This window comes from Protobothrops mucrosquamatus, unplaced genomic scaffold (genome assembly GCF_001527695.2).
Source record: "Protobothrops mucrosquamatus isolate PMUCROS unplaced genomic scaffold, P.Mucros_1.0 scaffold291, whole genome shotgun sequence".
Taxonomy (NCBI): domain Eukaryota; kingdom Metazoa; phylum Chordata; class Lepidosauria; order Squamata; family Viperidae; genus Protobothrops; species Protobothrops mucrosquamatus.
In genome coordinates, this window is record NW_015386635.1 from 20435 (window position 1) to 92523 (window position 72089).

A 72089-nucleotide genomic window follows, 5' to 3' on the forward strand; every position below is an offset into this window, starting at 1 on the left:
CAGAGAGGAGGGATGAAGCACGGAGCTGTCTAGAGTCACTACATAACCATAAAAGACCCAGAACTGGCCTTCCCTGAATTCCTTGGAACCTTATATAATTGTCCCCAAAGGAGAGCTGCCAGACTGGGAAGATTCCTGTATTATAGGCAGAACATAATAAAGTAATTAGCTCAAACTCTACACGTGTGGGTCTGGTTACATGCGCCTGACTACTCACTAACCACAGGTTGAAAAAGTATCATCCTTCAGTTCTGATACTTTCCCATTAATATTTCCCTCCACTTGTTACAATTATTGAATTACTTTTAAACAGTTTGGGAGTGATATAGCTATTAAAACACAAATATTGGAAAGGTTACATATTTCTACATACATTGTATTTGCCAGTCAATCACCTCTGCAAATTATGCTATTATACATCACTACTGAAGATGCTACTTTTTTCTTTTATGTCCTGTTTATTAAATTGGTAATGACTACTTAAGCTATCTACCATTGATTTAATAAGGCTTTAGTAGCTGTCAATAATAAATTCATTGGTGTTATTAATAAATACCATGGAGAGCAGTCACAAATAAATACTGTATCCTTAGTATTCATATTTATTTTCTTAAATAATCTATTTCATTTCATTGCTTGCCTCCAAAAGATGGTAATTGAGCCTGCACAGCGCTTAAGGCTGCAATGTGGTTTGTTTTGATTTGGCTTAGTATCATGTAAGCCCAGCCATTGTGGCTTGTAAATAATATATTATGGCTTGATGTGATCTGTGAATCTAGCCACTGAGTAACTGAAGAGTAACCCTTCTCTTTTAAATAATGAAAAGTTCAACCAAGGTTTTTTTTTCCTGGATAAAAATACTTTGTTGTTGAGGAAGTACGAGGATTAAAAGAAAAATAATGTTTTCAAATAATCCTCGAATAACCCTCAAAAATTTGACACCATAATTAAGCAGAACGCAGAACACAAGAAGGAAATTTTGCTGTATCATGGATGATATACAAGCCACCCAAGAAGCAATTGCAAAATTGGATCTCATTGTCTTACCTCTCTACCATACACTTCAGCCTTGGTACACTGTGATGTCCATCTTTCTCAAGACTGAAAGAATACTCTATTGACTGAGTTGAAAGGACGCTCATGAGTGGAGTTCTTTCATGAGAGCTTTAAGAAGCTTGTCTATTGTTGGCAGAAGTATGTAACAACTGATGGTGGTTATGTGGAGAAGAAAAGACAGATAACAAAAGACCTGATTGTAACCATTATTTTCCTGTTTCATTTATTAATATAGCCCATATTAAGTAATGGAGCTGGATGCATTATTTTTCATTCATTCCTCATGTGTCTCTTTATCTTCACATTTTAGAATTAGATTTTTTTAAGAGTGCAGGGAATTCTTACATTTGACTATAATATCTACTAGTACTAAGAAAGGAAATGATAAAACATACCAGTCAAAGCAAAAACATCCGATGTAAACTGTAAATGTAGCTTGCACAATCTGCCAGCTCTGTCAGTCCATTCCCATGATGAAGAACAGCCCTTCATTCCAGATTGTCAATACACATCCCCACCAGGGAAGGATGTGCTCTATACATCATGTACTGAGCCAGCAGTTTCTGGCTATAGAAAAAAATGGTTGGTTGGTCCTTTTAAAAGTGGGAGCAGAAGTTGTTGGACCAAGAATTTAAAAAATCGGGATTAATGTTGGTTGCTTTAGCATCTGACTGAGTTTGGAATTTCCAAGCAATGGAGAATTCCAGGAAGAGTGAAGCAGAAGAACAAATGGTTCAGATAGTGCTATTTTAATGTATTAACAAATACATTAAATAATCTGGGGAGGAATGGTGCATTAGGTTTTTAATGTCAAGTGCTGGGGAAATCAGGAGATTCAGGCAGTTCAAATGAGTATGAAGATTTAAGCTCTCTACAAGAATCTGACCAACTAATGGTCAAGGGGAAATGAATGGGAGATAAGAAAGGCATTCAAGGTGGGCTGGATTTAGATCTCTTGCGAATGCACAGGAATGTACGACGCATTTGACCCTTCCCTTGGGCTCAGCCTGATCATCTCCTACATCAATTTCTTTTTTGGTTTGTGGTGTGCTAAAATCTCACTGACTCACTATCTCTGTACAAATTATAAAACTGGGGAGCATGAATATATTTATTTGTAACCTTTTCTTTCTGTGTGATTTGCATGATATCTTAAAACCTTTCTACATAAATTCTTTTAAGATCTTGGCAGAAAGCATTCATTTGTAGCAAACCAGCACCATCTTGTGGTCTGCCTAAAATTTTATATTTTCCGCTGGATTTATCTTTAAACAACCTCTAATTGATCTGCTCAGCTCTGTAATTTAACTTTTACAACAATGAATGATTGTGTCTTAAAAGGGATCATTGTATTTTTCTTTTTATTTGTTCAATAAAATCTTGTTAAAAATAATTTCATTTTGTTTATCTCCTGTGAGATTGATCTATCCCCAAATGAAGGACTGAATTTTCCATACACATGCCTCTTTGCCACATAGCCAAAAGTGGCACTACATAAATTATTTCACTTTTTGCATTTTTACCTTTTAATTAGAAGTAAGGTAGCACAGGTTATGAGAACCTATTTCTCTCACACAACAAAGTCAGGATGTGAGCTACCCTCTGCAACCTCAAAGTAGGAAATGAATACAAAAATACAGAGAACTTCTGGAACTCTCAAAAGGTTTTGATTATCAGTCCTTTATTTGACAGCTCATATAATTTAGTTTAGATGTCAGCAAAATGCTTATTATTTTTGTGCCCCCTCCATTCTATAATTACACAAAATCACTGCAACAAAACTTTATGAGACTGGTACCTTCTCCCCAACTTTCATTATAGCCAATCTGCTTTACTTATTACAGCATGTATGCTCAGAACAAAATAGCTACACTATATAGGGATTTATTTTTTCGTAGATATTTTATTGGTTTTTAACTATAACAATCTTCGGTGCCTGGTGTACAGCGTGTTGTCTTGATTTATATTTTAACGAGAAAAAAAGGACAGTAATAATTAACAGTCAATAATGATTAAATTTGATAATTCCATAATTAATATACACTATACACTATATAGGGATTTAGTTCAATTGGAAGCCTGGAGATTGCATTTGCAGTCTATCTCATTTGCAATCCATCATGGCCAATTTACCAGTTTGACAGATTTGTAAAAATGAGAAACAGCATAATGAAAATTGAGAGATTTGCCCACCTAGAAAATACAAGAAATTTAATTGAATGTGTTCTTCTACATGTTTCAGTGCCTTCACAATTTGAGGGCTATAATTATCACTAGTTAATGCAAGATATGTGCAACCAATTAATGTTTATGCCTGATCATAGAAGAGAAATGTGTAGGAGCAACTTCAGGCATTTTTGGCATGTTTAACAAATGCTTTCTTCCTTCTTATCTTTCTTAGCATATACACTACAGATATAAATTACGTGAAACCACATTGGTACTTAGAGCAAGGTACTGAGGTCAGCCTGATTGATAATGGGATTTCTACCTCTGTACTTAAGATATGATATTTGTAATCATATAATCACTTAATTCCAAAAGTCCAAAATAATTTTACATTTTTTCCTGAGAACGGGTGAAATGTTCCATAGGTTATGCCAATTTCTGGATGTAATAAAATGCTATGATTCATGGTATAGTGAGGCAGAAAATGCAGCTATAAATCAAGGATAATGCTAACAATGACAAATTTGACTTGTCTTATATTTTAATAATGAACCAATGTATTCTCTGCCTGAATCCTTATGTAATTAAAATCACAGCAGACTAATAAAATGGAGGTCTGCAAAAGGGGAGGCTCTTAAGAGGGTAGAATACACATAGTATAGAGCAAGGCTTTCCAACCTTTTCACCAATTGTACCACTTTTAGAATATGGCAATATTCAAGTACCACCAGTCGCCTAGCAAGATGTCAAAAACTTGATGACCAAAAAAAACAAACGGAAAAAAGTGATAAAGTACAGGTAGTCCTCACCCCCTTTAATATCCTCTCTTTTCTCATCCCCTTTTATATCCTCTCTTCCCTCACCCCCTTTAATATCCTCACCTCCTTTAATATCATCTCTTCCCTTACCCTCTTTAATATCATCTCTTCTCTCCCCTTCAGCAGGACCCAGGCAATGCCTCGCCCAGCTCCAACTGAATCTCTGCCTGAAGACTGCCTGAGGCTGCCTGCCACCCCCAATCAGCTCGAGCTACGCACGCCGATCCTGGGCTCTCAGCAGGACCCAGGCAATGCCTCGCCCAGCTCCAACTGAATCTCCACCCAAAGACTGTGTGAGGTGCCTGCCATCCCCAAGGCCACCGCCAATCAGCTGGAGCTGTGTGCTTTGATCCTGGGCTCTCAGTAGGACCCAGGCAATGTGCAGTTCCAGCTGACTTTCCCACAAGCCTGTGCAGCACTGCTGCCGCTTCACCTTATCCACTTTTACATTTTCTTTTACATTTTTTTTACAGTGCTGTTCAACCTGCCAGGTGCCAACGTACCACTAGTGGTACGCGTACCACTGGTTGAAAAGTCCTGGTATAGAGTATGCTCAGTAAACATGAACTTCTGTTGTTTGGGTAGAGTGGGCAATTAACAGAATAACAGAGTTGGAAGGGACCTTGGAGGTCTTCTAGTCCAACCCCCTACTCTGGCAGGAAACCCTATATCATTTCAGACAAATGGTTGTCCAATCTCTTCTTAAAAACTTCCAGTGTTGGGGCATTCACAAGTTCTGGAGGCAAGACATTCCATGACTAATTGTCGTCACTGTCAGGAAATTTCTCCTTAGTTCTAGGTTGCTTCTCTCCTTGATCAGTTTCCATCCGTTGCTTCTTGTCCTGCCTTCAGGTTGACCCCCTCTTCTTTGTGGCAACCCCTGAGATATTGGAAGACTGCTATCATTTGGGAATAGAACATGGCTGGCCAGCTGACTCAAACATTTTGTGGAAGGTCTTTCTTGTATTTAATATAGTTACAATTACACTGCGTGTTGAGAGCTGCTTTAAGAAATCTATCTGGGCTTTAAATTTAGACTTATTGGCATTTGCTTCTTTTGCTTAACCATAGTTATTTCCATAATAATGTCAAAGAACACACTTGACTTTAAGCTGATTGTAGCACTGTGCAGTCTTTTTTGTGTAACACAAAAGCAGTTTCTGTTGCCTTCTTCTGCAAACCTTTTCTAATTTTACAGTCTAGTCTACAACCATGGTCTTCCCAGGTAGCCCACCCCGCAAGTGTTAACCAAGGCCAGCCCTGTTTTTTTTATTATTTATCCCTTTATTACTTTTATAAAAAAAACTAAATGTGGTGAACATACCTAATATTCATTCCTCCTCCTATTTTTCTCACAACTCTGTGAGGTGAGATGGGCTGACAGAGAGTGACTGGCGGGAAGCCACCCAGATAGCTTTCATGCCTAAGGCTGAGGGAAAACTCACTGCCTCCTGGCTTCTAACCTGCTGCAGTTTTGAAGATAATTTTTATCTTCAAAAATACCTTTGAGTAAAATATTTTTAAAAACAGATTCTTGATTCTATAATGATGGGCCTCTATAATTCAATGCTTTCTTTGTAAAAATGTTAAGTTTTCCAATCTTAACAGAAAGATAAAATGGACTGGCAGAGAACATCTTGAGGGCTAGAAGTTGTAATGTGTAATTATTTCACTAATTGCCCTATAGTAAATGGGTGTTTTAGCATTGTTATCTGCCTTCTACCCGCCCTCATGTCCAAAACTATTTTGTGAATGTACAATCTGATGTCATTGTTTTGTAAAATGCTTAGTAAGAATTGATAGGAACATTTTAAATAAATGCATGTCTTTTAAATGTAAAATAGGAGGGTTATGCGCATATGGAAAATTATTCAGAAGTGCCTTGGACTTGGATGAGCAAATCACTTCTTTATCCATTAAGGAACCTTGTCTTTTTCCACATTTCCATGCAGAAAGGATGTTGCTGCTTTAAGAGTCATTTTAACAAGTCATCTTTCTAAAGCAACTGCTTTTTTTTCAGGCACTTGCTTTCATAAATAGTGGAGGGTACTGCTTTAGCATAAGGTCAGAAAGACTTATTCCAAACATTCATGATAGAGACCTAACCCAATAATATATATTTATTTTCAAAATTAAATATGTGTAATTATAAAATCTAAAAATATATATTTAAAAGCAGATTTACAAAAAAAAGATGTTTTCTCTGCTAGGACATTACTTTTATTTGTTACAGCAAAGAAATCTAGTTTTCCTCTTCTTATGTGATTCACTTTTGTTCTATTTTCTTCCTACAAAATAATGGAGAGATATTATTAAAATCAAGAAATAGGTAAACCTCTTTGGATCAAATTGCAAAGTGAAATACAATCAGCTACAGGTTTACAGAAATATGTCCTACAACATTCAATGAGACACTCCCTAACACAAGAGTGTACAATTTTGTGGGCTGATGTGCACAAGTGGAATTTTGAAGAACATTATGAGTGGCACTTTTGTAGGTTGACTAGAATAGTGAGGCATCTAGAGCAGACATGTCAAACTCGCGACATACGTGATGTCACGCAACGTATCGGAGCTTTTTTGCCATTGCCGGCAATGGGGTGGGCATGGTTTCCCGAAGATGCATCCGGCCCGTGGGCTGGCAGTTTGACACCCCTGATCTACAGGGACAATTGATGCTTCGTATGGAGAAGATTAAGAGGAGCAATCTTAAAATATCTGATAGAACTCTCATGCAAAGATGTTTCCTGCTGCTCTAAGAGTAGGACTGAAATCAACTGGTACCAATGCAGGCCAAAAATCAAGATTTCCTTAAATATTAAGAGAATCTGACTGAAGGCACTGCTTAAAAAACAAAGCAGACTGCCTATGGAAAATGTGTCTTCTGCCAACTTAGAGTTTAAAAGTACATTAAAGGGGAACTCCCTTTAATGCACATTCCTTACTTAACACTGCTAATTCCTCTTTCCCAATGTGAAATTACTTTGCAAGAGCAAAGGAAGAATTTCCATAATCCTGTCTTCCATCTCATGTACCTTGGCTTGCTTCTGAGAGCATTAATTACTGATATGTTGCTGTGCCCTGTGGAGAAATTTTTAAAAGTCCTATTTTAAGACCTCTCTACTAAATAGGGTGTGTGGACAATCTGTGTACCAGTTTGGATCTTTCTGTGTGTTCTGGAAGAATATGAAGAATTTTGATATCCCTGTCAAGGAATGAGGCCCAAGTGTCTTTATATAGAAAGATTATGTTTACACGATAGCTATTATTGTCAGGCCAACCCTAGCTATTTTGGCATTGCTGGTAAAATTAGTTTTGCTGTCTTTCCTCCCAGAGGCAAAACAGTATAGCATATGTCTTCAAATTTTCAGCTGAAAAAATCAACCACCTGGATAGTATTATTTTTTATTACTGTGTAGTTGAGATTTGCGTGTTGGAAAGAAACTAGGGGAATACCAGCCAAGGTTAACTACTTTAATTTCAGAGAGAGGAGAAAAGAAACATACTTTGATATGCTTTGACTTTGACTGAATTTTACCCAGAGAGAATAAACTAATTGTCTGGATTCACTGGGGTTTTTATATTGGATATGATACGGAGATTGCTTTAGTTACTTTGTTGAGCAATTTATCACCGAAACTAGATGGGGAGAGTGAAACCCTGTAGGTTTTTGAGGCTTTAAATCCATCAACAGTGGAAATCTCCTGGGCTGTCTGCATGGAGTGGCCATCGACCCTTATTAGGAGGCATTCAGAAGGTAGTGCTGGTAAATGACTGTTAGATACCTAGGTTGTTGATATAGGATGTCTTATGCCCATTTTTCACACTTACAATCACTGTAGCATCTTGGTGGTCATGTGATCAAAATTTGGACGCTTAGCAACTGACTCATATTTATGAAGGTTGCAGTGTCCCAGGGTAATATGGGGAAACCAGATTTACTTAGTATGTTGTAGTATGTTGTTATAACAGTAATCAATTACACCCACACAAACATAATATAGCAAATATTTTGAAAGTGTGTGTGTGTATACACACACACACACATAACTACTGTATTGTGGTTTTTTAAAAAACAAAAACCTACAGTATTTTGCATGAGTCCCATATTTCACTAAGAATTTTAAACCTAATTTCAGGGCTACTCCCTCCCAAGAGGCCTCTGATTACCTGAAACAAGGTTGCTGGATGGCTATCAGTGAGTGCAATAAAAGTGGAGAAATATTGACATTTTGTTCCTTTTACTTTAGCATGTCTAGCTCATGACTGATTAGGTTCGCTCCTTCTCATCTGAGCCTAGAGAAGATCAATTGAGTGTAATCAGATCCATAGCCCTAGCTAGCCTTTTATAGCTGCAAGGGCTTTGGTTGAACCATGCAGCAGCAGACCTTCCAGAACAACCTGACGGTCCCATTGAAACATAATTGGGTCCATTGATTGCCTGGGATGGAACAATCTAATAATTTTCTATGGTTCCTATGACACACTGAAACAAAAGCTAATTGTATGAGTTTGAGTCACATAACATAGTAACTAAAATGTGGATGTCCACTTGGTGGTTCTGTATGTGGTACACGTGTATAGCATAAACAGTGAACACAGATGGAAGTCAGTCTCCTGAACAAGGAGTTTTGGATGATCCTACTCATGAAAGCATGAATGTTAAAAGCAGGTTTGCAGGCCAAAGTTACTAAAGTATGAGATGAATGTTTCAGATAAGGTGCATTTCTCTATATGTCAAGGGCAGGATGAAATTAGCCACAAACCAGGAAATCTTCACAGTTGAATAGGGACAAGGGATTAAGTTAGTGTTCAGTGTATTGTACAAATCCAAATATAAAACTATAAAGATTTCAGATTTCATTCACTTATTAAATTTACTTATTAAATTTGTATGCTGCCCAACACCCAACTACTCTGATTATTGTAGCCATGAAATTTTCTTGGCAGAATTATGGAGGTGTCTTGCAGTTGCCTTCTTTGAAATGTTTTTTTCCCAGTTTCATGGTCTTTAGATGATCGGTAGGCCTACAATTTCCAGACAGTTTATTTATTTATTTTATTTATTATTTGGATTTATATCCCGCCCTTCTCCTCGTAGGACTCAGGGCGTTCTTATCCTAACATATCTACTTTTTGATTCATTATGTGCCTCAATTTGTTGTTCACTCTTAGTGACCGCATAGATAGATAGATCTTTTAAGGAACAGATGGACATGGAGAAGATCTTTCAGGTCTTCCAACTGTGCATTCACTGCCACTGCAATTGAGTCTATGCACCTTACTGTTGCCTTGTCCTTTTATTCTTTTCCTTCTGCTTTCTCAGCATTAGATCCTTCTCTAGAGAGCTGGGTTTGTATAACATGTCTGAAGTAAATAATTTGAACTTGGTCATTTGTTTTTCAAGTGAGAACTCTGGGTTGATTTGTTCAATGATCCATTTGTTTGTTTTCTTGGTTGCCCATAATATTCTCAGGACTCTTCTCCAACAACAAAGTTCAAGAAACATTAATACTGTTCCTATCTTGCTTTTACTTTTATTGTTCCTATCCAACTTTCACTTCCATAGAGGTGGCTGTGGAATGGGGAGCAAGTGGGTGAGGGAGAAATGATGCAGTATTGCATTGTCAAAATACAAGCTCTGTCCCCTGTGCATCGTGATGTCCTCTGCATGTACAAAAGAGGCTCAGATTGAAAGGGACCTAGCTTGATATAGTGTTTAAGGTGCTTTTTGTTGTTGTTAGTTGCAAAGTCGTGTCCGACTCATCGTGACCCCATGGACAACGTTCCTCCAGGCCTTCCTGTCCTCTACCACCTTCTGGAGTCCATTTAAGCTCACGCCGACTGCTTCAGTGACTCCATCCAGCCGCCTCATTCTCTGTTGTCCCTTTCTTCTATTGCCCTCAATCTTTCCCAGCATTAGGCTCTTCTCCAGTGAGTCCTTCCTTCTCATTAGGTGGGCAAAGTATTTGAGTTTCAACTTCAATATAATTCTAATACTCCCTTAGACATGAAAGCTGGTTGGGTCATTTGGGGCAAATTCCCAACCCACCTCATATGGTTGTTGTGGAGAAAATAGGAGATAGGAGTCTTATGTATGCTGCCTTGAGCTATACAAAATAAATGCAGAATATTCTAACCAAAATTCGTGTTGGGGGAATGGGCAAGGATATATTCATAGGAAGGAGACTTCTGTAAAGCTGCGTGCATATTTAGTATGTTGCAAAATTAATGCCAGAAAAATTGTAAGATTGTTAGATGATTCCTTTCTTCCTGTTACTTAATGGCCATAGAGTAGATGAAAAAATTGTCTGTTTTTCTCCTATTGCTCTGAAATACCTCATTAAAAGAAATACACCTGGCACCAAACCAGTATTAGTTGTATAATAGTACTCAAGATGTATTTAAGCACCCTTGTCCTGGATTAACTTATACAATCAAGGGAGTGTCTGAAAAATAACAGTTTTAATATTTACTAGAAAACTTATACCCTGTTGGGTCATCCTTTCAGAGATATTTCCTTATCTAAACAGAGAAACAGATTGATCAAGGGGAGGCAAAAGAGTGGCAGGAACAAACAAATTTCCAACTTCCTGCCAGCTTCCCCATTGCGTTTCTTTGTAAAAATATGACAGGGAGCATTGGAAATTTCCCTTCTCTTCCTTTCCCATCCCACAGGTAAGTGGTTCCTGCTGGATGTGGGGGATAGTGAAATATTGTGAGATTGGCTAGGAATCTGTCACAGAACATTGAAAATGAAAATCATATCACCACAGCAGCAGCCTAGCAGTGCAGCAGCAGCCAGTAGTACTGAAGCAGCCACAACTTTACCAAATTTCATTCCCCTGGGAGTCCGAGTCGCAGATTTTGCACAGATTCTGTAAGTTAACCCATTGGTTGCCCTGTGATGCACTGTTTCATCCAGTTAAAAGTCATGACAACAACATTTTTTTAGTTGTATATAGATTTATTAAATCTTTCTCCAAGCATCCCTTTATTTTTATAAATCTTAAAAGAGTAATATGCAATTGACAGGATCAAAACAATTTATACAACTTGAAACTTGAAACTAAACAACTTGAAGTACTACTGTTTTGAAGGATTTGCTTTCAGAAACTGCCAAAATGCCCTTTCTCCCTCTAGAATAGTGTGGTCTGGAGCGAAACAGAATAGTCAAGTTTTTTTTCTTCTGGATCAATGAATTTTGCACATCCCAAGTAGAAAATGAAAGTGCAGCCTTAACTTGTCAAATGAACCAGGTATTCTATGATATATTGTTGTTTTTAAATATATCCCTTATCGGTTTTTAAACATCTCTTTAGTCCAGGGGTCCTCAACCTTGGCAATTTTAAGACTTGTGGACTTCAACTCCCAGAATTCCTCAGCCAGCTTTGCTGGCTGAGGAATTCTGGGAGTTGAAGTCCATAAGTCTTAAAGTTGCCAAGGTTGAGGACCCCTGCTTTAGTCTGATATATTAAATAATTTGGATGTCTTCAGTGGGATTAGAAAAAAAGAAGGAAAGTCAATATAAAGTGACTTGCTTAACATGATTCTTGGAATCAGGATGGCAAAACAAGCTCTCTTATGCATAATTTTATGGAACAAAGCAGAAAAGAGATTTGATTAATTCCTACAGAATTACCTGATGCTCTGCCTTTGTTCAGGTGAATGCAACCATAGAAAATAACCCCAGGAAGCATCACCAGCCCAACCCACTGCCTACAGGCAAGAAAATGAAGCAGTATCTTGACAGATCCTTAGGTAGCCACTTCTTTCAAATTTCCAGTTATGGAGATTTCATTTGAAAGAGCCTGTTATTTTCACAGTTAAAGCAGAGCAGAGAGATATTGAAGTATGGGATTAAAAAGAAGACATCTTCGATTTTCTGGATTTCTTTGAAAATGAAACGGACCATAATGGAACTTAGAATTGTGGTTCCAAAGCACTCAATATTTAAAAAAAATAATTAAAGATACTGAATACAGAATTTCATGAAGAATTTGATTGAACTGCTACCTAAAAGTCAGGCTGTCACCTTAAAACAGTTATTGGGGGGGAGGGGTGATCTCTAAAGCTCAGTTTTCTTCTGTGCTGACATATTGTGTAGCTTCTACCGAGAACCCACTGTCAGGACATTTTCACAAATGATGCTCAAAATCAGAATAGCTCATGTGAAACTCAATACCTTAGCTAAATTACACAAACAAAACACCTTTGGAATTATTTAAAGCCAATGGGTTTAGCTGGATATCAGGAAAAATATCCCAATGATAAGAGCTGTTCAACAATGACATGGGCTTTTTTAGGAGATGATGAATTCTGTTTGCTAGACATTTTTAATGAGATTCTGGTTGGCCATTGGTGGAGGATGCTGTAGCTATGGATTTCTACATTGGGTAGGGACTTGGAAACAGGTCATCTCCAAGATGCCTTCTGACTATTAACTTCTGATTCTATCATTTGAGTTTCACTCCTATGACTACACAAATTCTTATAGGCAAAAACAGAAACCTTAGACTATTTGCCATTGACTTCTTCCAGAACTTTTTGATTTAAGAAATCAAGGACTAGGAGACTAGCCAAAGTCTTAGGACTTTCCAATGGTTTCCTATTCCTGTCCTTCTTTAGCTTTTTGAAAAGAGTAATCTTGCTGCATCTTGCAGTCCTAAAAAAAAAACATGTTGTAAGCTATTTTAACTGAATTTCTGTTTCACAGTAACATTACTGGTGGGCTCTGCACATCATTCAATGTCATCATACGACTGGCTTAGGATGTTGTGTGGACACAACCATTGTGGTGTGCGGATTGTGGTTTAAAGTTAGGTATGAACACAACCAGTTGAAAATCAACAAAACCTACTTGAGCATGTCTTGTTGCAACTTAAGATGTATTATTTCATAGGCTTAGATGAAGAATACATATTGCATCAGGCTGCTGCAAATGTTATATACATATTTCTGCAGGGCAATGGTGATTTTATTAGGTATTTGTGAGGAACTGAAATATTAAATATACAGGCAATACCTCTCACATTTCATTATGTTTCAACTTAGTTTCAAAACAACTTAAAAATGTCTGACATCCATCTTGCCATCAAATTAAAGGTGGCATTCTGCTAATGCTTAGAGCAGAGGTCCCCAACCTTTTGGGCACCAGGGACCGGTTCCGTGGATAAAGGTTTTTCCGCAGACCGGAGGGTGTGTGATTTTGTATGCTGCCTGCATCCCATAAATGGGGCTTTGCTTGCTTGTGTGGACCGGTTGCTGGCATGCCGCGGCCTGGTACTGGTCCACGGGCCGGGGGTTGGGGACCCCTGGCTTAGAAGACAACTCCATGCTGGCTGCAAACTATAGTCCTAGCGAAGTCTAATTCTTACTTTACATGGCTGAAAACTGTACCCTGACACACACACACAAAGCAATCCTGTGGCTGAATTTTGATGATAGGGACACTTACCACCTGAGGAGGGTAGGGTTGCCAGGTCTGCTTCCAAAAAATAGCGGACAAGCGGGGGGGGGGGTGTTTAAGTAGTAAAAAAAGTAGACTGTACAGCTTTAGATTACGTACCATTTCATCATAAAGCTTTTGAATAAAAAAAATGTCCACTATTTTGTGAAAAAAAATAGTGAACATAATGTGAAAAAAGTGGACTGTCCACTCAAATAGTGGACACCTGGCAACCCTAGTCTTCTTCACAACCGACACCCCCCCCCCGGGAACATTTTCAGGAGGGTCACAAAGAAAAGAGCTCCAAGTGTGTCTCTGGTATTGGCTTTTGCTCAAACCGTTTGGAAGCCTTCAAGCATTCAAACCAGCCGTTTTGTACAACACCCAGGTTCCAGATTCCACGTGCGGAACGGCATCCCAGCCTGCGGGCTGGAGGAGAACTCTGGGCGGGGTTTCCTAACCGGCAATAAAAAAGCGCAAAGCACGTGGCGACTTATCAAGGCCAACTCACCTCGCGGCGGTGCGGCTGGGCGACGAGGCTTTTGCTACTTTCCTCCCGCGTGGGTTCTTCAGCAGCCTGCTGTATTGCTGCAGAAACGAAGGGCGCCCGCGTGAACGTGGAGCTGCTGGAGTGCGAATGGCTAAGATACGTTACAAAAAACGACCCGAAAGAGGGTTGGGCCGAAGAACTCAAAGCCCCACCTCAGGTGCCCTCAGAAAACCGCTCCCTCCGCATTCAGGGGAGATTCTCCCGGAGGAAAGCGTCCCTAAGTTTTGCAGCCTGCTCCCCTCCAGACCCACCCCCTCCACCGTCTTCTGGTGGTTGGACTTCCGGGTAACAAAAAGCTTCCGAACCTGGTTAGGGTCTCTTTTAAGCCCCAAAGGTGGTTCCGTGCGCGAATTCCGGAGACGCGTGGAAGCCGTTTCCCAGGGAAGTTGGGAACGCGGGCTTGCCGCTTTAAAAAAGCGCGTGCGCTTGCAGAGCGCGTGTTTCTCCCACAATAAAACTCCGTCCCAAGTACACGCGTTTCAGCTTAAGCTGTTTTTTTTTTTAAAAAATACCACTGAGCCTCCTGGGAAAACTGGGCCGAATGCAGAATATCAAGCTTGGAAGGGTGGGGGTGGGGGTGGGGTGGGGGGTCTCCCTTTTACCTACTCAGCGAATTCAATGACCAAACACCTAACCAAAAGCAAAAAAAATAAAAAATAAAATAAAATAAATCCCAACCAGATTTTACTTTGATCTAAGGCCCTGCTGCTCTTCCTCCCTCCCTCTCTTCCTCCCTCTCCCCCCTCCCTCTCCTGTGAGCTCCTGACTCAATTGCGGCTTCAAAGTTTCTGGTCCGCATCGTTTTCTGCCCTGCTGCATACCGCGGACCAAGGAGTGTCGCAGACCAGTAAAAAAAAAAATAAAAAAAATGGTGTGTGTGTGCGTGTCGGTCCTGGTGAGAGAGAGCGGCGATTCCATTGCCTGGAGCAGGCTGGGTGTGGGGTAGCTTGTCTATTGCAGCAGGTAATGTTGAGCGCTAGGACCTGGGAGAGCCCCTCCGCCGCCCGCAAGCTGGACTACCTTAAACCCAGCCCAATGCCTCTTCCTGCGCCACTTTTCCCTGCGTGCTTGGATGGGAGAGCCACAGACGAGAGCCGCAGCAGCAGCAGCAGCAGCAGCAGCTCGGGGCTGGAGTACAACATCGCCCGGCCAGCTCTGCCGAAGCTACACCTGTTCCGAAGCAACTCGACGAAAAGATCCTCCGCGCTTGGACGGAGCTGCCTTTCCCGCTTGGCCTGGGTGGTTCGGGGCTGGAACGTCGGCCGGGCTGAACCGAGGAGCATCATCCGCGTAGGATTCTGGATAAATAGATCTGGACGTCAAAAAGTTTTTAAAATATTATTCTTTTAAGAAATCCCGTTCTCCTTTCGGGGGGGGGAGGATTTGCCTCGGCCAGCAAATGTGAATGTCCCCCCCCTCCGTTCTTCTCCCCCCCCTTCCCCTCCTTTTTAGGATTCATGCTGATAGATGCGGTCTGGTATAGACTAAAAAGAGCGCATGTCTTTTGGGGAGCAGAACCCATAAAAAAAAAAAGCCTGGCGTCGGCCGGGCATCTGAGATGCCGTATATCGATCATGCCTGTCCCCACTGCCCTCTGTAACGCCTAAGGCGCCGAAGTTGCTATGGTCATTCCGCTCCTAAACCCAATGGAGAAACTACGGATTTTTATTCTTTTTACGGCTGGATCGGCAGAAGACCTCACCGCCTGCTAAGAGCCCCGGGAACGTAGACCTCGTCCGCTGCTTCTAGACCCACAACCCGAGGGGGGCTGAGAGAGAGCTATGTCCCGGTGCGGAGCGAGCGCGCTGCTTTTTTCAGACTGAGTGGCGATTTGACCTTGAACCCGAGGCCAGCCAGCCAGCCAAAACAGCCGGCTGCTTTACTCTGGGTGTCACTTTTTCTTTTTTCTTAGTTTGGAATCCGTGCGATTATTGATGGATTAAAACAGAAATCTTTTTTTTTTTCTCCCACCTTCCCTCTATGTAACTGCAAGTGGAAAGGGGGGAAGAACGGAGCGGGAACCCATTCTTTACAAAAAAAAAAAAAATTAAAAGAAGAACAATCTTAGGTTGGCCACCAGCAGTTACAATTTGCTGCCCCCCCCCCCAAAAAAAGCCCTTACCTTCCCCCTCCTCCTCCTCCCCTCCTCCCCCCCTCCTGATGGCTCCTTTAGGTGAAGTTGGGAACTATCTCGGGGTCCAAGACGCGGGGCCCTTTGGGAACGTGCCCGTGTTGCCGGCGGACAGCCCGGTTTTGCTAAGCGACCACCTGGGGCAGTCCGAAGCAGGTGGACTCCCCCGGGGGCCTGCGGTAACGGACTTGGATCACTTAAAAGGCATCCTGAGGCGGAGGCAACTCTATTGCAGGACTGGATTTCATTTAGAGATTTTCCTCAATGGTACGATCCAAGGAACCAGGCAAGACCACAGCAGATTTGGTAGGTATGGGCGGTTGGGTGCCACCCCTGGTGGCCGTGGGAGGGCTATGCCAGAAGTCGTCCTGACCCCTTTCCTGCGCAAGGGGGGGGGCGGGGAGGAAAAGGAGTGGGCGCTGCTGGGGGGGATGGCACTGTGGTGAAGCCCAGCAAGTGTCCAAGTAAGAGTGGGAAAAAAGAGCATTGTAGCTTGATAAAAAATCACAGATGCGGCCCGCGCTCTCTCTTTCTTTCCTTCCTTTGCTTAGGAGTAAATGCGAGCGTTTAATAACGAGAGGGAAGGGTCCTCTTTCCGCAGAGGTGCAGCCCGTCTTCCAGTGAATCCGTTTCCAATCGGGGCAGGAATTCTCTGCCTGTTTAGCTGGGCGTCTCTTCAACTCTTTTTTAAGTAAGCGCCAAGCAGACGTGCAGAGAATTGGGCTTTTCACTTTCGTAATCCTGTCAAGTGTTTTCACGACCTGTTCTCCCTACCCCCCTTTCCCATCTGCTTCCATCCACCTGCCTAAACTGCAGCAGACCTTCTCGGCCGTCTCGTCCCTGCACTAGTTCTTCGCCGCTGAAGGGACCCCTCTTTTTTTTCTTCCAGAGAGAAGGGCTGTCCGAACACAGCCAGCCCCGCTGCCTGTCGGTACCGGCATAATAAACCCAAGATTTTTTGGTCCCGAAATAATTCTAGTACGATTCTTCTCAGCCAGTAGACAGCTCTGCTTTCCCAGGGTCTCCCATCCAAGGAGACCAGGTCTACCCCTCTTAAACTGACCAAGTTTTAAAGATTCTGTTCTGTTCTGGAAAGGAAGCCTTTGCTTATCTTCGCGTTTCTGTTGCATGTCCGCATTCTTAGATACCCAATATCAAATGAAAGACCCGCGCTGGCTAGCAGCTGAACACAGACTTCGCTTAAAGTTTTTGTTTTTTTTTAAAGACCTCTCTCAAGGAATTTTCTCTGTGACTCAGCATAGACAGCCGATGAACTTGTTCAGCCTTTCCCAACTTGCCTTACCCCAGAGGTCCTGGAATCTTTGTCCCCAAATAGCATGATTTGAGAATGATGGGAGTTGTAGTTCCTATCTCTTGAGGGGTGGGGCTGATGCCATGCCACACATTCATAGGGACCGTCCGCGAGTTTTGGTTTATATCGCTGGGTTTTAAGTCGCTGGGTGTGATTTAAATGCACGGACCGAACTTTGGAAAATGGATAGAATGAAGCAATCCCACTTAGAGAGCCGGGCTCCAAATGCTGTTGGAAGGAGTTGACTTGCGGGGAAATCCACCTGACTGCACTTGGCCCAGATCATAAAACATAAAAGTTCAGCGGTGATTTCCCTTCCCTTTCCACCGCCGTGCTTTAAAGCCAGTTGTTACTGAACAAGATCTCCATTTCATGTCTTTTCACTGCTTTCAAGGGCCATTTGGAAATGCCGCAGTTGGGTAAGGAAAGGATGTCCTTCGAAGGGGAAACGTGAACAGGTCTTCTTATAACCCTCCACCTCCTTTTATTCTGGCCTGAATTGGGTTTCCTTAGCTCTGAGGACACGCATCCGCTTTTCAGCCCACCCCCAACACGGTTTTCGAAGAGAATCAGACTTGCGAGGCTCCTAAGAACACCTTTTCTAATAAAAGGTTGTTAAAAGTGTGGCCGTCTCCTACACGCGGGTGTGTGTGTGTGTGTGTGTGTGTGTGAGAGAGAGAGAGAGAGAGAGAGACATTGAAAGGAATCTAAGAGGAGGTAGCAATTCCCGAGGGAAGAAAGTTGGGCTATTAAACAAGAATTGGTTTTGAGCCTGCTCTTGTCTTCCGCACGCCCCTTTTGCTCCGAAATGGCCCTTACGCAGCGGTTGAGATCTGGTGCAGGGTGTGAGCCTGGCTATATGTATACATATATATGCGCGCGCTCAAAAGACCGGGCTGGAGGCGTTACGGTACATTTTCGGGCGCGAGGTCGAAAGCCGGAAGCGGCGGTGTGTTAAAAGGCGAGGTCTGCAGTCGGGTCTAATGCTCAGCACCAGTCCGCGGACTCAGCCGACAGCAGGTGTACGGTGGCCGAGCTGAACCTGCTGCTGCTGCTCCCTCGCGCAATTGCGCGGCGGCGGCAACAGCAGCAGCAGCTCGAAGACAATGCCGCGGGGTCCTAAACTCCGCCTACTCCTCTCTCCACTCGCTTGAGGTGGCCTTGAATTAAATAGTCAGTCCCCTTTATAGGAGAACAGTTCCTAAAAAAAAAAAAAAAAATCTAAGGGGCACTGCTATGCCATCGGTTCGGAGGAATGCATCATTTGCAGTTAAATTCAAGAGTCTTTCTTTGATTTACAATGGCTGTCCATCCTACCTGCTACAACTCCAGGCTCTTAAAGTGGAGAAGAAAGACCTTTGTGGATTTTGAAGGGTGGAAGGCTTAAGAACCGTGAGACTTCATTAGTTACTGCTCCCAGGAGAGCAGATCTGATGGCTAAGAAGACAGTGGCAAATCACTTATTCATTGTTATCAGGGAAACATCATGGGCTGTCCATGTGGAGAAAATTTGCTTAGGAGACTTTATTACACAGAATGGGGAAATTATGCCAGCTAATATTCTGTTTGATAAATCAGAAATAGTGTTTTTTGCTTCTTTGAATGTAACAAAAATTCAGCTGTTTTCTTATTTGAAAAGAATAGCTTTGGAGTGGTATACTGGAAAAATTGAAAGATTAGGTAAAGTGATAGAGCTTGATGTGATGATATCCTCTTTTCTAGCATGATGTTTGCAGAGTTGTCAAAAAAAAAAAAGTCAAGTGGCATCCACCACCATGCAATCCAACCCCTTACCCTTTAAATGTTCATCACAATGCACACTGAAAAAAGGTGGTGCTTAGATTACAGTACTAGCTGTTGAGGTTTTTTTTTTTTTTTGCATCCCCTGGCAATACCCTTGTTTTCTAGTGCTGTTGGAATTCAGATCTGGTAATTTTGGGCTGGGTAATTGTGGTTGCTGAAGTCCAAATTGTGTAGAAAGTGCCAATGTAGTCAATGTGTATAGTAATAAGTAGTAAATATGGGTTTTGCTTCATCACAGCAAATTATACAGTGAAAATTATAAGGCTGCAAACCCCATGACTACCCATTTAGGGCAGATTCCACTGAATTCAGTAGCTATTTACATATAACTTATTGCTCCACCATTAACTGAATAAATCCAACTTCCTTGGTTGATAGGCCATATTTTCAGCATGCATATATTGTATGAAGCAAACTCACAGGTGCTATTTCTGAAGCTGTGCAGCCTGCAATCTGATTTACAGTATGTCCAGCTGTTGTAAAGGAATCCTGATTGTAGATGAACTAGATTAATAGAGCAATAAACATGAAAGAAATAAAAGCTGCATGCACAATTCAGATTCCTGGAATGGCACCTGCAGAGCACAGGTGACTCCAAAAGAATAAAAACCACCTGTGGTATACATTATATTTTTTAGAGAGGGAAAAACCTAGGAAACAGCCTCCCTGAATATCCTTGGCAAGACATCAAGCTTTATATATCTTGACTTCTTTTATACCTAGTTTGGTTTCTAGATTCTACAGAGACCAGGGCAGTTATATAAAAGCTGTAGAATATGCTTTTTAAAAAGCTTGCCTTTTTATTAAGATTAGTAGCAGAAATTCATTCACTCAAAATGGAGAGTGTAATCCCATCCCTAACATTGATTGATTTCCATTCAATTCAGAGGAATATTGTCTTAGTATGTTTGGGGACTGCAGTTAGTAATGCAACTAAGATATTCATAATAGCTTCTAAAAAACTCTTCCCCAGTGCCTTCCAGATGTGCAAATTCCAAATTTCCAGCATTTATCTAGAAGGCACTGGGTCTGGAAAGGCTGTTCTACAGTCTATCTCTCAATAATTGTATATAGTTTTCAGGTTATTTACCCATTTATTTAGGCAACCACCAGATCTGGACTGCAAAAATTCAGGCTATTTATGGTAGAAAGATAGAAAACTCTTTGCTGTTTTCTAGCAATTATACTGATTTTTGCATTTGATTTAAAGTCCATAGTAGCTTCATGCCAAAGAATCTAGTGCATAAATTCACTGTGTTTACACCCTCCTCACATTGGTAAATGTGTTCAGCGATGTAAAAAAAACTATGTGCCATTTTTATCTTGCTGTAAAGTTTACACCGGAATAAATCTGTTTAAACTGTGATAGTGTTGCTTTTTCCGCAACATTTTTTTAGTCTTCTGGACTTGAAACGCGATTCTGGGTGACCAAGCCCATTTTTTAACATGTCACTTATACAAAGTATCGCGGTCTCCCAAAATTTACTCAGCAACGTGTCTCTAAATCCACGATCCCTATAAGTGGGGTGGAAAGGCGTGCCTCTTGCGTTGGCCCTACTCTGCACTACCACTACACGCATCCTTCGTGGTTTTCTGTTACTGCCCCTCCCCTTTCCGCAGTTAGCTGCTGGCAAAAGGAGGGGAGAGAGAGAGAGAGAGAAATTGACTAAACCGCAAAGTAACCATCCACAGTTTAGTCAAATAAATTCAGCCCGAGTAATTAAAGGCCGCGGAATTGAGACAGAACGCACGCGCCATTGGGAGCCGCGCGCTGTATTCAGTGAGCTCTACGCAAGAGCGGGCAGGGAGAACCCGGCAGCTGCGTGACAGGACGGTTCGCATCTCACGGATAAGGTTGGAGGGCCAGTTCTGACGTAGAGAAACCCTGGTGCAAGGTTAAGCCCAAGCACCGTTCTGAGGGGGAGGCAGGGCGGGGCGCACATCTCCGTGAAGCGCGGAACGTCCTCAAGCGAGGTCTTGCGAGGCCCTTCCACCCGCCTTGCAAACTGCAGTGCACCCAAAAGTAGAGGGCTGGGCCACAGGAATCCGGAAGGCCGCTAGGTGGTGGCAAGCAAAGTAAGCACAAACTCTTGGGAGTCCCCGTGGTCGTCCGGAATTGTGCATCACAAAAATGGGAGCCTTGTTCACGGCTCCAAGCGGCTTTCAATGTCACCCCCCCCTTATGTAGACTGTCCCTCGGGACGTAAAATCCAACTACTGCAGGTGTTGCGGTTCCCTCCCCGCCGTTCATTATTTCCCCGGAGCGGGCTAGGAAATTCAGTTGCAGATAATCGCTCGGAAAAGGAGAAAGGGGGGCCTGCAGTAACACTTTTGGGGACAGTATGCGGAGGAAGCCCTTCTCTCTTTTGCCCAGGATATCCGCTGCTTTCCCCGGTTGAGGCCTTTGAAGAAGGTAGTGCCGAAGGCGGAGGAGAGAGGCAGACGCGCGAGCCTCTTCCCTCGGAGGAATGACCTCGCCTCGTGGCCCGCTTTTATTTCCCTCGTTGCCTGCGGCTGCTAAACAGAGCTTGCTGCTTCAAGAGCTATTTTTGTCTTTTGCTCGCCCTTTCTTTTTCTTCCACCGTGCAGCCGCAGAGCCCAAACTGAAATTCAGCCTACAGGCTTGTTTTAGTTTGTGCTCCCATGTAAACTGAGGGTTAGCTGTATGTATCTTCCTTGTTTATTGTTTCCCATTTTCTCCCTGCTCTAAAGAGCTTGTACAAAAGATGAAGTATCAAAGACTGCCACTTCTGAAGGAGACCTCCTTATTTTCTACTGTTTAGAAAGCAAGATTAGAAAATGTGAGGGCAGCAAAAACGTTCAGGACTTTTGTGGGGGGGACGTTATGTAGGTAAAAATTGTTTGACATTGGAACATCTGATTGTCCTTTACACAATTGGAAAGATTTAAATGGATGCTCATTTACCAGGGAAGAGGAACTGAGGAGCCCTGGGCAGATCATGCATTGAACAAGGGATTGCTTGGTGTAGGTTTATCTAACATTATGGTTCTACAGCTGGTTTTGTACAGCATGCCAGGCTAAGATAGAGTTGGACAGTATGTAATTTTTGTATGGAAGCCGGGTGATTCTCTTAATCTGTTGGGTGAATCAGAACATCAGGTAAAGCTGCAATACGGCTTATTATTTGGGCAAAATATCTTATGTGAACTCTGGGGAAGGGTCTAATGTTGAAAAAGATAGAAGAAAGGAGGACCATTAGTATCAAGGTGAATAGACTTAGTTACCATAGTGATAAGTACAGTGTTGAAAAAGTTGAAGGACTAGGTTAGGGACAGATCATGAAGAAAATATATCTGTAGCCAGTCAATAAAGTCTTGATGGTATGTAATAAATCAAATGTAAACTTAGGAAATGTGTTTAATTCAAATTTACATTTTAGTACATTGTGTAAATCCAACCTGTGGAGGAAGTTAAGCAATACAGAGTGCTTGGGGCCATCTATTTGTAATTTCCCAGTTAAGTCCCAACTTCCATAGTTTAATCTATCCATACCTACACTCATATCAGAAGTATTTAATCAAATATGTAAATGATATGACTGACTCTCCAAACAATTTAGCTGAGGATTCAATTTATTCAGAAGAACAGAAGTAACAGAAGGGGAGGATGAGTTATGTTAGAAGTATCTATACCTGCTCAAAAATCTTCAAGAATCTTGGGGAAAAGGGGCCTTTGAAATGGAGTTGAACTCTAAGAGGCAATGGGACTGCATCCATACAAGCATTTGGGGAAGAGATTTATCATTTGCTTCTTCAAAGATGCTTTTTCAGCACAGCCTAATTAATATCCCTGGAATTTTCAGTTGGTCCTTCATCAAGCAAACTTTAAAACTTAATAGTAGACTGTTGGAATGCTATAGACATAATTTATCTTATAACAATATATTTGGCAATCTGTCTTCTGACATTCTGATTAGCAAGCTATTGAAATGTTGGTTGGATGACTTAGCACTTAATTAGATATGACCATTAAAAAGCTAACTGTCAGATTGTTCCATCTCCTCCCCCACCCCCCCATCCAGAACTGTTTCATCGCTAGATTTGACAATGTGTTTGGCAGGACTTGTTGGAAAAGTTTGACTTCTGACATAATTTGGGATTAATACCTATGGATGTGGCCTTATTGAGTGGTGTAAATTTTCTGACCATGATCTCTCAGGTGGATTGATTAGATAGGCATGTAATCTGACAAGATTGGTTTCTCCTGAGAAAAAATACTGATCACTAGCAGAACTCAGTTTTGTCAGAGTTATGCTTTTCTGGTAGTACAGTTTAAATTTAAATTAGCAGAGACTAACATAACCTTTGATGATAAACATGAAATATTAAATAAGTTGGCTTAATAGACAGATAACCTTTATTGTCATTTTTTACTGTGGGCACAATGGCACACATTAAAAATGAAATTTAGCAGAGAGAAATATAAAATGATCTTAAGAAAAATAAATGAACTCTACATGTATAAGATAGTATTCTGGCTTGGTAATGTTATTGGTGAAATAGGAATAATAGCTTATTGAGAACTAAATATAAGTTGATATGATGTGGTTGCCAAATTTAAATTACACAAAATAATTGTTCCACTTTATTCTGCATTCTGGTTACCATATTTTAAGAAGGATTTAGACCAGGGGTAGGCAACCTTGGCTCTTATGACTCGTAGACTTCAACTCCCAGAATTCCTGAGCCAGCATGGCTCAGCTTGGAAACCTCTTCCTTTCCCCTCAGCATGGCTGGCTCAGGAATTCTGGGAGTTGAAGTCCACGAGTCATAAAAGAGCCAAGGTTGCCTACTCCTGATTTAGACAATAGGGATGATTAGGAGTCTAGGAATTAAGTTCTCAAGGCAGGTGGAAGGAACAAGGCATGTTTAGCCCTGAGAAGAAGCTGTGGTAGAGGCATATGGGAGCACTCTGTAGCTACCTGAAAACATATTGCCTAGAAGGAGGTCTCCCATGTCTTAGGACAGGATATGGAATGCATTTGAGTTATGGGAGAGCAAATTCCAACTGAATATTAGAAGTTCTTTTCTTTTTCCTTATAATAAGAGCAGTTCAAAGATGTGTGAATGTGTGCACTTTTGAATTAGTGTTGACTCCTGGCAATTGCCAGGACAAGTCTTTGCAGTTTTCTTTCCAATATTTTTGAGAAGTAGTTTGCCATTGCCTCCTTCCAGGCAATATGTGTGCCAGGCCCAAGGTCACCCAGTGGTCATCATGCCTAAGGTAGGACTGGAACTCACAATTTCCCAGTTTCTGCACCAAACTAGGTCTCTTAGTTCAAAAGTAAAATCAAGTAACTAGAGAAATGGTGAGCTCCCATTTACTGAATATATTCAGGTGAAGGTTGAGCAATCATCTGTCAAGGGTGCTTTAATTTGGATTCTTGCTCTGAGCAGGTAATTGGAATCAGAGCTTCAAATAGCTCTTCATTCTGTTACCATAGTTGTCTTTTCTGTACATGAGTGGTAGGCTGTCTTTAGGCCCAATAGTCCTTTTGGCATTTTTGGATCTCTCAAATAGCTGGAATACAGGACAGTTTATCTCTTATCAAAATGACTACCCTAATATCCTGACTGACACCTTTTCCACCTCCCTGAAGGAAGCTGTTGAAATTGCTTTGCCTATTTAAGTCCCTCAAATACTTCCTACTATTCAAGTTAACTTTTGTCTTTTTTTCCCCTGGGCAGGTGTGCATACATACAAACTAAACTGTGGGCTATGGCAAACTTTAAAATTTTCCAAGTCCGGTAGTCCTCTATTTAACAACCATTCAGTTAGTGACCATTCAAAATTATAATGTCACTGAAATGACCAGTTGTCATACTTATGACCATTGCAGCATCCCCATAGTTACATGATCAGAATTCAGGCACTTGGTAACTGGCATATAGTTATGACAATTGCACTGTTCTGAGTTCATGTGATCATTTGTAATCTTCCAGCCAGCTTCTGACAAGCAAAGTCAGTGGGGGAAGCCATATTCACTTAACAACTGGTGATTTGCTTAACTGGCAAAACTCAACTGTCCTGCTTAGCAACATAAATGTTGGGCTCAATAAGTTGAGGACTACAACTACCTGTATATCTTGCAAAGACCCCCAAGGAAGTGACATTTATAAGATTTTAGGCCACATCATCACCATTTTTGGCATCCATGACATTTATATGTCAAACTGCAGAAGTAGGGTATTCCCTTTGTATTATAAATTCTTTCCTAACTTCTCGCAATAAATGTATGAAACAGTAAACACCACATATGTTACCCTGAGTTTGTTGAAGGAAAAATGAGATGGAAATTAAATCCCATATCTTGATTCTTAGAGGTCCCTGCAAAATATAAGCCTTCCTGTCACATACACACCTGCCTGTTTTAATGATGGGCATTTAAAAAAAAATGAAACATTTGGCAGCTGTGTGGATTTTCCCTTTTCTATAGAGTTATAGATTCCTTAAATAAAAGATGCCTGTTAACTTTTATTATTTATTCTGTTCTGGAAGCAGAGCCAACACTTTGAAATGGGGAGGCATTTGGCAAATATATTTCCCATTACCTTCAGGGAGTTTTCTTTACATTCTTCTCCAGGCAAAAACAATTTCTGAATGGAAGATAATTAATCCTCTTAGATGGAAGGACAGGAAATTAAAAAACAAAGCAAAAACATTCATGTTTCTGGAGAGGGTCTGAAGAGTCCCTGTTTTTTCATTCTTCTGCAATCTGTGACCTTCCACTCATAGCTTGTGACTCCAGCTCACATTGGTGATGATGCAGCAGTCAGATCTTTTGCAAAGACTGGGGAAAAGCTGCAGCTGCAACACAGTTGGGATTTTCAGAAAGACTGCAGATGAAATGCAGTGACTGCATATTCTACATTCAACTATATTGCCAACAGTTTTATAGAATCTGATGACACAATTGCAATGGGCAGGATATTTTCAATTCAGCAGATAGAAAATACCTGTATCATTAAGCTGGCCCCCAAACCCACATAGTCCTAGTGGCTTGATATATTAATTCCCTTTAAACTGGACCTTTTCATTAGTTCTATGGGTGCATCCAGCTGATACAAGTATTGTTTTTGAACAAGTGATGCAAAATGAGTGGATTAAAAGGAAGCTAATTATGAATCTAATTTAATAGATACCTTCAGATACTGTTATAAACATTATAGTTTTGGTTATAAGAGGGCTTAGATATCCTCCCCTTCTTAAGATCCTGTTTTGCATCATGGGTGTATGGGAAGACACAATTTGTCTTGATTTCTTTTTTGTGTGGAGTTGGGGAGAGGTATTTAATTTCCAGCTTTTCTAATACCTGCAGCAACTAAAATAGGGGGTTTGTTCTCAAATTGTGCTTTTGCATTTCCTTGTTGGTCAGTTGCAAGGACTACAGATCAGATTAGAATGATTTGGTATGTTCCCTACTTTTTCAGGCTGCAACAATTCACACTGCTTTGGAGGTAGTGCAAGCTGAAAACAGTTTGGTATGAAAGTACTGTATTGTCTCTTTTAGGTGTTCAGCTATGTAGCAAACCATAATGTGGTTTGTTTGGTATTGGCTTAGCGTGATGGTTGGTATGTGCTTGTCAGATTTTTATTTATTTATTAGTTTTATTTCCTGCCTATCTTGCCTTCGGATGATTTATGACTTGGTATTTTACAGGTCCTCCCATTAAGTTGATAAGCGTATCCAGCATGTGTCTTCCAAGCCAACATTTGTAAAAATGCTGGTGTTCATAATTTAGTGATTTAAGCATTGTCAGTCTCTGTTATAGAAAGTAGAGTGTCACAACTGTACCCTGGATATCTCTCATTGCCATGTCCTACTTTTTGATGTACTGATTGTTACCTCATTATTTCTGAGTTGGAAATTTCTCCTTGGTGTTTAAAATTCTCCTTGGAACTTGGAAGTATTTCAATTTTCAGCCGTTCTTTTCCTTTGAAGAGTACAATTAGATAGTTTTACTTGCTAAGAAACATACATGTGAAACTTGCCCACTTCTAAGACTAATACTTTTGGCCTTGAATTCTGTGTTACTTTATGTCTTCTGAAATTTTTTTTTGAATAAGTGATGCTCAGTTTAATACTACTAAGTTGAACTATAACCCTATAACCTTTTCTCCATTTTTTTCATTTTCTTTATACCTAAATACTAAACTGTGATTAATTATAATGGGCAGGGAAGATAGGTTCCACATTCAGTCTGAAATTGACTTGTTTGAAATTATCATAGTTACAATTAACTGACCCATTGCAAACTGTTAATCTAAAACAATTTTTAAAAAATCTTTTGCCATAAATAGTGCTGATCTCATTGCTAATTCTTATTCAATCTCAGTAAAGATGCCAGGGAATGGTAGTTTGTTTTTAATGTGGAAAAGGGAAGAAAAGCAAATGATAAATCTTCCTGGGGTGTTTTTCAACCCATCAAGCACCACCTACTAGTAGCAAAAACAGCCACCAATTACTTCCTTAATGTCTCTTGTGGGAATGGGTGAATGTAACTAAGTACCTTGAACAGCTGGATTAGCAGTGGTCAAGTTGCCCATTTAATATATCATAGGTATAGAGGTGCCCCTTACCTGTTATCTGTTAGGCATGCTAATTCTGAATGTGGGCCTTGTATTCTTCTGGAAGAATGCTAAATCTGTTTCTCAGAATAGCTTATCTGACAGATTGCAGTCATGGAGGAGAGCCACAGAGTGAAGTGGGAAGGGAAAGGAGTTTTCCTGAAGATTCTGTTCAGCACAGACCTTCCTCTTTGCTGGTGTCCTGGAAGTCAGGTTTTTTTCTGAAGATGTTCTAGCACTCTTTCAAAAAGTGCTAGACCTATGTTAGAAGTACTTGGTTCACTTGAAATGGGAGGGGGTGGCGAGGAATGAGAGAGTTCCTTCCTTAGCTAGTTCTACCATAGAATAACCAAAATGTCATAAAGAGTAGCTGCTTTCTATGCACCTCCTCAAAACAACAAATGATCTTACCATGTGAAAACTCTTTGTAAGCAGAAACACCAAAAACCCTATAGGGAATGGAACCAGAAATATATAGGTAGCAGAACCCATTTCTTTCCTGTTTGAACTAACGTGTGCAGCACTGAATCTGTTCTCAAAAAACAACCCCCCCCAACCATTAAACCCATGTAATAAGGAAACTATGTAATATTTGATCAATGCTTTGGAAGATGCTGGAAAGGCAGTCTGAAAACAATTGTGTTATGCAGCCAAAACCAAAATGGCCTTGGAGGCCAGTGTCCAGTGATTTGACAGGAGAAATCACACTCAAAGCAGCCTAAAGTAGCCAGTGAGACTGGCAAATCCCAATCTCTAACCACATTGGTTGATTAAGCGTTCTAGATTGCATTCATAGTGTAGGTAGAACAGAAAAAAAAACACAATCCCAAAACTGGGATAGGTGAAGATGGTTTTAAGCAGCCTTATTGTGGGCTGGGGATGAGATGATGGTCTGAAGATGACCTTTAAGGTACAGGTAGAAACATATAAGAAGAGGCATTCTTTCAGATTCTTTGACATCAAGTTGTGAAGGCATCACATCTATTGATAGGTAGTACTTACCAAAGAAATAGGTATTTAATACATACAAAACAGTACTTTTGTTGATACAATTGTAATTTTAAAGCTATAGTGGTTTAATGGGTTGCATATAAATAGCAGTTATAGGTTTATTATTTTGTAAATAACATGTTAATTCCTCCAGTGCTAGAGGGAATTCTAAGGTACCTAGGATTGTGTGCTGGGATCAGGATATTCCAAAATATTTTATTGCATTGCTTAGTAATGAAAGTTCCAGTGCTAATTGAGGTCATAAGTTGAGGACTAGCTGTAAGGCAGCACAGCAGGATTTGGGAGAGATTTAAATATTAAGGGTGACAAAAAGCTTTATTCCAGTATTAGAAGGACTGCTAGGAGAAGCATCCTTCTATGGGGCTTAACAATAAGGTAAGTTAAAGTGGGATAGATTACATTACAAAGTATTTAGTTCTGCTGTTGTGGAGAGCAGAACAGATGTGCAACAGTTTTATTTCAAGGAAGCCTTAATTCAGAGCTCAGTTGCAAATTCTAGATTGAAGAAAAGCTTGGATTAAATCTTCCAATTCTACAGCTGGATAGAACTGGGTAAACATAAATCAGAATGTGGACTTCCTGATTTTAAAGATCTACCAGTTATGCTTATAGCATATCATATGAACCTAGCTTTTCTGGTTATATTTAATAAATGATTAAACAGATCATAGTTTAGCATGTTTTGTAAATATAGGTCACCTTTTTGCAGACGAAAAATATGTTTGGTCACCTACCCTTTAAATGTCTCAAGGAGAATTGCAGTCAACTGCATACATTCAGCAGCAAAATGAAAACAGCTGAATGCAGCTTGAAAGAATGTTACATTATACCCAACAGGAAACGGTCATATGCAGCTGGCATGATGATTTATAAATATCTTTACATTCTGATACACAGATTGTGTGTATTACAGATCAGTAATTCAAGGCTATTCTTCATAGCCAAATTAAAGTGCTATCTAGAAACTTATAGTGCTATCATGCCAATAGAAACTTATAACGGTATAACTGTTGCTATCCCATTGGTGGTCCCTAGCTTGTAATGAGCACAGCGCTAGCAAACATTGCTGTCTATATACCATAGATGGCATGGTGGGGTTGGGATGAAGATTCTCTTGGCTTCATTTCGCTTCCATTCCACCCAATATCACCAACTGGGGGAAAACATTCTATAATTCTTTTTAACACGGGATAGGTTAGACAAAAGGTAAAATTTGACAGATGGCTAAACTAGCAAGTTTAATCATTGTTCAAACTTGTTCTGGTTTTGTGTAAATGTTTTTTATATTCAAAGGGAATATAGTGCTTTCCTGGAATAGTTCAAAAGTAGCCCAGTCAACAACTGAGTTATATTTTGAAGCATCAGAAAGAGCTAGGTTTTTCTACCCTTCTTCCCTATCCTGCTTCAGAAAGATCCATGCAAAATTATGCAAAAAATATGCAAAGAGCAAGGATAGCGAAATTGCCCAGATAAAAATGTAGTCAGCTTGTTCTAAATGTCCAATTGATGTTCTAATGCTAGGCCTTATGAAGCCATGACTTTAATGACAAAAGCTGTGAGACCAATGTTCATGAACAGTGGCATTATCAAAGCCTTGGTACATGTAGCCTTTCAGTTAAAATAATTGAGCCCACAGTTATGGTTGTAAGTCATAATGGTCATAAAGCGAGTCACCACATGACTGCATCTGATTTTATGACCATTTTTGTGGTGATTGTTAAGGAGCAGTCATAAAGCAAACCCATTGCTTACTAATGGGTGGTTTTTGGTGGAAACCAGAAGTAAATGCCATTTTCTATAAAAATGTTGTAAATTGCTTTCACATGACCATGGGGTGCTGCAAATATCTGTAAATGAGGGTCAGTTGTGGGGAGGAGGAGCAGCTGTTAGAACTTCAAATCCAGGTTGTAAATCCCATTTTTGGAGACTGTTAAATGGTTGAACTTTGAATGGTTGCTAAGTGATTGGTCATAAATTGAAAACTACTGTATAGAATTTTAAGGAGACAACTTCAGAAGGAGAGATCCTTGTATTTAAGAAACAAGTTTATTTCAACATATATGTGGGGAAACCCACATGGTATTATAAACCAAATGGTATTATAAACCAAATCCAAATCATTTTGTACTTTGATTATGATGGGACTCAAATCTGTCTAACATACCCTAGATTTGTCACTTAAGTAGCAATAGCACTTAGACTTATATATGACTTCATAGTGCTTTACAGCCCTTTCTAAGTGGTTTTATAGAGTCAGCATATTGCCCACAACAATCTGGGTCCTCATTTTACCGATCTCGGAAGGTGGAAGGCCTGAGTCAACCTTGAGCTGGTCAGGATTGACCTCCAGACTGTAGGCAGGATTTGCCTGCAATACTGCATTCTAACCACCTCCAAGCTCCTCCAATACTGAATGCTTGCAGTATTATAGCAAGCATTCATAGTTGCAATATATAAAAGCTGAAATCAATGATTTCATAGTTATCTCAGACTGTTCATCAATTTTATGTTACTTTCAGGAATTATCCATTGTGAACCAGACCCCTGAAATCAACATGGCAACTACATTTCCAGTGTTCTTTTACATTAGTATGGAAGATAATCAGATTTATTAATGCAGAACCCCCAATCAAGGGTTGATTCCAGTTAAGGCCTTTATTGTGCAAACACTTTCACTCACAGATCTTGCCATTTCGTTTTTTTAAAATTCAACCAAAATTTGAGGGAAAAAAAGACTAGACTTTTGATTAGAGGTGTATGGAATCTTTTGTGTGAAAATACCCAAGATGTAAGTTTAATTCTTTCTAATTGACTATGGTAAATACTCCTAGTAGAATATTGATTATTTTGACTTATTATTTGATAAAACTGTTATTCTAGTAATTTTAAATGTGTAGATTCCAGTAGGCCACCGTCATCCAGGTTGTAAATTGGATGCCTTTGCAATGATGAATAATATATAAAACAAAGCTCAATAATAATTGCATAGAACTTTACATGACAAGTTACAGAATTTCCCCTGTCAATTTTTCCCTTGCTGAATTTATAATGCTGAGATGGGTCATTGCATCCTGCAATAGCTTTTTTATAAAAGACGTACAATTAATATTTTACAAAATCTAGTGTGTGCTTTTCTACTAGTCGTTTTCCTTATGCATTAGTACAGATTATAACTTTATTCTCTTCCATTAAAATTCTCTCTCCATTCTCATTCCAATAAACCGTTACCTGTTCTCGTGTACATTTTAAGCCTATGCTATAACCATTTTTTGAAGTTTTCAACATTTCAGTCATATTAAAAATTGATGTTCAGAAAATGTTTTGTTTAGACATTTTGAGTTAAATTCTGCTTTGTGTTTAACCAGATTCTGAATAAATATTGTGGTGCTTTTGCCCTTTAAAGTAGCCCTCAAGTGTTGTTTCTAACCTATCTGTAGGTTCTGGCACGTGAACAGTTAGCTGAGTAATTGGATCTGCTGAGGCACTTCACTAGAAGGATTTATAAAATAATCTTTGAACAAGTAATTTTTTTTGAAGGTCTCATCTTTTGGTTTGACTTTCATATGAAGCCTGAGTTGCATAATTTCAGAAAATAAGGACGAGTCAGGTATCCCCCTTTCTGACTAACAGATTTTATTAACAGGCCTAAGTTTTCATCAGCTGCAGCTCACTTTATCAGATGCATAGGGTGGCTAGATTGATGAAGAATATAAATTGGGATAAAGTGGGGGAGGGAAGAGGAAGATGAGTTGGTTGTGCAGATAACATATCAGATTACAGGTACCTTATTAATTAACAGATGTGTACGTTAAAACCCGTTGTCTTTATTCTTTCTAAATGATTTGTTCTTCTGCAATAATTTGAGGAAAAGCTCAACACTGTTTGTCTTATGTATTAGAACTGCCTGTAGCTCTAATAACTGCTGATGTGTTGACATTCTTTTTGGTAGAAAAACAGCTACAATTTTAGCAATACGTCTGAATCAATTAAAAGTCAACACAAGTATTAAAACAGGAGAATGAAAGCTAGGTTAATACGCTTGCTTTATATATTTTGCAGGTATCCTGGAATTTATCAGTATAGCAGTAGGCCTGGTCAGCATTCGAGGGGTAGACAGTGGACTTTATTTGGGAATGAATGAAAAAGGAGAACTATATGGCTCGGTAAGTATTTTGCAGTTTAAAATGTCTCTTTACCTAGTCAATTTTATTATTTTTGTGTCTAATTGGCTTCTTTTACAATATATTATTCAACCATATCATCAGCGATTATGTAACATCATTAGGAAGATACCCAAATCTATCAATACTTATTTCTCATTTTCCCAATTTTATTTAATTCAATTTTGCTGAATCTTAGATTTCATTTAAAGAAAGACACACATGTTTGTATGCATTTCTTCGGTGTGCTCAGAATTTGATTTTTGAACATTATTAATCTAATCTGCCTTATACCTAGGTAATCTACAGTAAAATTCACAGTCTAAGACTGCTGGAAACTTAACAATTCAAGTCCTAAAAATATTATTATTATACTATAAAACTAGACGTTGGGATGAGAGAACTGAATTATAAAAGTGCACCTTTAAAGGAATAATAGAATAATGGTTTAAATCAGGGGTAGTCAATCTTGGCTCTTTTATGACTCGTGGACTTCAATTCCCAGAATTCCTGAGCCAGCTTAGCTGGCTCAGGAATTCTGGGAGTTGAAGTCCACGAGTCATAAAAGAGCCAAGGTTGACTACCCCTGGTTTAAATCTTTATTGAGGCATAAAACGTACTAGTTAACTTTGGTACTTTCTATCTCTCAATATTTCTATGTCAGGACAATTTTGTATGGATAAAATTTAGGCTGCTTTGAACTCTGGAGGAAATGTGGTATATAAATATAACATATACATAAATAAGATCCTATTAGTAACTATTGCTATTAGTAATAGATAAATATGATAATCAGATTGCATTTGCACTGTCATGATCTGCTGTTTGTGTTATTTTATCTATAATGTTATACTGGCATATCACTTACCTTTATTAAGTGTAGATAAAAAATTCTATAAATCAAAATTAATTCCTGGTGATTATCTGAAAATATTCCTGTAATTCTCAAAAATAATAAAGATCTGTATTATCTTCTGAGTTGTTTTTTCCAATTTTCCAATATTATCAATAATCCTGGAATTTCCTAATGATCAAAATATCCGGAAAACCAGACTCAAATGTTTGCTTTTTCAAGAACAGCCAAAGAATACAACCGATGTATAATTCCTGTGCTGTTGGCAAAGCTTTTAAATGGCATATAAATAAACAGGCTTGGTGTAGCAGAATACTTAGAAATTCTAAGGCATTCCAGTCCCTATGGAACCATAATAGGTTGAATGGCATCTAATAGCTATATTGGAGCATGTTGCATTTGGTGGACACAGTAGATGAAAACTGCATCTCCAGAATTCTATGGGGACTATAATATAATTTCCAAAACCTTACATAAGCAGTTGCTTAATATTTTTGGTAGAGTTATCTGTCCTCCTTTCAAGCTTCAATAACCAGAGAAAGCAAGCGATATCACTGGCATACAGTCATAATAAATGATCCTTGGGGGAATGCTCTTTTATTCAGAAAAAATGGGTCCCACTTCATCTTGTATCTTTTTTGTCCTCAGCTTTAGAAAGTTAATAAATATTTATAGTTGAAGATGAACTGTCAGTGCATATTACATATCAGAAAAGCACAATAGGAAGGGAAAAAACAGAATGCTGAAGTGAATTACTTATTATTGGTGTGGGTGAAATACCTCTTTCTCTCCCCCCCCTTCTCTCTCTCTCTCTCTCTCTCTCTCTCTCTCTCTCTCTCTCTCTCTCTCTCTCTCTCTCTCTCTCTCTCTCTCTCTCTCTCTCTCTCTCTCTCTCACACACACACACACACACACACACACAAAGAGTGCAAGCTATTAGCCCCAGAATAGCAATGGTTATACTACAAGATATAGCTACGTGCCATGATATTTCTGAAGATAAACGGGCCTGTAAAAGAACTTTTTCCTCATCCTACCAAAGCAATTAAGCAGTTAGAGAGTTATTAAATGCATGCAGCAGGCCATGGAAAAAGGGCAGGACATACAGTGCAGGACAATTTCAATTTCCCACACTGGGCAAAATCATAATTGATCATGCTCTAGAACAATGTTTCTCAAACAGGGAAACACAATTATAGAACACTAGTATAGGTATCAGGGAATCAAATGTAAGTTGGGAGAAGCTGATGTGGCATGCAAGGGACATTGGAAAAGTAGCTGGCTGAACTGAATGGTTTTCCATAGACCAACTGTTTAATAGCATGGATTGTTCTCCAGTTATTCTGGAGACCATTGTGAAAGATGTATTGTTTCAGCTCCACATTTGTGCTCTCATGTCCAATTTTAAGCCAAATATTGGGCTGAAAAACCTGAGGGCTGATTCAGTATCTTTTTTCCATGGTAACTGAAAACCATCTCTGAAGAAATCAGAAGCCTAGTCGCGTTACCATTATAAATGATTATGGCAAGAGACATATAGCACTTTCTTTTCTACTAGTAAATATAAAACCATGTTAGCCATCTTTCGGACTAGTGAAAGTGCTTATTTGTTTGCCTCCAAATAGGACCGGGTATTTAAGGGCCTTGATTTGTCCTGTGTTGATATCATTTTCAAATGATTATTATGCCTAACATAGTTTTAATAATGATGTCTGTTTTTGTCTTGGAATGATGATTATTAAGTTGTGATGTCTACATTATGGGGGCAAAGGCTTGAATTCTCTGCTTTAATTCTACTTGTATTGTAGATAAGATGTATCCTTAGTATAAAGAAGGACTGCCAGTTTAGTGGGATGTAGTTCATTGTTAAAGTTTGGCTCATGGAGCTCATGGAGCTAAACTGGAAAATGTGAGACCAGAATGCACGTTTGCCTCATTTCTTTCTGAATAGAAATTCGTACAGACAGGCAGTCAGAGGAAAAACTGCTTTGCCCTGGCATGAAGTTATGTAATTGTGTTATCAAAAGTAGTACTGTAGTATTCAGTCAATTGAGGAGAACTAAATCAATTGAAGACCACTCTCACTCTCTGTATTTCTTCCTCAACTTAATTTGGCCTTTCCTAACCTAGAGTCATTTAAATGAGTGTAATTCAGTTCTCAAAAATCCTATCCAGCACAGGAACATTTACAGGTATGAATAAAAGACAATAAATTTATAAGAATTGAGTTCTACATTCTCCTGTGTTTATTCATATAGTGGTATACCACCACTCATTTCTGTATTTGCAAATTTTATCAATACATCTGAATTCTGTGACCTCTCAGAATTTTCTCTGCAACTCTGTGAAAGATCAAAAGAAAACTCCCCAGTTGTTCAAGTGCTCTTAAAAAATGTTGTAATTTGAATGAGGGAAATAAAATGTAAGTAAATGGAAGAAATATTAAATAGGGTCAGATCTCCATTCCTCTTTTTGTGGAACTATATATCCCTTCTAAATATTTGATGATTTGAAGGGGAGAATGTTAAGAATTTGCAGGGACAAAAAAGCTTATACTTAAAAATAGGTATTTTAGGATACCTTTCTTTGAAAAAATGAAAAAGTTTGGTCTATAGAAAAATTACCAAACCCAGGTTCTATTGCAGCTTTATTTATTTATTAATTAAATTTACTTGCCGCCCATTTCATTTTGAAGCAACTTTGGGCGACTTACAGCCCAGTTCCAAGAGTCCTTCTAAGACAAAAAGATGGCATGCAGAAATGCAATTGTACTTATGTAATATATTCATTGTTACATATTAGAAATTGCCTTACAATATAACATATGAAAAATATGTAAATTAGCAATATCATCTAATTGTGTAACAAGATTGAAAACAACTATTGGCTGTCTGAAGTATATTAGTTCTGAAATTAAGTTTGCATAGAAACAAACTGGCACTCAAAAAAGACAATGTCATAACCAAAGACTTGAAACTGGTTTATATTACTGATGAAATTGGCTTGGTACGTAACTTATTTTGAATCTGAGTGGGTATCTTTCCTTCCTCAGTTGATTTTGCAATAGGTACCTATGGACATTTTGAAGTACAGAAGCTTTTTTTGTTGTTGAAGTACTTTACAGTGGTGTGTTTGGGCCATATGCTGTGGAAATTCCTATTTCCATTGGTGGGGCTTGCATAGGAGAAATGCCTGGGGCATTGTCCCCCAAGGCTATAAGAATTGGCTTGAAATGCTGTCAACAGAAGATGGGCTTTACTGCTAAACTGCAATGCAATGAAAAGTGGCTGTGATCTAATTCCATTAGTTTCAATGAAATGTATCATCTAATATTCATGATCCTTTAGGGTCTTGTTGACACTGGCATAATTAATACCTATATTTCAACAACTGCCAACAGTAGCAGAAATACTGTTATGGTCTGGAGTTGGTGCATATTTTCCTTTCCTCCTGGGTTCTTGAAGCATATGTCAGCAAATAGCGCTCAAGGTGTTGGCTTGTTTCAAATACCATACTGTTATTGGGTTAAAAAAGCTTGGGGGTGTGTGGTATTCTGGGTGCCAAAGCTGAAGTGTGGCTGGATGCTGACACTGCAATATTGACACTTGCCAAATGACACGTATCCATTAGCAATCTAGTCTGGGTTGAAATAGTTTATTGTTGTAAGTTCCATCTTCCGTGCTAGACTTTTAAAGACCTACGGACACTCAAACAACGTGGTTACTAAAGTCATGTAAAATGTAGGGAGCCATGGAGATGATCTTGGGGAAAAGTTTCAGAAACTATTGCAAAAAGAAAATGTGCAGAAGTTTGCCCTGAGCTTTGAGAAAAGAGAGAGTATTAGGAAAAGAGTCACACTGGCTGCTCCCTGATTCCCAGGGGTATAAAAGGAAAGGATGGAACAATATAATCAGTCTTGCAAGAGTCTATTACTATGGCCTTTTTCAGTAGAGTTTTATTATTCATGATTCAGATGAATTAAAAGTTTTTGATATTTTGGGCCACTATGTTGCAGTGTATTTGGTTGACATACTGATTTTTTTTGAAAGACCCTTCCTGACATACAACCCGAGCTAGAAAGATCTTTAAAAGATTCCACGAACATAAGTTTGGGGTTTTTTTTTGCTACATTGGAGAAATTGTGATTGATCTACCCCAAATTGATGATTTCAGTTACAGGATTTCTGCTGGATCCATACAAATGGATCTTTTAGAACAGGGATCCCCAACCCCCCCCCCGGTCCATAGACTGGTACCGGACCACGGCATGCCAGTAACCATCCACACAGCCCCATCTGCGGGATGCAGGGAGCACCACGCACCCTTCGGTCTGCGGAAAAACCTCTTCCCATGGAACCGGTTCCTGGTGCCCAAAAGGTTGGAGATCTCTGCTTTAGAAGTATAAGCCATATTTTCACAGCAATTACCTCAAAATGTGAAGGATCTACATCTTTCATGGTTTTCCTAATTTGCTAATTGGGAATTCATAATTTTGCAAACTGCATAACACTCATCTAAAGTTAAGACATAGATTCTTATGGTCTACTCAGAAGCAAACAGCATTTCAGAAATTGAAAGACCTTTTCTCATTACAGCTCCTACTCAGATGTCCAAACATCACTTTCCAATTCATGATGCAAGCTAATGCTTTAGAAATGGTGGCTTGAAGTAGTTCTCCAGACACAGGAGGGTAGGATGGATCCCTTGTCATATGCATTTTATTCTAGATTGCTTCTATCAGCTGAACACAATTATATGAAAGCAGCATTCCAGCAATGGAGACACTTCCTGGAAGGGCAGGACACCTAGTACAAATATGCATAGACCATGTGAATTCGGAAGTTCTGCAAAAAGAAGAACTTGCAAGATTAGGTGGACACAGTTGTTCTCCCAGTTCAATTCCTGTATCTTATTTCCCCTCACAATATCAGGCTATTAAATGCCCTGTCACTTAAACCAGAATATGATAATCTCCCCCTGCTGTAACTTTGCCATTGCTCAGGAGTTAGACCCTCCTGAAAGATTGGGGCAGAGAGGCAGGATGTTGATCTTGCAGATCAAATGAAAGTGTAGCAACAACAGGATGCTTACTCCAGGTCTTGGATAGATAATATCCAGGGAGCCCTGCAGGATGGTTCTTCACCTTACATATCTGAAAGGGCAGTATTTCACAATAGCCATTTATATGTTCCCCTTTCTTTAAGGAGAGAAGGTTTATAACAATGTCATGATAATAGAACTGGACATTGGGATGTGTTTAAAACTGCATTGGGTGCTCAGATAGTTCTCATGGTCAACTATGAGAATGATGACAGAGATTACATTTCATCCTATCATGTTTGATGCTGAGCAAAGTCTATTCATGGAAAACTCAGTGACTTGCTTCTCCCTCTGAGTTCCTCTTTATGACCTGGGATTACATTTCAATGGGTTTTACTTACCCCACCCCACATAAATTTATAGTGGCATTCTAGGGATTGTAGATTTGTTTAGAAAAATGGCTCATTTCATTCCTTGCAAGGGGTCCCATTGGCTTAGGAAAAAGCACATAACGTTTTGAACATGTTTTTAGGTGCAGAAACCTAGTCAGTCATAATCTCAAATTGCGGATCTCAATTTACCTCCAACTTTTAGAAGGCCCTCTTCCAGTTATTAGACATTAAAATCCATTTGTCATCTTCTTGACATTCAACCTTTAATGGTCAAACTGAATAATAGAAACAGATTCAGGAACAATATGGTGCTATGTCTCTTGTCTAACAAGAATTGTATCATCTATAATATACATGTGTAATAACTGCATTTAATCATCTATAATATTTATTTATTTATTTATTTTATTTTATTTATTAATTGTATTTATATCCCGCCCTTCTCCTTTCGGACTCAGGGCGGCTGACAAATGATAAAAAGCTAACATATTACACCTAGTTAAAATTTAATTAAAATGAAATATTTGAGAATGTCAAATTTAAAAGTAATTAAAACCCCTATAAAATCCCCTAGGCCAGTCCCGCTTGCTGGAACAACCACGTNGGGGGCAGTTCGTTCCAGAGGGTGGGAGCTCCCACAGAGAAGGCCCTCCCCCTTGGGGTCGCCAGCCGGCACTGTCTGGCCGACGGTACCCTGAGGAGACCCACTCTGTGAGAGCGTACAGGTCGGTGGGGGGTAATCTGTGGCAGGAGGCGGTCTCGGAGGTAACCAGGTCCGGTGCCATGGAGCGCTTTAAAGATAACCATCACCTTGAAGCGCACCCGGAAGGCCACCGGTAGCCAATGCAGCTCGCGCAGAAGCGGCGTAACGTGGGAGTGACGAGTCCCTCCCAACACCGCCCGCGCGGCCGCATAATATACATATGTAATAACTGCAACAACTACTATGTAGGACAAACAGACAGAAGACTAGCAGAACGCATCCATGAACACCAACTAGCAGTCAGAAGACATGATGAAAACTCTTTAATTTCACAACATATAGACAGACTTAACCATAGTTTCAATTGGGAAAATGTGACTATTCTAGACCAAGCCAAGTCCAAAGAACGCCAGGGAATTTCTAGAAGCCAGGCACTCTGACAAATTAGCTATCAATAGACACACAGACATTAACAACATCTATAGACTATGGAAAAGGGACAATCAACCAACCAAAAAGGGAACAAAAGGACCTAAGCATCTCTCCATCAGCAATCAGACCCAGATCAGCATAGATTAACTCCAAAATTAACATCAGACCAACTCTATTATTCTGTGTTCTATTATTGGGATAAACAATAGCCTAATCAAGAAACTGCCAGAGAATCTAACAGTAAACAGCCCAACCAAAGAATCTTTAAGAACCCCCATCAACACTGAAAGGGCAAGCCACTAGAATATAAACTGACAGAAAACCACACTCCTTACTGGCAATGATGACATTACCTAGTTTGGATAATGAAACCTCTGCAAGAAAACAAGCAAGTTCAGAGAGCACCAAGGACCCTTGGAGTCTTAGATAGCCTCAAAGGGCTAACATAAAAAAAAGACATCCAACCATCTCAATTTGTCCTTGTTGATATTGATAATAATAAAAAGTCAAAGTCAGCTGCATGTTGGAAAACACCCTGGACTTGTTAAAGCCCATCACGCAGTATCTCTGAGTCTGTATTCTCATGAATGAGTAGGCAGGAATGTTCTGATCATTCCAGGGAAAGGATTATCCAGCCTTTGCTTGAAAGTCTCCACTGATGGAGCATCTATGACCCCAGGAGGGAAGCTCTTCTTTCACCGCTTAACATGTAGAACACTCAAGAAGAAAGTCAATTATTTATAAATAAGAATAATTTCACCATCCTCTGTTCTCCATTTTCAATATAACATTCCTCTTGAGTCCTCCTTTTTTTTTGGTATGTAGAATAATATTGTATGTGATAATAGGCAGTGTGTGTATATGAACTACAAAAATGCATGTGACTACTGAATACTGGCCTTGAATTGAATGAAAACTAGTATCATCTAGTATTCATAAAACGTATGATAGGAATATTTTAAAAAAATAATTATTTAAAAATCTCTTCAGCCAGTAAGGTTAGATATAGTAATAAAAATGAAAAATAGATGATCTTGAAAATACCTCTTGGCTAATTTTTTATGTTATCAAGCAAAAATACTATATTTATATATTTTACTTGTACTATAATGCTCAGGCAGACTTAAAAGTGATGTACCACTCAAAGCAGTTAAGCATGAGACCGGTGGACACACAATATAGCTAAGCTGTATTTTGTGTATCTTTAGCAGACTCATGCTTTTAATAGGCAAGACATACCACAAGACCTCAGATGACTGCAGATTATTGGCACATTTTTAAAAGAAGAAAGAGGCCTTCCAAAAATGCTGGCCTCAAACCAAAATATTATGCAGGATGACAATGTTCAATGGTTTAAAGCTGGCTAAACTTCAACCTCTGAAATTATAGTTAAGAATGTTTTTGAAGCAACAAATAATTGCAGTTCAAAAATAGAAATAAAAATATATGATTTACTATATTAGAGAAGGAGGGTGGACTATAATAATATATTTTACCTTAGTTCTGCAATAGTTATAAGGTTATTGGTTGTGCTGAATCTGCTAGATACATGGAAAAATCAAGGTGTACCCAGAAAGATAGAAAGTCAAATCTTTCTTTTATAGGCTGATTATATTCATTTTAATTAAATTCAACAGTGTCCATTGGGTTTATTTCCTAGTAACCATGCACACATTTGGAAATAAGAGGGACTAGGAGCCTTTTTTGTGTAATTAGGACTTAATCCTTTTATTCTCTATTTTAAGAGTAGAATTCCAAATCCCACGTCTTAGATTGTCTTTGGGAAGCTTCCCCCTATTGGTTCACTATATTATGAAACCTAAATTTCAGTATATTATGAAGCCTTAACAAGACAGAAAAGTGATGATTAGGTGTTAGCCTTGATAGCAATGTTCTTACATCTTGCTTGTAGAGTTTCAATAACACCATATTTTAGTAGATATAGTTCATAGTAACTTGGATTGTGTTTACACACTTTACTGAATAATATAGCCTGCAGTATTATATTTATAGATAATATCCCAAAGTTGTTTTTTTTGCCAAAGTCTGAGGTCAGAAGAGATGCTATGAAGTCAAATGAATTACCAAGCAATAACAGTCTCTTTGATCTCAGAGCATCAACTTTTATTACCAGATATTTGTCAAATTCATCTTTTATTCTTAGATACTAAACCATATTAAAAGCAATGTGAGATGAAATGGACACCCCCCCCCCAAATTTCATCTCACCTTCAGGTGGTTATGCATTTTTCTTAACCCTAACCAGGAAATCAATGTTCCTGAATATGTACTTTTAAATTCTGCCTTATCTTGACATAGATTAAATTGCTCATGTATAAATTCTCTTGAAGTCAGTGGACTTTCACTGGTGCCTAATAAGATATTGGCAAAACATTTTTTTTGATGTAATACAGTTGCTGAGAAACTGATCTGTTTCTTGTTCAAATCATTAGTTTGCCACAATCTTAAGGATTCCTTAAATGAACTGTCATTTACATGTCCACCAAGCATGCTATCCACATTACACTTGCTTACAATTACACTTGCTATCCACATTATTGGTAGCTCCACACATATATAATTTATGAGACAAAGGCTCTAAAAATAAATCTGCTTGACTTAGTTTTGCTTATACCTGACCATTCTCAAATACTAAAAGTGTGACAGTCAGAGGGTACCTTGATGGTAAAGGATATAAACAGAGCATTTGGAGTAAGTGATAGAAATTAGAATAGCATTAAATGTATTTTTATTTGATTGATTTTCTCAATCTTTCTGATCCTTTTCTTGCATTTCATATGATTATTATATAGGATTTTCTATTTGATTCATAAACGCTGGATTTACGTTAAAGTGCTTGCTTTGGACTTTGAGACAATCTGAAGGCTATTTAATGAGGAATTGCAGGGTGGGATCAGATATGTATGTATGTATGTATGTATGTACGTATGTACATATGCATGCATGCATGCATGCTATTCAGAGCCTGAGCAATAAAAATTTCTGGGCTCAGGAAAGCCTAATGTGATAACTAGCAAGACGGTTGCCTATTCTCTGATATCTTCACTTACCAGTTCAGTTAAAAATTGAATGCCAACAAAATATTAAATAATTGACATATAATGTCATCCAAGTTGAAATTAAATGTACAGAAGATGAATTTACACATGAGAGAGGCATGCAGCAAAGTAAATGTAGTTATTCCTGAATTGAGAAGTAAAGCAGGTAATTGTTTCCAGTCTGGTTTTTAGTTATATGGATATTGGCTTTTTTGTGTTGTTGCATGAATAGAGATGATTGTTAAACTAAAAGTTGCAGAAAGCAACTCCAGCCCACTATAATTATGGCTTAAAAATAGCATTTTCCTCCCTAGTATTAGAAATACTGGGAATTCTGTATCAGACTTTCTAGCCGATCATGGGAGTTATAGCCATTGTAGTCCCAAAACACCCAAAGAATGGTTGATGAGGGGATAACCTACCAGTCACTGCTCTGAAACCACCCTGACTTAAATTGTGTGAGGATAGCAACATTAACATGCCTGATTGTTGATAATGTAGGCTGTGAGGCAGTCCTTTTTTTATATACAGATGTACTTTCTTGCTGAGTCAAGGAATGGAGGAAAACAAATGAACAGGACTATAAGGATGTGTTCTCTGTGAACTCCAGACTTGAAAATGTAGAGATATGATGATGTCTAAACCAATTCAATATAAGAATAAAGCTGCAAATAATAAAGACAAATCAGATCAATCCTGGGTGAGTTTTAAACTGACTTGACAGGAAGTGGAAAACAGAAAGCCTGGGGGTCTGCAAGTGTTCTTAGTATATTGTCTCTTTAAATATGGGAGATGCATGGAGGAAAAACTAGAACATTACACATGGATCTTTTGCTTGCTTTTTCTTTGCACTAAGGTCTTAAAAGGTATTAAGAGAATCTGCAGTCCAGAAGAAGTTGCTACGGGTCAAAACCAATGTTGCATCACTAGATAGTAAAGAATACTTTATTTGAAAAAGAAACTATTTTAAATATAGCTGTGGGAAATAGTCATGTGTAAAAACAGTTAAAGTATCTTTCCCAGAACCTTATTTTTGCTCCAGGCAATGCATCAACAGTCATTCTTAAATTGGAGATGACTTTCTGTTTGATGATATCTAAAATTAGGTTTACAGTCTTGATTTACTGGCCATGATTAAAACTGGTAGAGGATATGAAGCTAGCAACTTTGCTAGCCTGTATTATCTATCCACATTTCTGCTTAGCTCCTGTGCATAAATTACTAAATGGATATGGATTTTTCTTAGAGCAAGGCAATTCTGAAAATTAATTGTTGACAGTTACTAGATTAGCCAGCATTAAATTTCAAAAAGCCTTAAACAACTCACAAATCTAAGATCTTTCCATACTGTCATGTATTTGAAGAAGGCAAAGCTTTGTCTCAGGCCGATGATTGTAATGCTCTCTGCATGAAACTGATTTTAAAAGATAATTTGTTATAAAATGCAGATGAAAAGATACTGATCACAAATAATTTTAAGGACTAGATTATCCCATCCTGTGTCAATATTCCTCAAGTTATGACTTTTTGTTTAATGATGGTCTGGAATTATGATGGCTTTGGAAAAGGTGCTTTCAGCCAACTCACAGAGAAAAGAGGGAGCTGAAATAAGGTAGGGGCCGAAGAGGTAATAAGGCAGTAATGTAAGGAGTGTGGGATACCTCAGGCAAATAGGGGAGCCCCTGGAAGGCCTGGTGCAGGATGCATGTGAGTTCTCTTCACTCGGGCTGAAAATCCTGCTTGGATTTGAGCAGGGAGGATTTTCAGCTCCTGATTGTGGCCTCCCAGGTTCTCCCCCACCCCCATGAAGCATCCCTCCTTCCTTACCTGGGACTCTGCTTGGACCCCTGAGATCACTTTAATGATCACAACCAGGAGTACTGAAAGAAGTTACATGGGCACCACACTTCAATTAGCAGCTGAGATCCAGTCCCAATTGTGGGCTACCTGTATTGGCTTCACTGCCTGCCAAGCTTTTTTAAGCCTTACCAGATAGATCAGACAGAAAACATGATCAGAAAAGCTAATTCCACTATATTGTAAAGCTGTAATAACAGAATCTTGCGTGTCTGAAAATACATTTCTCCTATTGTCTCCTTTATAGCTCAACAAACTGGGGAGGGTCCCTTCTGAACCTCTTGCTTTTTCTCCACCCAATATCCAGCTACAGGCTATGCCTTCTCTTATCTGACCATTTCTAAACATCTCTCCAACCCATATCCCAGATACTATTACAGCCTGTTTCCAGATATATCTAAAACAGAAAATGTTATTTATACATTTTCTTATTTTCCTTATTTTGGATGTATTTTTGCTCAAGAGTATGCATGAAAAGCATACTTATGAATATTTTTTAAACATTTATGTGTAATAAAGCATCTTTTGCATGCAAAATTTGGAAAATTAGCATGAACATTATTTTTATAAACACAGGTGTGTTTAAAATCATTTAAAATCAGCGACTGTTCAAAGTTATAACATACTGAATGAGGGATAATTATCCTCTCACTTAGGACCATTGCAGTGTCTCATGGTCATGTGATTAGAGCTTGTGACGTTTCTTGTTGACTTCCCACAAGCAAAGTCAGTGACGAAGCCGGCAGGAAGTTGGAAATCACAATCACACGAAGTCCTTTTGCTTAAACAACACACACCTTATGGTCCTTGTTTAATGATTGCTGGAACTGTGGATCCTAAACAGCATGATTATATGGTTTTGTTTACTTATAACCATGTTGCTTAAGATTGGAGTTTTTGGTTCCAATTAATATTGTTAAATGACTACATGTATACATATTTTTATGAGCACTTTCTCACTTTGAAACTTGCATTAACATTTTGGAGAATCGTAAATACCAAATTGTGTTTCAATTCCTATAATGGTTGAAAATTTAAATAGTTTAAAGTTTTATATAGTTTTCTTGATAAGATTTCGGAAGTAGTTTGTCAATACCTTCTTCCTATTGTTAAGAGAAAGTGAGTGGCTCAAAATCACTCAGCTGACTGTGTACCTAAGGTGGGGGGACTAGAAGTCACTCTTTCAATTTCTAGCCTGATAGCCTTTAACCATTGGAATTACACTCTTATTAAAATATAATACAGATTAATTTACCTTCCATATCTGGGCTAGTTTTTTTTTCACTTAAGAATTAATAATTAAACAAAAAATAAACCTTTTAAGATTTATTTATCTATCTGAGTAGTTATTTAAGAACATAAGAAAAAGAAACAGAAAACAAAATAATAAAGAAATGAAAAAGATATTTATAAGCAGAGACTTGTAAGAATAAATAAAAATGTTAATGTTATATTAGAGCTACATATTTATAGTATCATTTTTCAATTTAGAATTTCACAATATTAAAATTAAGTTGATATGTACTGATAACACTGATATAGCCTATATAATATGAATTATATATCAACACAAGAAAGTCCAAACATATCTCTTTAATAGGAAATTCTATCCTTATTTAGTAAGTCAAACAAGGTAATTCTATACAAATCTTGTGTTCTCTCCTTTTGCAAGTTTAGTTAATTTTATAATCCAGCTTCCTACTATAGGCATTAAATTGCTTCTGTAACATATAATAATTTTAATGCAATTAAAATGTTCCCTGTAATACTCTACTTTTTTTTACTAATATATGAAAACTTTGTAATATTGAGATTATTGATGTAATGACAGTTATTAAAACAGGAAGAGGTTTAAAAAAGAAATAGTTCTTGTGATAGATTTTTTCCAGTTTCAATGCTAATTAATGGCATTAATGGATTAGTTCATTTAATTAAAAATAGCATCAGCCATTCTCAGGCTATTTATTCTGCTGAGTGATTCTGTATTTATGAACTAAAGTCTTGACCTGATGATGTGGTTATTTAGATCATAAAATCCAGAGGCTCTCATATGTCTGCAAAGAAAGTAATAGTGTCTTCCTGCATAATCTAAATAAAATGCATTAATTTCTGTTATATAGTAGAATCTATATAATATGTAACCTACACATCTCCAATTTGCCACTGGTTAACGGATGCTCTCATTCTTTATAATGAATGAATGAATAAGTGAATGAGTTACTTCATGTCCTGTAATAGATGGTAAAACTGATCACATAACTTGATCTAAAACAATTAAAGAGTATATAATTATGTACAGGCATATTCAATTAATTAAAAGAATTTGAATTCAGTTATCAACATGTGGGAGATGTTGTACTTAGACTGACTAATGGCAAAAGGCTGTGTCCATAAATAGAGGAATAGCAGTCATCCAATGTCTACAATCCAATTTTCCACGACTAGAGTGCTTCTGCAGTATAGGGAGGTATAGGGGCTCATTGGTGATAGTGCAAGTGGGGGTGCTTTGGAACAAAATATTTGGCTATAAATTTTTTTTAAATACTGTATCCTGTATTATTGTATAATTCTAATATTCTCTGGGAACTGACAAAATATTAAAAAGATGGAAAGCAAAATATGGAATTCAAAAACTATTTTTCTCTTAAGCTTTAATTTTGTAAACTTTTATTATGATTATATCCCATGTTTATTATGACATACATAAACTAACCCAGGTGTGTCCATATGCAGCCCTGGACATCTGGTGTAATGTGGCTCCACAATACATTTTTTTAAAAAAGTTTGTTATCGCTATCTATATACAGTAACTATATTATATATTTTATATTATATTTATATGCGGCCCAAGACAATTCTTCACTCACTGTGGGCCAGGCAAGTCAAAAGGTTGGATAACCATGAACTGACCTCTTCGTATGATACTATGTCTTATCATAGATCATCCTATTGTGTATTCTGTTATAATTCTTTGTAGAAATAATCCAATTCCATTTTCAAAATGGAAACCTGATAATAGCCTCTGGTAGCGTTTGTAATTAATTTAAGGTTTCTAGAAGAGAAAATAAATTATCTTACAGATGCAACTTATTTTCAAATAATGGCATCAAGTATTTATGGAAAAGTAAATAACTGACTCAAGAATAGACTGAGAGTCATTTAATATAATGGCCCTTTTAATATTAGATAGCATTCTGCAGTGTACTCTATATGATCTTATTTGACTGAAGAAAATAAGAATAAAAAAAACACATTAAATTAAGTAAGTTTCTTGCCAGTTTCTCTGACAGTGCATTTGACTTCTATACAGCATCTGGATTTACAATTGAAAGAACTCAAAGTAATTTAAAAAAATTGTTCAAGGAACAACAAGTGCTGTATTTAAAGACTATTCAGCAAATAAATAGAAGAGATTGATTACAAAACTGCTTGCATTCTTCTTCTTAGATAAGCTGTGGGAGGCTATTAGAACACATTCAACTTTACCTATTGTAGAATTCAGTAAAAATGATGTTGCACAATGAGACTGAAACATCAGAGTTGGTTCTTTTTCTCTATTAAAATTTTTGGTTGAAGTAGATGTAATAATCACTATGGGTAAATTGCCTATCCATCTAAGCCTTTGTAAGGATCTGCTCTCTCCATACTGTTTAATATGTAAGTTTGTTTATAGCATATGATATTGAGGCTATTTTGAGAAGTCCATGGTGAGAGTTACAACAATTAAGTGATTATATGAACAACTACTTTGATTGTTGAAATTGCGAGAACAATGGAAATATTTGCAAATTTAACATAAAGGTAAACATCCTAAACTCAAACTCAACTAATGGTGATTACATGGATATCACACTGTAGGGGTTTTTTTGGTACAGTGTGGAAGAGGTTTACCATGTCCTTTGTGTTTTTCCAGTTGAGCCTACAGCTCTGTGATTTCCTTGTGGTTTTAATCTAAGTAGTAACCAGGCCTACCCTTCCTTTGCTTCTTTCAAGGTCAGCCAAGCTTACTAAGAAGGGGGGGGGGATGGAAAAAGACATGGGATGGCAAATCCTCCCTAAAAAAATTAGTGTAAACTTAAGAGCACAATAAAAAATCAGAGTGTGAAAAGTCTTGTGTACACCACAAGTCGTATCTGGAACTGAGATTGTTTGCCTTTCATTGGGTCTTTGAAGGACATTTCCCACCACTGAAAGGGCTGTTTAAGACCATAATAAGAATAGTGCTGGATCAGACCAAATACCTCTGTTCCTTCAATGGGTAACCTTTAAGAAATTCATATGCAGGGTGTAAGAAGAATGATATCTTCCACTTGGTTGTGGTACTGAAAGCTGTAGTCCTCTTGATACATAATCTCTCTCTGTGTGGTGGGAATGGTGTAGTCATTCTCACTAAATATGTTCAACTATCACTGCCTAAATAGCTCTTGGATTCATTATGGGAAATATACATGGATGTTTCTCTTTCAGATAAGCCCATATGTTCACCATCTACAATGCAATATAAACATTTTTATTCATCATTTTATGTATAAAATTTCTATATTGCATTTTCTTGACCAGCTTGAATGAGTGTATATAGATACTGAAATAATTACTATCAGAGATTACCTTGAAAACAATGCAGTTGCTATAAATGAAACTACTGAAAAGAAAATATATGGATTATAATTGTGTTGCCCCATGCATTTCATATAGAAATATATTGGAAACCACTTGACATTTTTTGATGGGAAATGGTATAGTAATGCTGTAAATAAATAAAAAAGAAATACTCACTCCATGGGCACAATAATATCTGCTTAAGCATTTCTATTTTTTTTTATTAAAAATAGTAGATCAAATCCTGTGATATTGGGCAACTGAATTTTATTTAAAAAAGCTTTTCTTTGTATGCAGCTAATGTAGTGTCAAAGAATATGTCATCTAGCAAAACACAGTCTTGCATTTAAGAAGTGGAGCATATTATTAGCATTTGCGTTACAGAGTAACTTTAATTTTGTTTTCTTCTTTTCACTTCATTAACTTTTCTTCCCATTACATTCTTAATTCCTTGATAGTAGAGGTTTCTTTTAGTTGCTACATGTTGTTCTTAAGAGCTAACACTTAATGAATATAAAAGCGTTTTCTTACTCTTTCATTGTCATTCAATGGATTATTAAAATGTCTATTTTAAGCCAACTTTAGGGGGCAAGAATCTTGAAGGTATCATATACCCCCCTCTTAAAGAATATATCTCAAATTTGTTGGTTTAAGGACCCTACAACTTGCTATTTTACAAACTACTAAAAAATCCCAAGAAATCTAGATTACATGCTATATATGTCAAACTCGATCTTGTCACATGATGTACCGTGATGTATTGTGACTTTTTTGCCTTTGCGGAACTGGGATGGGCGTGGCCTTCATGTGACGCATCCGGCCCGCAGGCCGCCAATTTGACACCCCTGCTATATGTAAACAGAGAAATCCACCCTGATGCAATATTGCATCATAATATTATGCTATTACTTCATTTGGAGGAGGGGAATGGTGGTTCAGCGGTTAAAGAAGCTGAGCTTGTCAGCTGGAAAGCTGACAGCCTGGGTTCAAGCCTAGAGTGCTGCACAACGGGTGAGCTCCCATTACTTGCCCCAGCTACTGCCTACCTAGCAGTTCAAAAGCATGCAAATACCATGTGTCTCCGTGTATAGTCATTCTGGCCACATGACTATAGAAATGTCTTCAGACAACACTGGTTCCCTTGGTTAAGAAACGGAGATCAGAGCACCACTCCCTAGAGTGGGAAACAACTGGACAGAGGAAACCTTTACAGTCACCTTTACTTCATTGCAGAGAGGTGCAGAAATAAATTCTAAGCATTTTTTAATGTATGCCTTTATAATTATAGAAACACTCTTCACATGGAAAATCCTATTTTTTTAAAGCAACAAATGGTTTAATGTTTAAATGTTTAGGATTTAGAAATTAATGAATTTCTATTTAATTATGTATCATATTAATTCAGCCTTCCCACTCAGGTGACTTTTAGATAAGACTTTTCCTGGTAAATTGCTGAGTGAAAAATCCTGCAATCCAATAGATTTGAAGGGCAGTAGGCTGAGGAGGAGTATAGTAATAAGAATGTAGAGCTGTGAGCTGGTCAAAGATGCAGATGCTTAAGAAATCAATGAATTGGAAACCAATAGGAGGAATAAAATATTTAGGCTAGTTACTCATAGCCCAACTCAACCTCACAAGGTTGTTGTTGTGGGGAAAATAGGAGGAGAAAGGAGTATTGTGTGTGTTCATCCCCTTGAGTTATTTATAAAGTTAATAAAGGAGGAAATAAATAAAATTATTATTTGTCTCTATTCCAAATGCAACACTCTTGTTTAGTAATATATGGGAAAATAATCCACTGATGACTTTTTTTTCTGCTTATATTTACAGGATAAATTAACCCAGGAGTGTGTGTTCAGAGAACAATTTGAAGAGAACTGGTATAATACATACTCATCAAACCTATATAAGCATGTGGACACTGGAAGACGATATTATGTCGCATTAAATAGAGATGGAACCCCCAGAGAAGGGACCAGGACTAAACGGCATCAGAAATTCACACATTTTTTACCTAGGCCAGTGGACCCTGAGAAAGTCCCTGAACTATATAAGGATATTTTAAGCCAAAGTTGACAAAGACATTTCCTTCACTTGAGCCCTTAAAAACCAACAACCACTATAAAGGTTTCATGCGGTGGGTTCTTAATTGATTAGCTGTGTCATCACATCAGCTCCACTGTTGCCAAACTATGTCGCATGCATAATATATGATGGAGGCTTGGATGAAACTTGCTGATGGTGTTCCGCACTTAAAAGGTTTGTCTTCTGGAAGAGAGCCTATGCCCATCGCTTGATTTATTGAGTGAGAAAGAAAGAGTGAGAATGTTTGAGAATGAAAGCAGAAGCTGAAGAACGAAGGAAGGGGGGAAAGGCCTGATGCATGCTGGGAAATAGACACGCTTTTAAATTTTTTGGTCTGTTGTATACTTCATCCTAGATCAGCATAGCTGCCATACTTTGACTCATGAAGAATTTTGGCTGGTGGCCTGCTCAAGTGTACGCTGTATTTTTTTTTTTTTTAAAGCAAAGGCATGGAGGGTATGGTCTGTCTAAAATCCAAACAGGAAAAAAGAGACTTATTTTCAGTTTGACTGCTCAGTTGAGAGTCACCCCTTAATGAATTTCAAGTAAAGACCTCTTAGTAATACAGGATTTTTTTTTTTAAAAAAAGTTAAATTTATTTATAGAAATCCAAAGGCAACATTTTATTTATTTTATATATTTATTTATTATATAGAGTTTATTTTTAATGACATATGTACAGGCCAGATAGGCAGATTGGAAGCTATAGGCTCTGGAAAACATTTCAACAGCAAAGACTGCTACGACCGTGTGATTAAATTCATACAAGTCAAACATAAAGGTGCATGGAGGCAAGGAGGGATCCTAATGTACTAAAGGCAACAATATTTTTTGTGCCCATATTATTGTAAAATTATGCACACCACTCATGACTCTTGAGTGCTTACTCTTCTGACTGCTTGTTTCATAGCTTAAAATCTCCCCCTTTTCCTCTCCCTCTCTTACTGAGGATTAAAGATAAAACTGGGTCTTCAAAACTTTAATTCTGTGTCTGTAGTATTTCCTCTTTGATAAGCAACTTATCAAACTTATTTCTACAAACTTCCCAATTGTGGAATAAAAAACACAAGGAAATAAAAGAAGGGTTGGTATATGATATATTCTACTTGTTAAACCTACTGCAGATAATACCAAAGCTACATCATAAATATGTATGAGGTTTTTTTTTTAACTTAAGCAGAATGTCAGAAATATTCTAATGTTTTATTAGGATATTTTTGTACCAGTTAAGGTTCTCTCTCACAAGTAGTAACAAAGGCCAGAGACAAAACTCTCACTCTTGTAAACTTGTTGAATTGTGCACTTGATTATCTACTCTGAAATTACACAAGTTCCATGGGGGTTATTATCTTTCATGGGAAAAATGCTTTCATTGTGGTCTATCATAATACATATAGGACTCTTGCAGATGACAAGAGTACATTTCTATTGAGAATTACAATGTGGGTGAAAGTACTATACTTAAATTATGTTTCAAATGTTCTTAAAGCATATTGTGCTGGCTGCACTGCATAATGTGTATCAGTGAGGATTGTGTAACATAATGAGTGCAAGCATACCTTTTGTTAGTAGCTATAATTTGGGCTTACCCATAGAGGAGAGGCTTTGTCATAAAGCCCTAAGATCAACAGAGGCCGCAGAAACCTTGACAATGACTGCAGTTCATGCACTTACATGTACATACCATTTCAATAAAAGTTGGCAGCGGAAATGTAGAGAGTTTAGACTACAGTAATATAGTCAGCTCAACATGGCTCTGGTTATAGCCTGGATTCTATGTAAAATGGGAGTGCTCTGTTGTTCTTTGTAGCAGGATTTGCACATAACACTATACCATAGAATAAAGATAGTAAATAACATGAATAATGTATAACATACAGTGCGGCCCCCAATAAAGAAAATGTGTCTTATTTGGGGGCAGCAAACTTCAGTCTGAAATTAATGTTGCTGAGTTACAAGACCTGGCTTCTGTTCATTATACTTCATCATCTACCAAATTCTTCCCTTTTTTTTTTTGTTTGTTTTGATCTTATTTTTTGCAATTAGAAAAAAAAATGGAGAGAACAAACAAATCATTATTATATTTTTCACCTGCAAAACTGATTAATGTTTAATAAAAGATGGTTAAAGATTCTGGATAAGAATTAGATGCAAAAGTAGTAAAGGAATTGTAGAGGACGTTAGCATATGCATTGATTGTGCTACAATGCAACAATAATTTGCTAGAAAGTAAAGAGTTGCTCATTGTGAACTCAAAATCCATCTCAATCTCTATTAAAATCTTCTACTGGAAGCTACTAGAAGCCCTTGTGGCACAGTGGTTTGAATGCAATATTGCAGGCTAACTCTGCCCACAATCTGGAGTTCGATCCTGCTAGCACCTAGCACTCAAGGTTGGCTCAGCCTTCCATCTTTCCGAGGTTGGTGAAATGAGGACCCATATTGTTGGGGGAAATATGCTGACATTGTAAACTGCTCAGAAAGTGCTGTAAAGCACTGTGAAGTGGTATATAAGTCTAAATGCTATTTCTATTGCTATTGAAGCAATCCCAGAACCGTATGTATATACCATGACTTTCCACAAGAAGGTCTTTTCAAACAACAAGCAGTTTCAGGTCTGAAGTAGCAATCAATTAGGAATAAATTTTGATGCATTAGCTTAGGTTAATATATTCAAGATGAATTAATATTCTTTTAATTGGTTGTATGGTTGCCCTTTGGAAAGAAATTGGACAAGAAAATGCAGTAAATTCATATGATCAGTTTTAGGTCAGAACAATTTCTTATTTTCTACTTGTTTTGCTGAAGTATTAAATCATCTCTACCCTTGAAGTCAGTGAGTTAAACATTTTCCTGCCATTTCTAAAATAATCAGTGGTGCAAGATTGTAGTTATGAAGTCACAGACATACTTACATACTATGGGAGATGGAAAACAAATATGGGACTATTATTTTAGGAATAACCTTGTGTCAAATGTATCCATAGTGTGTAGCTAATCTACAACACCTAGTCCTGGGTAATTTCTAGATGTGATAAGATGCAGCTATTCACGATTAGTTTGTTGGAGAGCTGTCCCATATACAGTAATTGTCAGCTATATTTATGTGAATGCCATAAGCAGCATCCACAAGGGAGGAGGGTCATCAAAAAAGTCAAGATGGTGGTTATGACAACACACTAGAAACTACCCCTTTGTGTATATTTGTGAAGTTACATGTATCTCTTGTAATGGCTTGATGCCATCTTTCCTTTTTTTAACCACCTCCTCCCTTTCCCAAGACATTGCTGAATGGCATAATATGTACATTATTCATTGTTGTTTTAGCACAAAAAATATTCATTTTATTAGGATCAATGAGAGCGCTCCATGACATTAAAATGAAAAAAGGTGTTATCAATCTATTTGCAGTTCATATTATAACCAAATGTAAGACTTTCTGAATTTATTATGAATTGCTAAGAAAATTAGACTAGGATCATTCCTTTGCAACTGACACCTAGATTGACTCCAAGAAACACCAAACATATAATTACAGAGAAATTAATATTATAAACTATATAAATATATTTCAAGTGGTATCTTAAATACTGAACTGAGAATCAAACCTATGAAATCTAGCATGACTTAATAAGTATGATCAGGACTGAACTGTTAATTTTTGCTCAGAGCTAATTATTTAAGGAGTTTATTCTATTTTGTAATAACTTTTTTATCACCACCTGTTATCTTTTTTAACCTTTGCTTCACATTGAAATAATGAGTCAGTTGCATCTTTACCTGTAAAGTAGGCACATGCAATACAGTATTAAGTAAAAAGTTCAGAGTTCACTGACAATGCATGAGCAATCCATCTGGAGCAGGGATGTCAAACTGCCCGCCCGTAGGCTGGTTGCATCATGCAGAGGCCACGCCCACCCCAGCTCCGTCAATGCAAAACAAGTCACGATACGTCGCGACACATCACGTGATGTGGCGAGTTTGACACCTGTGATCTAGAGCTTTATAAAATTGCCTGCCAGAGACTGCAGACATAGGTGGCATGTCAAGCACCTGATAAGCCTTAATGCTGGTCTGTATTCAACTTGATGGTTCACAAGTTACACAGACCTCTTGTTTAAATGGTCAAACCACTTTCACTGGAAAAATGCCAGAGTTTTTAAGATGACTTTAAATATAAATTACTTTTCAACTGCATCTTTAAAATTTGGACCATAAATTGATCATCTTACAAGGAAGTGGGATAAAGTACAGCATGTTCAACATCTGATAGCAGAAAGATGTACGCATGTATATCTATATGGATAAAAGTATGTATATGTATATCTATATGTATGATAGATATAGGTATGTGTGTATGTATGTATGTCTACCTGTGTAGTTGCATAATGATGGATTCAAGGAGCAATAAGCATCCAGATTTGCACTATGTCCACAAAAATGTTAAGGACACTCATAAGCAAGGTCAGCTTTGCCACAACTGACCAGAATAAATAAGACCATATTTTTAGCCTTAATGTGGAATTTGCTGGGGGGGGGGTTTGATCACAGACAGATCATTAATATTACTTAATGTGTTTTAATTTATTTTTTTGTATTTTTTAAAGAAAGGACTAAAAATAAGCAAGAAAAAAATGTTATGACTTTGTGGCAGTTGATATAATAAACTATAATCAATATATTCAAATAACCCATAGTGTTGTGTTGGATATTTGAATATTTAGAGATACGGAATTATCATAGATGTTTTCTTGAACATGAATATTTTGGCTCATAGTCGCAGACTTCAGAGCTTTTTGTACATATGGAAAACAAGTAAAACCAATGATTGACAATTTCTATTCAACAAAACACTGTTTTTCATGTATCACTATTATGCATTTATGTCTCTAAGCAGGATACAATAATTCCAAAATTGGGCTTAAGACAAATTTTATCTTCCTCCCCATAAGGCATTAACAATTAAATATCAAAGGTTGCACCTTTAATTGACCCTTGATATATAGACATTTGTTTTTCTATTAATAGTGTGGCCTTATAGATGATGGCTTATTCTATATAGGACCTATAGACAAGGCTACATCTAACACAGTGCGTATAGTCAAGGCCATGGTTTTCCCAGTGGCAATGTATGGATGTGAAAGTTGGACCATAAGAAAGGCTGAGCGACAAAGATTTGAGGCCTTTGAACTATGGTGCTGGAGAAGACTCCTACGAGTCCCTTGGACTGCAAAGCGTTCAAACCGGTCAGTCCTAGAAGAGATCAATCCCGACTGCTCTTTAGAAGGCCAGATCATGAAGTTGAAACTCAAATACTTTGGCCACCTAATGAGAAGGAAGAACTCACTGGAGAAAGGCCTAATGCTGGGAAAGATTGAGGGCAATAGAAGAAGGGGACGACAGAGAATGAGGTGGCTGGATGGAGTCACTGAAGCAGTAGGCATGAACTTAAATGGACTCCAGAAGATGGTAGAGGACAGGAAGACCTGGAGGAATGTTGTCCATGGGGTCACGATGGGTCGGACACGACTTCGCAATTAACAACAACAACATCTAACACTTTTGCATTTGGAAAAGGCAAAGAAAGTAGGGTTCTCCAGGTATGGTGGAAAAAGTCAAGATAGCAGATGTGATTTTGGGGGGTCTAAAGTTCATGTTGGCTCCTTTTGACTGCCTGTTGGACTCCCCAAAACAAGAAAGATATGACGAGGTTTTTCTAAGCAGTTTCTTTTATTGTTCCTTGCCTATAGACAAAAATCTTACCTAAAGCAGATTACTTTCATCATTAAACATATACTCTGAGAAGGGACTAGGGAGGAGTGGTTTTAACTCTCTTCATTGTCTTTTGTTCCTCTGGAATACATTCCCTTCCTCCTGGGAATCTGAACTACATCCCATCACACTGCTTGGAGTTACCCCTGCATATTTCTTGGCTAAATTTCAGAAGTGGTTTGCCACTGTCTCCTTCCTAGGGCTGAAAGTGAGTGACTGGTTCAAGGTCATCCAATTAGCTTTGTGCCTAACTCACAGTCTCCTGTCCCAAAGGTGCTTTTTCAAACGGCGACTACACTTTGTTTTTCCTTGAAGACGTTTCACTTCTTATCTAAGAAGCTTCTTCAGTTCTGACTGAATGGTGGAGAATGGAAGGATTTATATTTCTTGAAAAAGCACCTTTGGGACAACCATGACCACGATGACTGAGAATTTCCATAGACATCACAGTCTCCTGGTTTCTAGCCTGTGATATATTGTGTATAAAGAGCAAACTTCAGTCACACCATCACAGTGACAATCTTGATGATTTTACTATAACCTACTGAATTCACATTTGTAATATGAAGAAACCCTTATTGTTGCTATTCAGTTCTATACGCAGGCAAACACATAACACTGGCACTTTTTAATAATTCACATAGACAAAAATGCTAAATCCATGAATGTTACCCAATTACATGAAACCATAAAAACAAAAAAGATTTGCACTTTGTATACATTTGTTAGGATTTACAGTTGGTCATCAAACTGTACTCGCAGAATTGCCTGTCAGTGGGTCATACAAAACCCCTTAAATTTTGTGGGGCAATTTTGTGTTCTTCAGACATACTTTGGAATCCTCGGAGCTACTGTATTTAACAATTGGTGATGCCTAACTTTGGTTTCTATATGTTATTTCTCAGATATAAAAATTGGCAAATTTGTAATCTATCATGTATCAGCTTGGAATAATACGGTACTGAGACCTATTTTTCAATGACAACAGTACCAAAAGGACCAATCTATTTTCATGGAAATCAGTGAGATTCTCCCTTTTTCCATTAACAAATCAGCCTTGTTGCAAAAATAATTGGACCATTTCTGCAGAACACAGACAAAACTGACGGCTGTAGTAAGTTTTTCATCATGCCATTTAAGCAAAGAATCTATATGCCTTTTTTTTAGAACAGTTGAATCTACTTCTTACATCATCTCCCCTTTTTTGGTATTTTTGTTTTAAGGATGCATGCTCCTGTTTTCATTTCAACTGCAAGATTAAGAGCTGCTTTTGTATTCAGCACAGGCTTTATCTAAAGAGTAAAATTGTGTCCTGCATTCAAAACATTCTTTTTGATAAAATAGGGAGATTTCACATTCACATTTACTCTACCTACAGTATAATTATGGGTAATAGCATTTAACCCAGTGTTCTAGTGATTCACCTTTTCAGTTGTTTAGGAGCAAAATCTCCTTGATTCATCTCCCCATCACACTTTGGAAATGAATTCTTGTATATAGAACACTGATTAATCTCAGATTACAAGTTACAGAAGGTTGACTTTAATTCAGTCATGAAAGCTAACAAAGGTTTTTGAACAATAGTCTGTAACAACATTTTATTCAGACCTGCCTTAGTTTTGTATTTCACAGAAACCCATTTTTAATAGTCATTGAATTTAATAAATTTATGAAATCAGTTCTATAATTTATCCAACATAAATGAACAGAAAGCATCTTTTTATGGATGGAGAAGAAAGTTGGCCGTGTCTCAATACTTCATCAAGAATATCAGTTCTTAAAGCTAAACCTAGAAGCATAAATAGTATACAATTTCAATTATTGTTTCATGTAACTTTTGACATGCAAGAAATTAATTAAACTATAGGCAGAATTGGCCTGCTTTAGGATTTCCATGGCAGGGCAGAAGCTATAGGATGACAATTCAGGGTCAAAACTAACAAGGCAATTATAGTAAAATGTAATAGGAAAAAGTACTTAAACTCTGGTCCTTATCAATTGCAAGTTCAGTAGTTTGGCAGGAAATCATCCACAAGTTTGCAGCAAAGGTCAAATAAATAATAGTGAAAGACAGTTCAAAATGCAGAATGTTGAAATCAGCCTGCCACAAACAGTAGAAATTGTTTCAACGTTTAAGAGCTCTAAACAAAGACTTTTATACTGGAAGCTCATAGCCTCTACCCAAAGATACTGATCAACAGTGATTACAGAAAATGGGCTACTCAGGTTACTCCAGGAAGACCATTATTCTGAGTCAACCTGGTACTTCTTTGCTTTTTTGGCCTTTAATTCTTGGCATGCTGCCCATGCTCTTGTGAATATGAAAGCTAAGTCAGCCTTAGTCACTGTGACCACATAAAATTGGTCTTCTTGGTATATTTCACTTAACTTTTAGTTTCTTTCTTTTCCTTAGAAAGGATGATGTGGGGATAAAGATGACAGTATAGAATTAATGAAGATCTGATGTATTATAAATATGTAAATTTATGCATTAAAAAAGCTGATTCACAAGTCATTTTGGCAGATCTTGAGTTTTATCTAATGTGCTAATAATGGCTTTTTTATGCACATTCTTAAAAAAAATATCAGTGCTGCAATGAGTCAGCAAAAGTGCAAGAAAATCTTGCAATAACACCTGTCAGTTTGCAGTGGAGAGGTTTCCACATTTTTATGCCAACAACTCTGCCTGTCTGCTGACTCCAAAACAAATTCAGTGAAGCATAATGCTTACTGATATGCACAGAGTCAAAAATCAGAAAAAGAGTCATTTTCAGATTTACTTCAAAACATTCTCTCTCTTTTATGATAGACTGAGATATTCTGAGTAAATTGTTAAGCTGGAAGCATTATTATGTCATAATATATTTCATTTATCTCTGATGTTGTTGGATTTGACCTAATAGTAGAGATCACTGTTATTTTTGAAGAGCAAAATAATTGTTAGTTGCTAGTACAAAATGAGAGATTGGTGGGCGTGCACATGTTTTCTTGCAATGGAGACATCCTGTGTCCCGATAAGAGGACAGTTGCCAGTGCATTTTTTTATGTTGATGGAAGGCCCTTGGGAGGAACAGGGAAGCACTGGGTTTTCAATACATAGGACACACATTATTTGACTTTAAGTGTTTTCCGGTGAGACTGGTCTATCAGGGCAGCCTGGTCTACCCCAAATATGAAATGGAGCATACTGCTTCCACTTTCGCGCCTTTCAGCCCCAATCTAGGAGCCTTCACAGGCAGTCGCATTCTGTGACAGGCTATGTGTTAAATTTAAATTTACCGGCAAAGAATTAAAGGGAGACTAGTATAGCTATTTCGAGTATGGCTAGCTGATGAAGGGTATGGCTAGCTGATGAGAGCTAAATAGTTCAAAATAGCTATACTAGTCTCCCTTTAATTCTTTGTTGGTAAATTTAAATTTAACACACAAATTATTTGACTTTACATCCTAAGTGATACAAATGAAACTCTGGATATGGCACAAAATTTACCTTGTTATTCTCCTTGCTTGTTTCGGACAGCTCTCAATTTCACTGGATTTTCAATTTAGGTAATTGCAGAAGTTTCTACTACTAGAGTTGATGTAGGGTAAGCCAGATTGTAACTAGAGCTCACCGGCAGATTCAAGGACCAAAGTAACTAAGAAATAGAAAACTTGCCTGTCACCCATCCTAATTATTGCAAAGACCTGGTTGTTTAAGGAACTCCATACATTTATTTAGCATTGAGAATAGTATTCTAGATTGGTTCAGAAGGATTGTGTGCTCCCACATCTGTATGTTAGGAGAAAAGGAGTATGACTTCTGCTTGTTACAACCACAATACACAAAAACAGTCCTGACAACACAAAAGCAATCTTGTCCTAAACGTGTCTACGGCATCATCAATCCATTGCCTAAGAAAGGCAAACTAAGACATGTCATGCTCATCTCAAGATCAAGAATACAAAATAGAAGGTTTGCAGTGACAGGTTGGAGATAACCATAAGCACAGATCCAACTGCAAAAAAAAAAAAAGAGAGAGAGAGAGAGGAAAACTTGAAAAAGTTTTTTTTAAAAAGAAGCCTTGTTCACATTTGTCTGCAGTACCATTAATGTATTGCTCAGAAAAAGCAAACTAAGATATGTGAGTTAATGTCAAGATCTTCAGTTAAAAGAAAATGCAGCTAGGGCTGGTGTCTTTTAAGGGAAACTAAAACTGATGTAGTTGTACCTTTTTTAACTTTTAAAAAAGACAGTTTTTAATAAACTCCATACCATGATAAACAAAATTCTATGGAGGAATAATAGCTAGTGGGGAAAGGAGTTCAAATTAGATGAAAATTTCTTTTAAAAAATCGAGACATTAAAAGCACAATGATAAACAACTCCAGTGAGAGAAAAATGGTGGATGGAAGAAGCCCCAGTCATTATGATTCCACAAAAAGCTTCATCAAGACCTGAAAAAAGGGCACATATAAGAGATGAAAAGATAGGTGGAGTGAATGCATAATGAGAAAAAGCAACTCTCGGAATGAGCTGAAGTTGGCAAACACGTTATGAAAAAGCCTTGTTTAGAAGAGGGAGTCAAGCTATTTTCCAAAGCACCTGAAGGCAGGACAAGAAGCAACAGGTGGAAACTAACCAAAGAGAGAAGCAACCTAGAGCTAAGGAGAAACTTCCTGACAGTTAGAACAATGAACCAGTGGAACAACCTGCCTCCAGAAGCGGTCAATGCGCCAACACTGGAAGTTTTTAAGAAGAAACTGGACAGCCATTTGTCCGAAATGGTATAGGGTTTCCTGCCTGAGCAGGGGGTTGGACTAGATGACCTCCAAGGTCCCTTCCAACTTTATCATTATTATTATATGTGCTTAAAATGCAAGGAAAAGTATACAGTATCAATTATGGAAGAGTTACAGCTTATTTGCATATCCTGCTTGTCCAAATGCAAATACAGACAAACCATATAATTCCTTTGTTGAGGAAATGAACACGCATTGTCCTCAACCTCCTGTTGTCACCAAGCAAAGGGAGCTTCTATCATCTTTTCTTGGTCTACTTCAAGAGTGGTCCTTTTCAGGAAGCTTCTGCAGCAAATGATTCTAAGATGACCTATTCTTCTGCTTGGCACTAAAGATGGCATCCCACATTCCACCTTGTTCTTTAGGTGGACAGAATCCCTATTCAGCTTCATAGCCAAACGGGATCCAAAGGGAAGCCAACATATTTTTGTCCTAACTTTAGTGCTGCTGTACAAAATGTTTGAACTGAATGTTGTATAATTTCCTCTTTTTATTTTAAGGGAGAAAAATAACAACTGATGGTTACACCAATGCCAGATAGAATCTGAAAGTGAATTGGAATTCCTATTTGTGAACTTGTAGTAACTACTGAACCTTAGAGTAATTAAATGTACAATTGTTCTAAGTATCATGACACTGCACCCAAGATTGATCTTAACAATATCTACGGTTAATAAATGGTTTTAAAAAACATAATGGCTATGTGATGATATCTTGATAACTCAAATGAACTTACTAAGAGACCAGAGCTCTGAGACTGAGGTACTATCACCTAAAAGATCACATCTATTATGTTCATTCTCGTCAAGCCTGATGGTTGTGGCATTACATGCAAAGTGACTTCAAATGTGAAATCTGTGTGTTATATAAATGAGTTTCTATAGTTAGATAAATCAGCTATTTATTTAGAATAATTCTTACCGATACATAGTAGGAAACATATTTATTTTTTTTATTTATTTATTTTTTAATAAATTTTTTATTGATTTTTATTAATTAAACAACAAATAGCAATATGATGCATTTACATACACAAGCAGAGAAAAAAAAAGTAATCCAAATCAATACATTGTCGGAAACGCTCGGCAGTCCCCGCCTTGCCTCCACCCTCATCCACTTTCCTATCCTTCCTCCCTCTAACCCACAACCTCTCCTCCTTCCTCCTTTCCACCTACCTACATCCCATCTCCTTTCTAACCACCTCATCGAGTGCAATTTGGGATACCAGCCGAGCATCTCCTCTTATCAATACAATTATAGTTTACCTATAACATGTAAATACATCAAAAACATATTTATTGTAAGTATTTATATATGTTGCTATTCTAAATACTGTAAGGCAAGTTATTGTGGTTAACTGAAAGTCCCAAGCTATTTTGTTACAAAGTAGGGGACAAATATTACTCTCTGGACAGAGATAAAACATAAGCACTTACAATTCAATTACAGTGATGCTGCTAGTTAAGAGTTCTCCTCTATAGAAAACAGGTCATCTATGGTAGCTATACCTAGCTATTTAAGTGGCAGTATTCTGTCCTTCAAAAGTGAGTTACTTGTTGTAAAGTTATGTTTGGCTCCTGATCACTGCATAGATAAATGCTTAATATTTTGACGTGTTTAAATGTAGTTCTTTCAGGACATCCCAATTTTTTGATATTGTATAACTTCTTCATTGTATATCTCTATTTCTCTATATCACTATATTGATATCTCTGCATTAATTGACAGGTACTTCTTGAAATCTATGAGAGCCAAATTATCAACTATCGTGAAATCCATCATTCAAAAGTGTTTATTTTTCCCCACTTGTTGTTTTTCAGTGTCCAGTGTTCCAATACTACCGGTAGGACCACTGCTATATATTATTTGTAGGCTTATAACTCAGTAAAATTTGCAGCTGCACAACTTGACAGTCATGGATGAAAACTCATTAGGCAATGGTTCAGCTTGCTTAGGAAGCGGGGGAAAATCCTATCCAAAGTCATCCCCATTAGGAAAAAATCAGGCAAGTCAGGGATAAGTCCACAAAGTGCTAAATCAAATAGTTACTTCCTCTGCCTCTTGGATTTTTTTTCAAGTGCACAACCTGTTTTTTTTTTCTTTTTCTCTTTAAAAAAATAAAGTGTCAGAAATGTGATTGGGTAAACATGCAAGGGCTTGAACACAAGGCAAGTAGACCACTTGAACAAGGGTGGAGAGAAAGAGAGAGAGAGGAAACAGCTCAGGAGCATCTGTGTATTCAAGGGAGTAGGATAGGAACCTCCACAGAAAGGGAAGAAGATCATAGCCATTTATTTGGAGATATGATTGCATCAAAGTTAGTAGTCAAGGGCTGGTATTATTAAGCAGCATTTCCCTTGTATTTCCAGTCCTCTTTTTCTAGGTCATTGGCCTAGAGGAAAAAAGCATGAATGAGTAAATGGAGCAAGAAGAAACAGCTGCTGCTCTTTTTCTCCTGATCATCTTTGGAAGCACTGGAGGCAAAAAAAGTGGGCACTGAAGAGAAATAGTTGGGGAAAATTTGGGGTATTTTGTCAAGAGACTCAAATGCTGCTAGTTTCATGATGGTAAGCTACAAAGTTAGAAGCAAATCAGGTGCCTTATAAAAAGTGTCCAATTCCATTTCATAATGAGTATGAAACAGAACCAGAATAACATTTTCTGATAATCATTTTGAACTAGAATGACCAGGGATGTAATTGCAAGAGAATGTACTAAAATTAGCATTTATAATATGGCAGCTTAGGAAGTAAGGTGGTTTTGCCAAAAATAACTTTCAGATAAAACCATGAGTATGTTCAAGAGAAGAACACTATAACAGAACTGTTGTAAATAATCACTTTTTTAAAAAATTACATCACTTTTTTTAAAGGCATTGGTGTGGAAAGAACAAGCATCCTTAGGCATCACCTTGATTCTTTGCAACAAAGTCATGGATTGAATCTTGATGGGCCAAAATTAATGTGTTGAAATTAATGTGTCAATGTATAATATATTAAAAGACCAAGAATAGCTTCTTAGCTCAGCTAGGCATTGTAAAAATAAAGATTTCAAAATGTGGTGAAGGAGGAGGAGTTTCCCTCACAGCTTGTATGCCTTATGGTTGGCTGAAGGGATTAGGAGAAAATGCGAAAACTGTCAATCTGTCAAGTCATTTCCAACTGATGTCAAGAAGAGATTGCTGAACTGAATGTCATATCCTTTCTTTAATGAAAGCAGCTGTTTTTTGATAGCAGGGGCAAAGCATAGCCATTCTGAAATATTGCCAATTGTACAGCTGTAGTCCAACGTACTTCTAAAATGCCATATCTAATTGGTGATGCGCTAATCACTGGTTACCAATTTGTGTATCCAAGCTGTGTCTAATTTAATTAATTTGTGGCAGAAGACACTACAATCTCATAGTTCAATTTCTGTTGAGGTGCAGAAGCTCACAGGAATGGGGTTCCCCTGCAAAAATCTGTTACTTTCTAGTAAGAACTGAATGATGTAGTGGTTAAGGTCATGGATAAGGAAGAACCGGACTTTATTTCACCCTCAAACATACCAGCTTATTGGGTGACTTTGGGCCAGCCACTTTCTTTCAGTCCAAACAATCACACGAGTTTCTTTTTGCAGAGAAAAATAGGTGGCGAGAACAAGATGTACACTTCCTTCAACTATACAAAGGATGGGATATAAACCAATTACACATTGTCAATGTGGCCTTTCTTCATACAATAACTGTGAGAGGCCAGAGATTATTACCATAAATGTCCCCCTGGAAATGAGTTTATCTTCTGTTCTGTCCTAAAAGATTTTGCACAACTTTGTAACAGCAGATGTAGAAAATTCAGGCAGCTATCAAAGGTAACAGGATTTTTTCCCCTGTTCTTTGCATGGCACTTTGTGACAGTGCAGTACAAAGATATCATTATACAGACCAAGCAGGTTGAGACCAGTAGCTTCTATTTTGGCTGACGCATGGAATATAGTTCAGCCAAACAACAAGGGAGGCCTGTTAAAAAATGCCACATGCAGGTGGTCTGAAAAGAAGAGCAAGGTGACCAGAGAGATGCTCTTCCCCCCCCCCCTTAAAAACGACTGCCTTCAAGATTTAAAGCAGAATTTTGGACTTTCTGAAAGACTAACCTCTGGTCTTAGCTCTCACTGAGGAGTTACATTTAACTTTAGTGCTTTTAAGAAAGGATTAGGTGTTAGATATATGCAGGAGAAGTCTATGAAAAAAATGGATTGGGTTTAGGAGAAAAATATATGGTTTTCACTTTGGAATTGCCCACATTTGCTTTGTCTTATTCCCATGCAATTCCCAAGATGCACAAGCTGCCTTTCATTTCCCTACTCCTTCCCAATGTTTGGCACCTATGGCCTAAATCAGGCATGTCAAACTCGCAATGGCATGTGACATCGTGAGACGTATCGTGACTTTTCCCCCATTGCTGGCAATGGGGTGGGCGCAGTTTCACCATGACGCATCCGGCCCACGGGCCGGCAGTTTGACATGCCTGGTCTAAATGAATATAACATTCCAATATACTGAAATCCATCCTAGGCTGCCATATATCAAAAACATCTCAGAAACCATCAACAGACTATTTCAACTGCATATCATCACCGTAGCACATAAACCAGCTAAAGCCCTCCAAAACATCCTAAGTAAACCAAATGACCCAGCAGTCCCATCTGCAACATACAGTGTAAGGATTATAATAGCCACTGTATAGGACAAACAGGCAGAAGATTAGCAGAGTGCATTCATGAACACCAATCAGCAGTCAGAAGACAGGGTGAAAACTCCTTAATTTCACAATACATGGACAGACTTTAGCATAGTTTCAACTGGGAAACTGAGTATCCTAAGTCCAAAAATGCCAGAGGATTCCTGGAAGCCTGGCATTCAGACAGATCAGCCATAAACAGGCACATCTACATGCCATTCAAGAGATAAGCAAAAAGTCAAAAAGAAAGCAAAAAGACCAAAACACTTCTTCCTCAGCAACCAACACCTAGATGACCAGAGATTAATAGCAGGATTAGCATTAGACCAACAATCAAGAAGCAAACAATACCCCGATAAAACTACATACTTAGACAAACAGGCTTGCAGTAAACAACAGCCCAAGGAACCACCAAGACCATGCCCACCAATATTGACAGGGCAAGCCACTAGTATATAAAATGAGAGCAAACTCCACTCCCTATATAAGCAGTTACTTAGTTTGGTAATGAAATGTCTGCAAGAAAACATCGAAGCTCAGAAAGCGTCAAGAACCACATCATCTTAGTCTGTCAAGCACCAGCCTATACTAGTAACAGTTATAATTTATAATTTAAACATCCTATTTATATTACACCCAACTGGCTCAGCAAGCCACCATCAGTTGCTGACTACCTTTGACTAATGGTTCTCAGTATTTATTTTGTTGGATAATTACTGACTTTATAGCATGCTTTCCCATCAAATTTATCTGGTTTCCCATTCCCTATTTTATCATCATAATCTCATATGAAGTAATATAGATTAAGAGTTGGCATTTATTTCATCAAATACGAACAGCATCTCATCAAATTACTTTGTGTAGCTATGAATGCACATACAGCAACAACGGTATTGATTGGCCAAAGTCAACCTGTAAGCTTCGTGGCTAACTGGAATTCTGAATTTGAATTTTGCTGATTGTAATCCAACACTCTGCTACACTGCAACATTTAAACGAGTAGTTATCTTTTTGTTTGCAAGTGCATACATGTGTTTTGTTTTTAGTTATCTCTTCTAAAGCTGATTGAGATTGTGATATAGCAACTGTAAAGCATTAGTCTGGACCATGGATTTAATATAAAATATTACTGTGAGGGAGCCAGTTTGTGTCCATAACCATATAAATATGTGACCTCACCTGCAGCTACATTTTAAGAAGCACTGCTGTAGACTTGACAACCATAGATATGAATCTCTTACTACAGGAGAGTTCATTTGGATTAACTTTCATCTGGAAGATTCAGCAGCGGTCTGCCATCTATTATGTATCCAACTGGAAAGGCAGCCACATCGGTGCAAAATTTGGAATGACATGTGTTATGAAGTTCTCAGAGCAAAGTCAAGCCTAGGATAGGAAGCAACTAAATTCATTTAATAAGGACCACATGACTTGCATAACATATCCAGTTCCACAACATATGAAAGACTCTCAACACTGAGTTTTCCTGCTTTTAATTAAGATGTAAACTTTGACATCAAAGAGATGCAAAATCCCCAATTTGCTCAAACATAACTTTTATACCACTTAAAGGAATTTTACAAGTTGGAATAAATACTCTGGCTTCATGCATATTGGATTAATTGTGCAGTTTTAGGAATTTAGCTGGAGTCAGCCAATAGTAGTTCCACCCCATGGCATTCCTCATTAGATATATTTTAACTTTTTTTTAAGCAACTCTGGTGCATAGAAATAAAATATGAGCGATATACTGTATATGGCAGGCGATCGCTTTTTTGAATTTGAATTAGTAGTGGACTCTCTGCAGAACTAACTTCTATTTGAATGAGAAATCAGAAACATTTATCATAACTATAGATAATAAGTGGCCAGAGAAAATTTACCTTGCCTCAAAATAGCCTGATAAATCCAACTTCCTGCTGGTTTTTGTGATAATAGTCAAATAAGTGTGATTTAATTTAGAGTAATTCACAATTAGTCTAAGACTTTTTCTCCACTTGTATTTAATGGATAACATCTGCTTTCTGCTGTGCTCCTTTATTTATTAATTAAATATGTATGCTACTCAATTCCCAATGATCATTTTCAGAAAAACTTCCAAACTTGGATGTGTTTCTGGGTATTAGGATCAGGAGGATAAATGGACCCTATAAGGAGTTAATTTATTGTTAATTGGGTTTTGTCCTTGGTTGCCAACACATGTTTTTTATATTGTCATTTATCTTGTGTTGGGTTTTATGTGGTAGTAATTGCCCAGAATCATTATGGTGAGATGGGAAGCCATATAAATTAAATCAACCAATAAAATAATAATAATATAATAATACCTTAAGGCAGTGATGGCGAACCTTTTAGAGACCGAGTGCCCAAAATGCAACCCAAAACCCACTTATGTATCATCGGGTGCCGAGTGGGCATGGCCCATTGGGTGGGCATGGCCCATTGGGTGGGTGTGGCCCATTGGGTGGGCGTGGCCCATTGGGTGGGCATGGCTGCGGTGGTAACGGCAGACTGGGTGGGACTAAAAAGTTTAATCAATCAATTACAACTTTGCGAGATCTTGAAATTGATTGATTGAACCTTTTTTATTTTTGCACACAGCTGTGGAGGCCTAAAGCGAAAAGGTTTTATAAAACCCAGCTGAAGGCCTAGGACTGGGGTGATGGCGCGCGTGCCCACAAAGAGGTTCTGCGTGCCACTTGCCATAGTTCGCCACCACGGCCTTAAGGTGATAGCATCTGGTGGTAGCTGCAAGGTGTGTAAAATGTGTTTTCTTTGCTATCCATTACACTGGAAGCAGAATCAGGTGTCCGGTAGTGGTTGGGATCAGAACAGAATTCACTGGCTATTTCAGGCTATGTGATATGGTCTCACATCTTCCGTTTCAATCCCTGGACACTCAGCTTATCTCAGGGGTGTCAAACTGCCAGCCCATGGGCCGGATGCGTCATGCTGAAAGCATGCCCACCCCATTGCCAGCAATGGAAAAAAACTCACGATAGCACGTCATGTGACATTGCAAGTTTGACACCCCTGCCTTATCTCATGTTGTAGACACTTGCCTGAAGGGCTGGGCTATGAGAATTGTTATGGGTTTATTTCTGGTTATTGATTTAGTGCAAGACAGAAATAGCAAAATAATGGAATGATCCCCGTGGCATCTAAGAAAGTACAGAGGAATTTGACATTTCTTGCCCATATAAAGAAAGGAAAGGAAGCACAGGTAAGTAAACGTGGTTTGTTTTCCATTGCCTTCCATTGACTTTGATCTTTTTTTTAAAACATGTCATTTTATTCTGGTTCCATCAGAATGGGGTAGAAATATAAAATATGTTCAAAATAAAACACTACCTTCTCTCCACCCAAAAGCCAATAAAATTATGTGTAATTAAAAAGCAGATAATGTATACACAATATTTCTGGGGAACAGAGGCTAAAAAGGAGTACAGGTAGTCCTCAACATACAACAGTTCGTTTAGTGACTATTCAAACTTACAACAGCACTGAAAGACCGTTTTTCACAGTTGTGACCTTTGCAGCATCCCCATGATCATGTGTCCAAAATTCAGATGTTTGGTTCATATTTATCCCAAGGTGATGTGATTAACTTTGGGACCTTTTGACAAGCAAAATCAATGGGGAAGCCAGATTCACTTAACAACCGGGTTACTAACTTGTCAACTGCAGTGATTCACTTAACAACTGTGGCAAGAAAGGTCGTAAAATAGGGCAAAATTCACTTAACGAATGTTTCACTTAACAACAGAAATTTTGGGATCAATTGTAGATGTAAGTTCAGGACTACCTGTATTGTGGAAGAGGAACAGTATTATTTATTTATTTATTTATTTATTTATTTATTTATTTATTTATTTATTTATTTATTTATTTATTTATTTATTTATTTATTTATTTATTTATTTATTTATTTATTTATTTATTTATTTATTTATTTATTTATTTATTTACCATCTTGCAGCAATCCACTATTCTATAAAAAAAGCATATTCAGGTTATTTAAAACAGAATTATGTGCAAATAAAGGGACAATGATCCAGTTACCAAGATGATTCTGAGCACTTCTTTTCTGTCCATCAGATTAGTAATAACATAAACATCTTTTAATTCTTGAAAATGCTACAAATTTATTTTTTGTAGTGACTTACAATCTGTAAGTAGTTAAGAACTGAATTCGAAATTTAAGCAAGACTGTCTTCCCTATATACTGTATGTCACACCACAAGGCAAACTCGGATACTTAGACTCAACTCAGTTTTTAAGGGAGAAATATCTGACATGAAGATAATATCCAGACACCATTTTAATGTTTATAAATATTTTGATGTTAGGAATTGAACTGGACAAATCTTGGGTGAAGAACATCATAGAATGTAAAAACTAGTTTCTGAAGTAACTCTAATTATGGGAATTATCAATAAACAATAAGAAAGTGACTTTCCCATAGCTATTTCATATTTTAAATGATAGTAGCAGATGTTTATTACCAAATGGAATGATGTGAACTGAGGAACTGAAGTGAACATTTGGTTTTTCTGAAATGTTTTAAGTAATTACTTCAAAGCCTGTCAAATTCCTCTGTATCTTTCCTGAGAGATAAAGCAACTACACATTAGGTACACCTGGTCCGCAAAGACATGTATGTAGGTATTTGTTGGCATAATAGATATAATTACAGTGTGAGTAGACAGACACTTAATGTAAGCATTACTGAAAAATTAACACTTAGGT

General features: G+C 38.0%; 1 protein-coding gene across 1 annotated transcript; it reads left to right on the forward strand.

The window, feature by feature from the left end:
• The first annotated feature begins 16201 nt into the window (after nucleotides 1-16201).
• Nucleotides 16202-52221, forward strand: FGF9 (fibroblast growth factor 9). The gene is made up of 3 exons (XM_015814879.1): nucleotides 16202-16478; nucleotides 32948-33051; nucleotides 51814-52221. The coding sequence occupies exons 1-3, from the start codon at nucleotides 16202-16204 to the stop codon at nucleotides 52057-52059; spliced, it is 627 nt and encodes a 208-aa protein (XP_015670365.1). The 3' UTR covers nucleotides 52060-52221.
• Nucleotides 52222-72089: the final 19868 nt, after the last annotated feature.

What these genes read in the sequence shown, in the direction of transcription:
- FGF9 (XM_015814879.1), top strand. Translation starts at nt 16,202, where the DNA reads ATGGCTCCTTTAGGTGAAGTTGGGAACTATCTCGGGGTCCAAGACGCG. An exon ending in GCAAGACCACAGCAGATTTG is followed by an intron (nt 16,479 to 32,947) that starts GTAGGTATGGGC and finishes TATATTTTGCAG; the next exon opens with GTATCCTGGAATTTATCAGT. An exon ending in AAGGAGAACTATATGGCTCG is followed by an intron (nt 33,052 to 51,813) that starts GTAAGTATTTTG and finishes TTATATTTACAG; the next exon opens with GATAAATTAACCCAGGAGTG.